At 37.8% G+C, this 55,133-nt stretch overlaps 1 protein-coding gene across 2 annotated transcripts; it reads right to left on the reverse strand.

Moving 5' to 3' along the window:
• Window positions 1–12,139: 12,139 nt before the first annotated feature.
• CD200R1 (CD200 receptor 1) lies at window positions 12,140–42,105 on the reverse strand. Of its 2 annotated transcripts, XR_006718321.1 has the most exons (9): window positions 41,754–42,105; window positions 25,561–25,629; window positions 22,297–22,356; window positions 19,003–19,323; window positions 18,637–18,885; window positions 14,714–14,819; window positions 14,131–14,176; window positions 12,708–13,215; window positions 12,140–12,185 (listed from the first exon to the last, which is right to left on the reverse strand). XR_006718321.1 is itself a non-coding variant. In XM_045502052.1 (8 exons), the coding sequence occupies exons 1-8, from the start codon at window positions 41,818–41,820 to the stop codon at window positions 13,075–13,077; spliced, it is 1,059 nt and encodes a 352-aa protein (XP_045358008.1). In that variant the 5' UTR covers window positions 41,821–42,105; the 3' UTR covers window positions 12,224–13,074. The 2 variants fall into 2 exon arrangements, 1 of the variants encoding a protein (XP_045358008.1); XM_045502052.1 differs by lacking the exon at window positions 12,140–12,185 and having other exon boundaries at window positions 12,224–13,215.
• Window positions 42,106–55,133: the final 13,028 nt, after the last annotated feature.

The following is a 55,133-nucleotide window of genomic DNA, read 5'->3' on the forward strand; positions in this document are numbered from 1 at the left end:
ACAAATAAATATATATATATATATATATATATATATATATACACACAAATACATATACATATGTATATATATACAAATGTATATATATACAAATATATATATACAAATACATATACATTTGTGTATATATATATACACAAATGTATATGTATATATACAAATATATATATACACAAATACATGCATATATACATATGTATATATATATATATATATATATATATATATATATATATGTATACAAATAAATACCAAAAGCAACAAAAGATTAGAAAGGACCAGAGAACACCACCAGAAACTGCAACTCTATAAGCATCATAATGTCAATAAATTCATATCTTTCAGTATTCACTCTAAACATCAATGGAATCACTGGTCCATTCAAAAGACACAGGGTAACAGAATGGATAAGAAAACAAGATCCATCTATATGCTGATTACCAGAGATTCACTTTAGACCTAAAGACACCATCACATTGAAAATAAGGGGATGGAGAACCATCTATCATGCTAATGGTCAACAAAAGAAAGCCGGAGTAGCCATACTTACATCAAATAATCTAGACTTTAAAATAAAGACTGTATCAAAAGATGCAGAAGGGCATTATATCATAATCAAGGGGTCTATCCACCAAGAATACATAACAATTATAAACATTTATGCTGCAAATGTGAGAACAACCACATATGTAAACCAATTAATTGCAAACATAAACTCATCGATAGTAATGCCATAATAGTAGGAGACTTCAACACCCCACTCACAGCAATGGACATATCATCAAAAAATCAACAAGGAAACAATGGCCTTGAATGACACACTGGACCAGATGGACTTACCAGATATATTCAGAACATTTCATCCTAAAGCAGCAGAATATACATTCTTCTCCAGTGCACATGATATGTTCTCCAGGATAGATCATATACTGGGACACAAATCAGCCCTAAGTAAGTACAAAAAGATCAAGATCATACCGTGCATATTTTCAGACCATAATGCTATGGAACTCGAAATCAACCACAGGAAAAAATTTGGAAAGGTAACAAATAACTTGGAGACTGAAGAACATCCTACTAAAGAATGAATGGGCTAACCAAGCAGTTAAAGGGGAAATTAAAAAGTATATGGAAGTCAATGAAAATGATAACACAACCCAAAATCTCTGGGACACAGCAAAGGCAGTCATTAGAGGAAAGTATATAGCAATCCAGGCCTTCCTAAAGAAGGAAGAAAGATCTCAGATACACAACCTAAACTTACGCCTTAAGGAGCTGGAAAAAGAACAGCAAATAAAACCCAAAACCAGAAGAAGACAGGAAATAATAAAGATTAGAGCAGAAATTAATGCTATCAAAACCATAAAAAAAAAAAACAAGAAACAAAAAACAGTAGAACAGATCAATGAAACCAGAAGCTGGTTCTTTGAAAGAATTAATAAAATTGACAAACCACTAGCCAGTTTGATCAAAAAGAGAAAGGAAAGCACCCAAATAAATAAAATCAAGAATGAAAGAGGAGAGATCACAACCAACACAGCAGAAACAAAAACAATAATAAGAGAATATTATGAGTAATTATATGCCATAAAATGGGCAATCGGGAAGACATGAACAAATCCTTAGAAACATATACACTACTAAACTGAAACAGGAAGAAATAGAACATTTGAACAGACCCATAACCAGTAAAGAGATCAAATTAGTAATCAAAAATCTGCCAAAAAACAAGAGTCCAGGGCCAGATGGCTTTCCAGGGGAATTCTAACAAACATTTAAGGAAGAGTTAACACCTATTCTCTTGAAGCTGTTCCAAAAAATAGAACTGGAAGGAAAATTTCCAAACTCATTCTATGAAACCAGCATCATCTTGATTCCAAAACCAAATAGAGACTCCACTAAAAAGGAGAACTATAGACCAATTTCCCTGATGAACATGGATGCAAAATCCTCAACAAGATATTAGCCAACCGGATCCAACAATACATTAAAAAAATTATTCACCACGACCAAGTGGGATTTATACCTGGGATGAAGGGCTGTTTCAATATCCACAAAACAATTAATGTGACTCATCACATCAATAAAAGAAAGGACAAGAACTATATGATCCTCTCAATAGATGCAGAGAAAGCATTTGACAAAATACAGCATCCTTTCTTGATAAAAACCTCAAGAAAGTAGGGATAGAAGGAGCATATCTCAAGCTTATAAAAGCCATATATGAATGACCCAACGCTAATATCATCCTCAATGGGGAAAAACTGAGAGCTTCCCCGCTAAGGTCAGGAACAAGACAGGGATGTCCACTCTCACCACTGTTATTCAACATAGTATTGGAAGTCAGCCTCTGCAATCACACAACACAAAGAAATAAAAGGCATCCAAATTGGCCAGGAGGAGGTCAAACTTTCACTCTTCGCAGATGACATGATTCTCTATATGGAAAACCCAAAAGATTCCACCAAAAACTGCTAGAACTGATCCATGAATTCAGCAAACTTGCAGGATATAAAATCAACACACAGAAATAGGTTGCATTCCCATACACCAACAATGAAGCGACAGAAAGAGAAATCAAGGAATCGATCCTATTTACTTTTGCACCAAAACCCATAAAATTACTAGGAATAAATCTAACCAAAGAGGTGAAAAATCTATACACTGAAAACTATAGAAAGCTTATGAAAGAAATTGAAGAAGACACAAAAAAAAAATGGAAAAAGATTCCATGCTCCTGGATAGGAAGAAAAAATATTGTTAAAGTGTTGATACTACCCAAAACAATCTACATATTCAATGCTATCCCTATCAAAGTAACACCAGTATTCTTCACAGAGCTAGAACAAACAATCCTAAAATTTGTATGGAACCAGAAAAGAACCCGAATAACCAAAGCAATCTTGAAAAATGAAACCGAAGCTGGAGGCGTCACATTCCTGGACTTCAAGACTACAAAGATGTAATCATCAAGATAGTATGGTGTTGGCATAAGAACAGACACTCAGATCAATGGAACAGAATAGAGAACCCAGAAATGGACCCACAAACTTAGGACCAACTAAACTTTGACAAAACAGGAAAGAATATCCAATGGAATAAAGACACTCTCTTCAGCAAATGCTGCTGGGAAACTGGACAGCAACATGCAGAAGAATGAACCTGGACCACTTTCTTACACCATACCCAAAAATAAACTCAAAATGGATGAAAGACCTCAATGTAAGACAGGAAGCCATCAAAATCCTCAAGGAGAAAGCAGGCAAAAACCTCTTTGATCTTGCCCACAGCAACTTCTTTCTCAATACATCTCCGGAGGCAAGGGAAACAAAAGCAAAAATGAACTACTGTGACATCATCAAAATAAAAAGTTTCTGCACAGCGAAGGAAACAATCAGCAAAACTAAAAGGCAACCAACAGAATGGGAGAAGATATTTGCAAATGACACATCAGATAAAGGGTTAGTATCCAAAATCTATAAAGAACTTACCAAACTCAACTCCCAAAAAACAAACAATTCGGTGAAGAAATGGGCAAAAGACATGAATAGACACTTCTCCAAAGAAGACATCCAGATGGCCAACCAACACATGAAAAATGCTCAACATCACTCATCATCAGGGAAATACAAATCTAAACCACAATGAGATACCACCTTATACCTGTCAGAATGGCTAACATTAAGATCTCAGGCAACAACAGATGTTGGCAAGGATGTGGAGAAAGAGGATCTCTTTTGCATTGTTGGTGAGAATGCAAGCTGGTGCAGCCACTCTGGAAAACAGTATGAAGGGTCCTCAAAAAACTAAAAATAGAACTACCCTACGACCCAGCAATTGCACTACTAGGCATTTATCCAAGGGACACAGGTGTGCTGTTTCAGAGGGACACATGCGCCCCCATGTTTATAGCAGCACTATCAACAATAGCCAAAGTATGGAAAGAGCCCAAATATATATATAATGGAGTATTACTTGTCAATCAAAAAGAATGAAATCTTGGGGCGCCTGGGTGGCGCAGTCGGTTGGGCGTCCGACTTCAGCCAGGTCACGATCTCGCGGTCCGTGAGTTCGAGCCCCACGTCAGGCTCTGGGCTGATGGCTCAGAGCCTGCAGCCTGTTTCCGATTCTGTGTCTCCCTCTCTCTCTGCCCCTCCCCCGTTCATGCTCTGTCTCTCTCTGTCCCAAAACTAAATAAACGTTGAAAAAAAAAATTTTAAAAAAGAATGAAATCTTGCCATTTGCAACTACGTGGATGGAACTGGAGGAAATTATGCTAAGTGAAATTAGTCAGAGAAAGACAAAAATCACATGACATCACTCATATGAGGATTTTAAAAGACAAAACAGATGAACATAAGGGAAGGGAAACAAAAATAATATAAAAACAGGGAGGGGGACAAAACAGAAGAGACTCATAAATATGGAGAACAAACTGAGGGTTACTGGAGGTATTGTGGGAGGGGGGATGGGCTAGGGACACTAAGGAATCTACTCCTGAAATCATTGTTGCGCTATACACTAACTAATTTGGATGTAAATTTAAAAAAATTAAAAATTAAATTAAAAAAAATTTAAAAAGTTACCACATAGAACAAAAGACTTACTTCCAAAGTATTCCCTACAGTCAACTTCAACAATACTATCAGTAAAGTACAATGACCCCCCCTGAAACCAATATTTCAAAAAATATTCCCAATTATCCACAAATTCTTCTAAAATAATTAAAATACATGGGTTACTTCTGATAATAATCAGCTCAGGCTACTATAACAAAATACCATATACTGGATGGCTTAGGCAACAGTTATTTATTTCTCAAAATTATAGAGTCTGGGAGGTCGTACATCAAGATGCTGGCCAATTTGGTTCCTGGTAAGATCTCTCCTCCTGGGTTGTAGACAGCTACCTTTTTACTGTGTCCTTAGTGGTAGAGAGAGTGCTCATCTCTCTCCTCCTTTTTTTATAAGGACACTTTTCCCATCATGGAACCCTCAGAATCTCATCTAAATTTAATTACAACCCCAAACCCTAACTTCCTATACATTACATTGGGGGGTTGAATTGAATTTCAAAAGGACACAAACATCAGCCCATATCCCTATGCCAACTCATTCAATACCACCAGCATGACCCTGGGACCAGATAAAACAAGGGAAAATATTACTAGAAAACTACAAATTAGTATCTCTCATGAACATAGATGCAAAAATACTAGAGAAAATTGTAGTACATAGAACCTAACAATATATAAATCAAGGATGATACATATATCCAAGTGGGGTTTATCCAAAAATGCCAGCTGAATTTAATGTTCAAAAAAATCAATATTACCATATTAAAAGCTAAAAAAAAATTATCATCTCAATTGGCACACACACAAAAAAGCTTTTTTACAAAATCAAACATCTATTCCTATTTAAAACTCTGAGAAACTAGGAATAGAAGAAACACTCTTCTACCCAATAAAGGGCATCTACAAAACAAAATCCAGCAGCTAACATTGTATTTCATGGTGAAAGTCTGCATGATTTCCCCTAAGACCAGGAATAAGAAAAGGATGTCCATTTTCGCTACTCCTAACCAACCTTCCACTAAAGGGTTTAGCCAGTGCAATAGGTAAGCACGATCTTGGGTGATAATAAGAAATATATAATTGGTTGCTTGCACAGAGCTCCAGAAACCCTTGCAACTTCCTGAATGATGGAGGTGAGAGGAGTGCCTTTCATTATTCATAACAAGTCCCTTTCAAACATACCTGAGTTTATGCTACTGAAGTGACTTTGACATGCCTCTGAATAGCTTCAGGATGGTGGCTGCTTGCCAGGGGAAGCAACCACATGATTACCGGGTTGGCAACATCAGGTCTATCTCCTGACCTCCAGAACCAATGATTTAATCACCATGCCTACAGAATAGAACCTGTATAAAAATCCTAAACAAAAGGGTTCAGAAGGCTTCTGCTTTGGTGAAAGCACCCCAGACATCGTGGGGACAACAGAGCCCCTATGCTTGGGAACTTTTCAGATCCAGACTGTATACATCTTCATCTGGCCTTTCCTTTGTATCCTTTTTAATATTCTTTATAATAAACCAGTAATAATTATAAAGTGTTGCCTTGAGTTCTGTGAGCCATTATAGCAAATTATCAAACTTGGAGGAAGGGGCCTCATGGGAACCCTCAATTTGTAGCCATGTTGGAGAGAAGTGTGAGTAACCTGGAGACCCACCACTTGCAATTGGTATCTGAAGTAGGGGAATGTCTTTTGGTACCGAGCCTGTATCTATGGGGTCTGGGCTAATTCTAGACAATTAGTGTCAAAATTGAATGGAATTGTAGATCACCCATTTGGTGTCCACAGAGAACTGGAGAATTGCTTGGTATAGAAAATCCACAATTTTGTATCAGAAATGTCAGGAGTAAAGAAACAGTTCTTATTCAGTAAGTGAAAACAAATAAAAGTCATCCCGATGAGAAAGGAAGAAATGAAACTGTCTGCATTTGCATAAGTCGTGATCATGATCATCTCTGCAGTAAATCTGATAGAACCTTCAAAAACTATTGGAACCACTAAGTATATTTATCTAGGTTGTAGAATATATAAGGCCAATATACAAAACTCAATTGTATTTTTATATAATATCGAGGAACAATAAGAAATTGTCATTTAAAAACTAGTACCCTTTACAGTAGCATCCAAGGGTATGAAATACAGTATTTAGGGATAAGCCTGACCAAGATGTATAAAAGCTCTGAAGTATAAAACATTGCAGAGAGAAATGAAAGAAGGTCTAAAGAAATGGGAGTTCTACAATGTTTGCAGATTGGAAGACTCATTATTGCGGACACATCAATTCTCCTCAAAATGACGTTTACTTCAACATAATCCAGTGAAAATCCAAAAAGTCTTTTTTTGCAGAAATTTACAAACAAAAGTACCTAGTATAGCCAAAACAGTTTTGCAAAAGAACAAAGTCAGAGAGCTAACACTACCTGATTTTAAGACCTACAAAGCTAGAAGACAGTGTGATGTTGGCACAACAATAAACACACTATTCAACAAAACAATAAAAATTCCATAAATAGAGACATATTTATGGGCACAAATGATTTTGACAAAGGTAAAAGGTAATTTGGTGGTGCTGGAATATGCACATGAATATCACTATGCAAAAAAACAAAACAAAACAAAACAAAAACTCCAGCCTGTATCTCACACCATATATAAAAATTCCATTAAAATGGATTATAGACCTAAATGTATAATGTAAGACTGCAAAACTTTTAGAATATAATACTTTTAACCTATGAATTAGAAAAAAAAATTCTTAAATACAATACCAAAACTATATTCCATAAAGGAAAAACTCAATAAATTATTCGGCAAAAAGTCTTCTCTTAAAAACAAAACAAATAAACAACAACAAAAACATCTCTTCAAAAGACAGTGAACACTGCAAAGAGAATGAAAGGACTTTTACTCAGAAAATACAAAGAAATATCAATAAACAAACTACTCTGTTTTTTTAAATGAGAAAAACATTTCAGCACTTACAAAATAAAATATATGAGTGACACATAGGTATATGGTAAGACAGTCATCATTAGTGTTTAGGGATATATACATTAAAACCACAGATTAAAATAACATTGCATGTCAACTATACTTTGATAATAAATCTTTTCTTTCTTTCTTTTTTTAGTTTTTAAGTTTTTTTAATGTTTATTTATTTTTGCGAGAAAGAGAGACAGAACAAGAGCAGGGAAGGGACGGAGAGAGAGGGAGACACAGAATCTGAAGCAGACTCCAGGCTCTGAGCTGGCAGCATAGAGCTCGACGTGGGGCTTGAACTCATGAACTGCAAGAGCATGACCTGAGCCAAAGTCAAATGCTTAACTGATTGAGTTGCCCAGGCGCCCCATTTTTTTTTGAGAGAGAGCATGAGTAGGGGAGGGGGCAGAGGGAGAGACAATCTTAAGCAGGCTTCACACTCAGCATGAGCCCAACAAGGGTTCGATCTCACAACAGTGAGATCGTGACATGAGCCGAAATCAAGATTCAGACACTTAACCAACTGAGCCATGCAGGCACCCCATTAATAAAACATTTTTAAAGTCATGAGAGAGAAATACACATGTACTGTCATGTCTAAAGTTAAAATGACTGACCATACCCTGTATTGATAAAATATGCAAGAACTAGAAATCTCGGACATTGGTGCATGGATTGTAAAATCGTATGATCATTTTGAAAACAGTTTGGTTATTTATTTATTTATTTATTTGGTTAGTTTATTTACTTTGAGAAAGAGAAAGAATGCATGAGCAAGGGAAGGGCAGAGGGGGAGGAAGACCAAGAGGGCTCTGCACTGTCAGCACAGAGCCTAATGAGGGGCTCATACTCACAAACCATGAGATCATGACCTATGCTGAAACTAAGAGTCGGATGCTTAACCAACTGAGCCATGCAGATGCCCCAATTTGGTAATTTCCTTAAAAGTTAAACATCTGCATACTGTATGATAAAACTAAACCCTTCACAGCTTTTTACCCAGGAAAATAGAAGTACAGGTCCACAAAAATACTTGCACAAGAATGTTTGCAGCTTTATTTGTAATAGCCTAAAACTGGAAAAAACTCAAATGCCCATCAACAGGTAAATGGATAAACTGTGGTATGTCCAGACAATGAAATAGTAATAAACGTAATTTTTAGTAATAAAAAAAGAATTATTAATGTGTGAACTTCTCTCAAATAATTATGATAAGTGAAAGAAGCCAGGACTGTCCCCCCAAAAAGGAGTACACATTGTATGATCACATTTATATAAAATTCAAACTAATATATAGTTATAGAAAGCAGGTCTGTGGTTGTTTGGGGAGGAAAGAGGGAAATAGTATGGGTAGGATTACAAAGAATAAGAAAACTCAGGGGTGATGGATAAGTTATCTTGATTGTGCTGATGGCTCACAAATGTAAAACTATGTCAAATTTTAACAAACTGTGCCCTTGAAAGATGTGCAGAATTTAACAAATTGTTATATCAATTATACCACAATAAAGCTGTTTTTAGATGTTCTGAAATAAAGCAAAAACACTAATACATATACTACAATGGATATCTTTTAAACTACCAAGGGAAAAGAATGAAAGGAGGAAAAATATTAGCCAATCCAGCAAGGCAGAGTAAGAGAAAAAAATAAAACAAGGCAGGGGGAAAAAAACATACTAAATAAGACATATAAGATTGTAGAAATATGACCAAATATGTAAGTAACTACAACAAATATGTATGGTTTAAATTCTTGTCTTAAAAGTTAAAATTTTCAAAGAGTTAATAAAAAGCAGCCATATCTGCTTTATTAAAAAGCTGTAGCTCTTTGTAACAGGTATACCTAAAATAAAATGTCACAGAGAAGTTGAAGATACAGAGTCAATGGCATACCAGGCAAATACTAACCAGTGAAAGCTGGAAAAGATGGACTGGGCAGCCAGGGAGGTAAGTGGTTCACATTTCCCATCAATAGAGAACTCACCATTCAAACACAAGGAATGCAATGTGCTGATGGTCTCTAGCGGTTAATGGGTTCAGGATCCATTTCAGCTTTTTTTTTAATGTTTTAATTTATTTTTGAGAAAGAGAGAGACAGAGTATGAGTGGGGGAGGGTCAGATAGAGAGGGAGACGTAGAATCCGAAGCAGGCTCCAGCCTCTGAGCCTCTGAGCTCCAGCCTCTGAGCCTCTCCAGCACAGAGCCTGATGCAGGTCTGGAACTCGTGAACTACGAGATGATGACCTGAGCTGAAGTCCGATGTTCAACTGACTGAGCCACCCAGGCGCTCCTCCATTTCAACTTTTGAGTTGAGGCCATATTCTTCCCAGACAATGACTATGCATGAAGGCACATTAGGGTTTGGCCATTCCTGCTCTTTTAAGATATTTCATACAAGTCGTCTTTGCTCCAGGGCTTCTCATGGGTTTGGCGAAGAATTTGGCAGTTCTGTATGTGATCTGAGGCCCTTGTATCCTGCTCCCTCTCCTTTCCTTTCACAGGTTTGATTCAGATCAGCAGCAGGGGCTGAAGGCTTTGCCTCCCCTCTCCTACTTCCTGCCCCTTTCATCTTTCACAGGTATAAGCCCTCTCTCCCAATTAACCTTTACTGCTCCTAACTCCATCTCAGCCTCTGCTTCCTGGAGAGCCTGTTTTATTAGTTTCCATGTTTTTCTGATTCAACGGATCTAAACTGCATTTGGGTGATCTATATAATTTTGTATTTCCTCACATGATTCTGATGTTCAACCGCATTTAGCACCCCTGTAATGGAAGACTTTAATACAATCATTTCCTGTACAATGTAATTTAGCATTATACACTATCTTGAAGTCTTTAAAGTGTCATTTACATGACTGTTTTGACATTAGCAAGTTAAGATGTAAATACAATTTTGCTTTGCTTTGTTTTTTAGTAATATTAAAAGAGATATTTTTGAGCCCATTTAACTGTGAGTCTCCTCCCAACCACGGATGGATGAAGAATTAAGAAAAGGTCAAGGACAGGGTCATGGTGTCTGTTGTGTGCACTACTTGGTAATACTTATATGGGGAAACTTAATGGACTGGTTTTGTTTTTGTTTTTGTTTTTGGCATAGTCAAATGGTGTCAAAATGGTTTGGTCAAAATCATGTGACAAATGTCGTTACATTAGTTTTACCTCCAAAATAAAGTAAAAATCTTTTTAAGTATAAAGCCTAGTGTAGCCAAAATGTCTGGAGGGAGAAAAACAGTGACAGAAGAGCTGTTATAAGTGTTTCAAATAGCATAACTGAAGAATGGATGAATTTTGTTTCAGTTTTTACCATGATGAAAATTTTTAATGTTTTTCCTACTATGGAGAAGCAGACTGATTTTTTCATAAATTTTCATAAGTAAAAAATGTTTTTCGTAATATTAAAAACAGTAAATATATACATTCTTAATACTATGTTCCACAGAAAAATTGAGGGGAAGGGTCATGTCATCCATTAGGTATTCTCTTAGCATATGAACCAATATTATGGATACCCAAGTTCTTCAAAATGTAAATTTAGCTGCTTATATAATCAATGAACATCCGTTATTTGCTAAATTCTTCACAATAAAATGTACTTCATTAAACTAGTCAATTTAGATTTACTACATCTGCAAAACTATTAGGCATTAGCTATCAAAATCTCTATTGACATCAAATGAGTTCAGAAAGCTAATTCATCATGTGTTCACTCTCATTCATGCTCTTTCCCATAAACATGACAGAAAAACATAAATCCAGTTTTGCTAAATAGTGTAATTTTTATTATAATCTTACATCACATTAGTTAACTGGTTGATTGAAAACAAGAAGTGGTAATCTTGCATACTTGGAAATGACAGTATATGGAAAGACACATTCAAACACGGTTGAGGGGAAAGTAAATTGATACAATTTGACGTATCAGTCAATAAAAAATGCACAAACCCTTTTTTTTTTTGGTTTGTTTTATTTTGTTTTGTTTTGAGTTGTATTTAATTTATTTTTTAATTTACATCCAAGTTAGCATATAGTGCAACAATGATTTCAGGAATAGATTCCTTAATGCCCCTTACCCATTTAGCCCATCCCCCCTTCCACAACCCCTCCAGTAACCCTCTGTTTGTTCTCCATATTTACGAGTCTCTTATGTTTTCATCCCCCTTCCTGTTTTTATATTATTTTGCCTTCTTTCCCTTATGTTCATGTGTTTTGTATCTTAAAGTCCTCATATGAGTGAAGTCACATGATATTTGTCTTTCTCTGACTAACTTCACTTAGCATAATACCTTCCCGTTCCATCCACGTAGTTGCAAATGGCAAGATTTCATTCTTTTTGATTGCCAAGTAATACTCCATTGTATATATACATACACCACGTCTTCTTTATCCATTCATCTATCGATGGACATTTGGGCTCTTTCCATACCTTGGCTAGATGGCCAACCGACACATGAAAAAATGCTTAACATCACTCATCATCAGGGAAATACAAATAAAAACCACAATGAGATACCACCTCACACCTGTCAGAATGGCTAACGTTAACAACTCAGGCAACAACAGATGTTGGCGAGGATGTGGAGAAAGAGGATCTCTTTTGTACTGCTGGTGGGAATGCAGGCTGGCGCAGCCACTCTGGAAAACAGTAGGGAGGTTCCTCAAAAAATTGAAAACAAAACTACCCTACGACCCAGCAATTGCACTACTAGGTATTTATCCATGGGATACAGGTATGCTATTTCGAAGGGGCACATGCACCCCAATGTTTATAGCACAAACCCTTTTGACCTGGTAATTCCACTGAGAGAAATTACTCTATAAATATACTGAAACAAATATAAAGAGATATATCCATAAGAAACATTCTATGTGGTATTGGTTATAACAGCAAAACATACAAACAAAGCTTAAAGCAATCTAAATGTCTATCACTAGGGCTGTGGCTATTTAAATTATGACATAACCATACAATGGAATGTTTTATAGCTATTAAAAAGAATGAGGTAGCTCTACTTGTATTCATGGAAAAGATCTCCAAGACCTATTATATTATAGCTTTCTATCAGTACAGGAGAGCATCACGGTATGTTCCCATATGTATCTTGACAAGGATATGGGTATATGTGTAAAGTCTTATAAATGTACACACATACATACCTTCAGCATATGTATGTACACAAAATTTTCTGGAGGACACATAAAAGCTGTTGATTGTTGTTCCTTCTGCAGAGTTCTTTCTTGAGGAAACTCAGTTTTCATTATCTACTGTACTTACGCAATTAGAATATTTTATCATGAGCATTTGCTTTCTTTGTAATGATATCAGTTCTTGAAAGGACTAGTTAATAGCAGCTCACATTCTAAAATATCAATTATATAAGTAAGGATATGGAAGCACACACTTTAAAAGTCTCTATCTTCTCAGGATCTTTGAAAAGCTAATCTCAAAATAGGTTTTGCATTGTAGAACACCAAGAAAATAAACATGGTAGCTGTACTGTATCTTTCTTCATTTGACCTAGTGCTAGATTCCAGTAATGTATGAAGTATGGAGACACAGCCCATCAGCTTCATTTTGTAACACCTCAGACCTCTTCACCTGGCTCACAGTATCATAAAGTGGATTGTTCTTCTCTGTGTAGCTGGCATAGGGCTGCATTTCATCCTAAGAAAGAACTCCAAGTCAAAATCAATTCAAAAAAGCCAGAATAATTTCCTAACTGCTCCCCACAGCTTTAGTTTCTACCAATAGTGCTTGTATTTGTATCTCTGGGCTTACATGGACATAAGAGAAGGACTTTTTTCTATTATTTTATCAAAAACTGTGTTGATTATGTAGGTCTCAGTGTCAGATGAAAAAGATTGTGTGAAAGTAGGAATGGAGAGAAATTGAAGTAATACAAGAGATATTTCAAAGGCGAAGGTCAAAGACTTGGTAAGCTACTAGTTGTGAAATCTGGAACAGGATAGGATTTAAGACCAGGTAAGAGGAAAATGATGATGGTATTGAGAAAGGGAAGTCAAGGATTAGAGATGGTTTCATGGGGGAGGAAAGAACGATTCAGTTTTTCTAGGATTAGAGGCTAAATGAGGAAAACATTCTGTGTTTTATAAGATATAGTTCTTGAAATGAAAAAATGGTTTAGGGTGCATATAAATAGTAACATGGTAGATAATTAACGAAATAAGTATGCCTGACTATTAGCATCATAAACTTAGAATTTTTACTTTCCAATTAAAATGCTAACGATGTTGGGGCGCCTGGGTGGCGCAGTCGGTTAAGCGTCCGACTTCAGCCAGGTCACGATCTCGCGGTCCGTGAGTTCGAGCCCCGCGTCGGGCTCTGGGCTGATGGCTCAGAGCCTGGAGCCTGTTTCCGATTCTGTGTCTCCCTCTCTCTCTGCCCCTCCCCCGTTCATGCTCTGTCTCTCTCTGTCCCCAAAATAAATAAACGTTGAAAAAAAAAATAAATAAAAAAAAAATAAATAAAATGCTAACGATGTAAATTACAAACTATGTGGCTATATTTTCAGACCATGTGATGTACAAGTTTGAAAATATTCTTTTAATATTATCTTACCTCCTCAGCAACTGAATTAGCTTCTCTTTTTTTTAATTTGTATTTTCTATAAAAAAATAACAAGCTGGAGTCAATGAAGGAAACATCATTATTTAGATTGAAAATGGGAAAACAAAAAAGTATACTATTGACAAGTGTGATTCATTTTTTGATAGAATTCAAAATAAATCAGAACTGAACTACCAGAAATAAGAATGCTGCTTTTAGTTAATACATGTAGACAAGATAATTCTGGATGCTGGGATGAGGATGAAATTATGCAGCAGAGCTGGATATACTGGAATAAATGTGATACCTCCATTTTATTACATATATTATTATAATCCTTTACTGATGTAAAAATTTAGCATATGCTATCTCTCCCAAGATCCTGTCCTAAAGGGCCTAATTCACGGTGCTTGCATGCCTAAGTGACCAAGCAAAATCCCCCCTGTCATTTAGAGTAGTCCAAATCTAACATATTTAGGATGTGCTTCTTGATTATGGGAGGTTGGTGTTAGCATATTAATCTCACCTATCAGTTCCCAATTTCTGACCCCTTCTAGCCCAATAAAGCCGAGGAAGAAAAAGCATCAGTCAATACCTGCAGACACCAATTTTCCAAAGGCAAATGGATACCACAATGACCAAGATAATCAAAACAGGAAAGATGATATATACAGTTTTGTTGTATACTGCTGATTGGACTCCTGTAAAAATAGACACAAAAAATATATGGTTTAACTGTGGTGCATCCGGACAAAGGAATATTATTTAGCACTATCAAGAAATGAGAGGCCAAGACATGAAAAGACACAGAAGAAATTAAATGCATCTTACAAAGTGAAAGAAGCCAGTCTGAGAATGCTACGTTCTGTATGATTCCAAGTACATGACATTCTGGAAAAAGCAAAACTATGGAGACAGTGAAAAGATCAGGGGTTGTTAGAGGTTAGAGTAGAGGGAGGAGGGAATAGGTGAAGCCTGGAGGACTTTTAAGACAATGAAACTACTCTGTGTGAAACTACAATGGGGGATCCCTGCCATCTGCATAGTTGCTAAAACTCACAGAAGGTACACCTAGGGTGACCCTTAATTAAACTATGTACTTTGAGTGATAATGTTGTGTTAACGTTGGCTCATCAACTATTCCAAATGTACCCAGGAGGCATAAGTGATGGAGGCAGGGGAGGAGGGTGTGAGTGTAGTGGGGCAGACGTTATATGGGAACTCTGTGATTTCCACTCAATTTTGCTGTGAACCTAAAACTTCTCTAAAAACTAAAGTTTATTGAAAATAAATATATACTCATAAAATTATAATATATATGTATAAATATACAAACACACACACACATATGTGTGTGTATGTGTGTGTGTGTGTATATATATATATATATATAATATATATGTATAAATACACACACACACACGTGTGTGTGTGTGTGTGTGTGTGTGTATAAAATGTTTCAAAGATGTCTCATAGTTCATGAAATTCACTTCTGTGATTTTATTGTAAACATTTCTGAGCCATTAAGAGTCCAAATAATGGTTATAATAAAGTTGCTTTATCTGTTCTGATCCTAAGGTTTCTGGCAAGACATCATCCTAAGTCAGGATTTTGTGGCTTTAAGGACTCATGACTGGTGAATTCATACAGGACAGATATGGAAAGTAGATTTCTTGGCAATAGTAATAGCAGGGTGTTTCTCATCTCCACAATTCAGAAATAAATGGGGAGTTGTAATGGCGGTAGTTGGAAAAATAGCCTAATTCTGAGGTCACTGTTCTTCCAGGGCCTTGACACTGACTGAAGGCATGGAGGCAAATTTCCATCATGTATTAAACGCTGCCAGCCATATAAAACTCAGTCTGACAACAGAAGAAGTCACCAAAGGAATTGCCAGCTCTGAGAGGCAGTGATTTTAAGACCTGGCTCCTGCCGTTCCCTGAACGGGTCCCCCAGCAGAGGGAGGTGAGTGGAGACTAAGCAGCCTGCCGTCCAGTCCCTCTGCCTTCCTTCAACAGTTTGTTTTGACACATTGCATTTCTCTGTATTTTATTTGAAAATAAACATCTCTTTGCAGTTAAAATCAACAACACCATTTTGAAACCCCCTCTTGAAAACTAATGCACCGTCTTTCATTAGAAGTGTAACCTCAGAGGCTGAAGATCTGCCCTCCAAGTGAGACAGGAAGGAGACCCTGCACTGGCTGGGAGTGGACCAGACAGTCCTTCAACCCTGAGGTTCTATAGGTAGGACAGCATATGGTATCACCAGGTGGTCGAATTTCATACACAACCAGGGCGCAGTTACTCTTCTCAGGAAATGCTGGTAAAATCCTGTTTTAAATCACTTTACGAATGGATATTGGAAAGTGGTGGTTTAAAGACATGGGTTCTTCTCTTCTTCCTTCTTAAAACTGACTAAAATAGGGGCGCCTGGGTGGTGCAGTCGGTTAAGCGTCTGACTTCAGCCAGGTCACGATCTCGCGGTCCGTGAGTTCGAGCCCCGCGTTAGGCTCTGGGCTGATGGCTCAGAGCCTGGAGCCTGTTTCTGAATCTGTGTCTCCTTCTCTCTCTGCCCCTTCCCCGTTCATGCTCTGTCTCTCTCTGTCTCAAAATAAATAAATAAACGTTGAAAAAAAAATTAAAAAAAAAAAAATAAAACTGACTAAAATATCAGTAGGTAATTTTTTTAAGTATAGACTCGCCAAGACAAAGAGAACATGGAGGAAGACAAGCATGAAATATTTCAACTTGTTTTAAGGTGAAATATGAACAGAAGAAGGAAAGTCCTTTAGGGTGGAATAACAGAAGGATCTTAGTGCCCACAGAACATCTAGAAGACTCCAGAACAGGAAGGGCTAAATGTATAAGAAGGGGTACGTGGGAGTTGAAGTGTGAGCTAACAGTTGGAAGCTTCTTTGAAGGTCTGTATTGAGAAGAGGTAGGCTGCCCAGTCCACTCGCACCCTGTGCACCTTCCGCAAACAGCAGGAAACAGGAAGTGTGACCTAGAAAAAGTGAACTAGAGAGAATCCAGAGTCAAGGATCCAGACAGTGGAGGGTGGAGATGAAGTGCCAGACTAAAGAGAGATGCTAAAGAAAAGGCTGAGTTCTGAACAGTCTCTCTCTCTCTCTCTCTCTCTGTCTCTGTTTCTCTCTATCACACACACACACACACACACACACACACACACACACACACACTTCCCTCTATTTCCCTGCTCCCAAAACACTAACAATCAGCCTTATACCACTAAGACAATAGACTGGAGACTTATTTTCTGCAGAACCTGAACAGACTCAGAGATAAGACCTTCAGGTAATTAAAGAATCCATCATTAGAAAAGAGAAGTTCATTTTCCCTCTTTCTGCCTATTGATGCCAACTGGTTGGCAGGACCACCCACAGACAGCATAGCTTCCAATCAGCTCAGTTTTGAATGCTCACTCTGAAATGATTGGAGAACCAAGGATTACCAGAGTAAAGAAAAGCTTCATACCTAAAACAAAGACATTAAAACTAGCAAATGTCAGGAAGGCAGAAGAAACTCAATTAAACAGACATGGAATCAAGCAGAGGACGGACCGAGGGAAGGAAAGTGTCCAGGACAATATCTCTGCAGCAAGTCGACTGACCCAGCAGGTCAGATTGGAACAAGAGTGTGTAAAAACTCAGGAAGGGATGTCTTCAAGAAAACAAAGGAACTGATGGATTATCTATACATTTGACCATGTGAAAATAGCATTAAGAGGAGTTTCCTAATTTTGTCAGTGAGTTTAGTGACAATTAAGAAGTACCTAGAGTAAACTTTAAATCGATCATTGAATTTATTATACTATAGCTAAGAACTTATAGAAGAACCTGGAAAATAAAATCCTACCAAAAAAAAAATTGTGAAGAAAACTTATAAGTGACTGGATCCTTCTTAAAAAGCATAAATATTCATTTAAAAATACACTTTAGGGGCGCCTGGGTGGCGCAGTCGGTTAAGCGTCCGACTTCAGCCAGGTCACGATCTCGCGGTCCGTGAGTTCGAGCCCCGCGTCAGGCTCTGGGCTGATGGCTCAGAGCCTGGAGCCTGTTTCCGATTCTGTGTCTCCCTCTCTCTCTGCCCCTCCCCCGTTCATGCTCTGTCTCTCTCTGTCTCAAAAATAAATAAACGTTAAAAAAAAAATACACTTTATTCTTCTCCTAAAACCATAAGTATTATTTTAATAGTACATTCATTACTCAAGGCAAGTTACTACTTGCATAGAACAGAAATAATTACATTTAATAATTTAAATTATTAAATTATTTTATTATAATTATTAAAAAGTAAACATCATTTGAAATATGGCTTCTTAAAACAAACTTCTGCATTAGTCTTCTGGACATAATTCTGAATGGTGGAGAAGAAGGACATAAAAGAGGGGCTGGAGAAATTATCCTTGAGTGAAATTGACCATACACTCCTTTTTCATTCTTCCATAGCTTCTCTGAAGGAATGAAATCATCATACAAAAGCTGGAATTACTAACCAGAATTCCTCTCAATGGACAGACTCCTGTTGCCAGTCAGATGATACACAGAGCAGGACACATTAGACACCCAGTGGTCCTCCCAGCGGCACGAACTCTGGACGGTCACTGTGTCATTGCCCAGTGGCTCTTCCACAGTGTGACAATCTCCCCCTGGGGTCCAGGAGATCTGCGCCGCTGGCTTCCCTGCAGCTGCCCTACACATGATAGTTCCATTCTCAAGTTGAAACAGGGTCACCTCAGGGGGCACTGCAGAGATGCAGGGGAAAATGCGTCAGTCTTAACACACGGATATGGAATAGAGAGAGACATCTGTTTCAGTCCAAATTGGTTATCTGACATCCCACAATATACGATGCTCCTTACCTAACACTTTCAGGTGATATCCATGAGAGAAATGCCCATGAGTTGTGACCACTTCACACCTGTAATATCCATCATGAGTGACGGCCACTGGATCGATCTGAAGGGCGGGATTCCGATCAGGTCTGGAGTCCCAGGCTATTGTCTCGTCACTACAGTTTATGGCCCTGGTCTCATTTGTATCTCTCCTGTAGGCTCTGGTGCAGGAAGGTTTGTCTCTGAGGATTATTTCCCATCTTATTGTTACCAGCACAGCTTTCTGGGTGATCGGAGGGCAAGAGAGCACAGCCTTTGTATCCACAGATTTAGACAGGGAAGTGTTAGCTGAACACACACACAAAGCAAATGATGAACGAAAAGAGTGATAAAGAAATCCATGTTAAATTTTCTACAACATATTCCATAAAGTATACTAGAACATGATTTTCTACGCACAAAATGTATATAAATATTAAAAGTATTCCAAAGATAAACTCATTTTCTTCTATATTGTGTGTTTTTAGATAATCTATATTTATTATATGTGTTAGAAATATTTTAAGGCCTGGGGCCCCTGGTGGCTCAGTCAGCTGAGTGACTCTATTTCAGATCAGGTCAAGAGCTCACAGTTTGTGAGTTTGCACCCCACATCAGGCTCTGCACTCACAGCACAGAGCCTGTTTGGGATTCTCTCTCCCTCTCTCTCTGCCCCTTCCCTGGTCTCTCTCTCTCCAAATAAATAAACTTAAAAAAACTTAAAGAAATTTTTAAGGGCTTAAATTTGATTCAGAAGTTTTGATATGTATGAAACAAACAAAAAAACACAATATAAAATTAATGGACAAAATCATTATATCTAATATTTTGGCCATAGAGACTATTAGGTTTCTCTAATAACTCAAGCTTCTCGGGATAAAAAGTGGAAAAGTTGACCCAGGAGAAAAATTTTCTCTCCTACGTTTCAGTGCAAGACAATAAATCACTTAATATCGAATGAAATGCCTATCCCCAAAGGTGGGAATTCAGACAAACATAAATATAAGAAGCATGTGGTACTTTCATTATAAATAGCATGGTATTCCGGTTGACCAAGCTGCACAGTTTTTGAGTTGTTTTTATTTGGAGAATCACACAGTCATAAAATCAACAAGATCTTCCATCCTTCCTTCCCTTTGAATCACATGTATCCCGCCAAACAGTTCGCCTGTGAACTTAGCTCACAGATTCTGTGTCTGACTTTCGAAATACCTAATTATGAGGAATAAATGGAGAAGTTCACTCCTTCTGTCCATCTTTTGAAGTAAAAATTAAGCCCTGCAACCTACAAGTATCCTGCAATATATAAGCTCTGGCTCTCCCACAAACCGACATAATGTGTCCATGGCTGGGAGGGGTTTGCTGAGAGCAGATTGGGGGCATCGCTTGGGACGCACCAGTGACACAGGTGAGTGGCAGGGAGCTCATCACTCTCACATAAGCAAAACCAGCTGAGAGGGCAAAGCTATCCAGATGGCGCTTGTGAGTGCTAAACCCTGAAGTTGAAATCTCTCCTCTCCTCTTCTGGTGTCACTTGCTTCTTGCGTGATGGACTCACGCCCTTGCATTTCACAAACAAATCACAATCCCATAACTATGTGAAGCAAGGGGGAGGATTTGAAAGCAGGTCTAAGAGAGCAGTTAAATCCATGATTTAAGTGGCAACCCGCATGCACAGGGAAAATGCACCTTCGCCAAGGTTATAAATAAGCACGAAGGTGGCTGCTTGGAGAGCAGCTAGAGGTGGGTGTGGGTGAACATTCAGGTGCTCAAGGGCAGGATGCTGAAGATGAAACCAGAAAGGGAAAAGGCTGAAGAACACGTTGTGAATGTTCTTTTGTGTTCTCAGGGGTTTGCACTTCTGCCTGTGAACAGTCTAAGGTTTTAATATTTTGCCCGCTATTGAGCCTCACGATCAGACTCTATTCTTTTAAAGGAAATTACTAGATAATCAAATAATCATACGCATTTTAACAGGGGCGCCGTCTCCAGAGAAGTAGCTCCCAGGGTGAGCATCCCAAGCACCATGGACAATCTCTGTTCTTTCACCTTCCTCTGCTCTAGGACCCTCCAGCAATCCCCCTTCACCTGTGATGGGACTTCTGTGATTCCTGTTATTCACACTTTCTTTGTCCTCCTCTTTCTCTATTCACACCTGTTGCAATAATTTGCCAGTGACCAGTCATTCCTCCACACTCAGTGGGGTTGGCACCTGTCTAACAAATATAATCTCCTCACAGCCCTGTGATCAGCTACCGTCATTTCACCTCCTACGTCACGGGATGGTGGGTGGATCCTCCTATTGGCTCCAGAACCAGCAGTCACCTTCCAGCTTCTCTGCATCCTGTGTCTATGACTCTCCTCCAGGCTCCTCCAGCCCTTCTGCACACAGACCCATCCCTATGAGATTTTGGGCTTTTCCCTTCTGTCCTCACTGCCAGATCTTAGCTTACGACCCCATCACCACACACCCGGATTCCTGCAGAAGTCTCCTGACGTCTGTGTCCGTCTCAAATCTCTCCCCTCTTCGGTTCACACCTGACCTTGCAGCAGGTCCAGGATTCTGGGACACGGGTGTGATCCCCTCCATCTCACACCCCTCAGAGACCTCTCCCTGCCCGAAGACAGCACTTACATGTCTTGTGTTGCCTTTGAAAGCCCTCTTTTGCAGATGGACTCACCTTCGCCATCTTATCACCCCTCAGTCGCCCCCACACTTCGCAAAGAAAACACCAAGCACCGCTGCATATCTGGGTCTTTCCTCTCACATCGTTCCTGCAGACTGGGGTGGCCTACAGACCACTCTCTGTCCACGAAAACGCTCCTCTTCCCCTAAGAGCCGTTTCACACGCTGCACCTGCCGTGAAGCCTTCTCAGAGCCTTGCTGCTTCGCCTTCTCCTCTACACTCCCAGCACACTTGATGTGAGTGCTCATCTCCTCCGTCAACTGCCATCTGTGCTGACCTCTGGGCTCCCCCGTGAAATGAGCCCCTTAGGGCGCTCTGGTGCTCTAGGTACTCTTGTTTGTCCCCGTGTTCCCCACATGGCCTAGCACAGTGCCTGACAGGAAGAGCTCCATAATCCTCAGACGGAATGTGCACTGCCCGGGGTGAGGAGGCCCAGGGTCATTCAGGGTCCCTCACATGTCAGCACTCAGACCATCATACTCTTCAACCAGGCTCAGGACGGCCCTCTTACCAGCTCATCAACCCTGTTTCTAAGGAAGTTCAACACTTTTTCCCTTTAGTTCTGGCCTCTAGAAAAAAATTAAAAACATATTACCTTCCACAGGAAGTACGAAACTGCTCTGTTGTCTGTCCATAAGTGAACTGTTTGTTGAAGCTAGAAAATGTTGAGAGAAAAGTACATGAAAGCAATTTTAGAGACTTAAATGGAGTGCAAGCCACTGTTTATCCACATCTTACATACAACATGACAGAAAATTAGTTAACTGTAACCTAATTCCACAAAAAGCTTTACAAAGAAGAAATTAGAAGTTATCCCATCATTATGTGTAAAAAATAAACCAAATCTCCACTAACAACTCCAAGTTCTCCCTCAAGTGAAGTAAATTTCCCATTTTATTTTTACCATAAATGGTACCTCTTTCCTTCTTTCCCTCTTGCCTTCCTTCCTTCCCATCATTCCTTCTTTCCTTCCTTCTCATCCTTTCCTTCTTTCCTTCCTTTTTCCTTGCCTTAAGTGAAGTGTTGAGGGCAACTAATAGGACTGATAAGAATAAGAAAACTGCAATGAGCGCCCCCCCTCTCCATCCCTAGCTAAGGGAACTGTCTGGGGATGAAGGCCACCATGACAGACAAAGGTTAGTTCAGTATATGAGGGATTTCTCTCATGGGCGTTTTGGCCTCTACAGGCCTGAGAACTGCTCCTATTTTAAAGATACAGACTGTTGTCTATGGAAAGTTCAAAGAATTTAGTCGTGATTGATACCTTTAAAGGGTTTTCTTGTATCCTTTGGATTTTACTTCATATGCCCTGTAGACATAGTTACTTTTAGTGGTAAAGTACATAATGTTCATGCTACAAACTGTTATCTTTTTACCATTTCACCGGCTTCTCTTTTTAGCCATCTCATGTGGGAATATTAGCAAGTTAGTTCTTAGCAGATATAACTAAATCCATGTCTGGGTCGTATGGGATTCTGTTAGAAGAGCCTGGTCTTGCATTAAGTGATGTTTTCATAACTGATTTGAGAGAAGTTTTCAAGCATTGTGTTGAATGATCTCCCAGTAGGCTGGAGTGTGAAAGAGACCTCTGCTGGGGCGCCTGGGTGGCTCAGTCAGTTGAGCATCTGACTCTCCATTTCAGCTCAGATCATGATCTCACGGTTCTTGAGTTTGAGCCCCACAGCTGGCTCTGCACTGACAGTGTGGAGGCTGCTTGGCATTCTCTTTCTCCCTCTCTCTCTGTCCCTCCTTGCATCTCTCTCTCTGCCTCTTTCTCTCAAAATAAATAAAAACTTAAAGTAAATTAAAAGAAAAACAAGAAAGAAAGAGACCTAATGGTTAATAAAGGTATTCCAGTGAGTGGAGGTGCATGGAGAAATCTGCCTCTAGAATCAGATACCAAATCCTCCTACAATTGAGCAAAATATGCCTCCTTCCAAAGAATGCCCTGAGAAGAAATACCAGTCAATTACCCCTGAAACTTCTCAGACCAAAGATAAAACCCACATGTTCTAAGGTACTCTTAAGTGTGCAAAATAATTATTTTCAGAAGAGGGAAAAAATACTTGTTTTCACAAATATTCCTGATTATTTTTATGATGTTGGAAATACTTTTTAAGTTTCATTAATTGTTGATATAGAATCCTTTAGTTTTATTATCTCGACTGGCAGCTAGTTGCCATAGAAGGCTGATTTCATATCAAGTATCACATCTTCACTGAAAATAGAAACCATTCTTTCGCAGTCTTCCTTGAAGCTCTGTATACATCAAAGTAGCAAAATAAATGTGTCAAACTTCTGATCAATGAATAGTCCTGTGATTTCTTTCTTTAATTTCTTTATCTGAAACCAAATTTTTCCTGGAAGTTCAGAAAGGTTATAGTTTTCAGGGCATCCGGGTGGCTCAATTGGTTAAGTGTCCAACTTTGGCTCAGGTCATGATCTCACAGTTCATGAGTTCGAGCCCCACATCAGGCTCTATGCTGACAGCTCAGAGCCTGGAACTTGCTTCAGATGATGCATCTGCCTCTCTCTCTGCCCCTCCCCTCCTCATGCTCTGTCTCTCTATGTCTCAAAAATAAATATACATAAAAAAAGATTATAAATTCACATTGTTAATGTCAGAAGTCCAACTTAACTCTTTCACAATGTGGTGTGTGTGTGTGTGTGTGTGTGTGTGAAGAGAGAGAGAGAGAAATGTGAATTGTGTTCTTTTAAATATATCTATAGTACAAAAGTAACTTAATTACTCATTATGTTAGTCCCTTCAGGCTGCCTTAACATATAATAACCAACGTGGTCACATAATACAATAGAAATGTTCCCTCTTATATTTCTGGAAGCCAGAAGTCTGATTCAAGGGGTCAGCAGAGCTGTGTTTCTTCCAACAGCTCTAAGGAAGAATCCTTTCTTGCTTCTTCCAGCTTTCGGGGGCTGCTAGCAATCCTTGGTGTTTGTTGGCTTGTAGATGTATCATTTCAATCTCTGCTTCCTTCTTCACACTGCCTTCTTCCTATGTCTTTTCTCTTCCCTTCTGAGGACTCTTGTCATGGCTTTAGGGCCCAACTCTCATCCAGGGTGATCTTATCTCAAGAGCTTTAGCTTAATAACATCTTCAAGACCCTTTTTCCAAATACGGCCATACTCACAGGTGCTAACTGGATATTTCTTTGGGGGAAGAGGGATGCCATTCAACCTACCATTTTGGGGAGGGGCACCATCTATGCATTGTCCCCAACCCTTAGATTTATAGTTTATATAATTATTTTACTTATACTTTTTTAAATATATTTTACTCTGTAGTTGACCTGAAACTGAAATTTTCTAGATAATGAGTAATTGAAGGATATTAGAAAGTATATTTTTAAGTCCAAGAATGCATTTCCAGGAAAAGCTGGAATTATTTTTCAATGAAGTAAGATATACAACAAAAATAAAATTTTAAAGTAAAAATTAAAAAACTAACTGTAATGACAACTTTGGGAGACAGTAGACCTGGGTGAGGAACACAGGAAATAAATTACTAATATCTGCTAAGACCTAATTTTTTAAATCCATGTTTGAAACATAATAACTTATGTTTTAAAAATTAAATGAAAAAATTTTTGATATGCCATTGGTCCGTTTAGGGATCACATTCTTGACTAATAAAGCATATTCTTTATTAAAGAAGCACAGAAATAATTTTAGAATGAAAAATTTAGGAGCACTCTTAAATAATAAAATAAATATTTTATTTAGACAGTTTTAGACAATACGGTCTATAAATACGTATAAGAATTGAAGATCCTAAAACATGAAAATTATGCCAGCATCAAGCTCATGTCTAGTAGAATTGTCATTAAAAGATGATCATTACCTGCACTGTCATTGTCCTTGCTCATTTTTGGCCTTAATCCGTTGCTTGGTGTAACCAGAGTTCTCCTTTCTGCATTTACACATTCCAAAAAGACAGATGGGGTAATCAGAGGAATACACATTAGTATTTCTGACTCCTACTTAAAATCACACTTTTTTCACGTTCTTCAGGCCATGTTTGGGTTGCAGTTACCAATAAAAACATAAATTATGACAGGCAAACAAGTCTCAGAACAATTTGCCCCAGGATGAATTTTTGACCTGAACTTCCTACCTGTTGGCATGCCCCTACCTTAGATCCAGAGTATCTGCACCCTCCTGTCTTTACATTCAAGTCAAAGTATTTTTTTTTAATTTTGTTTAATGTTTATTTTACTTTCTGAGAGAGACAGAGAGAGAACAGGGGAGGGACAGAGAGAGAGGGAAACACAAAATCCGAAGCAGGCTCCAGGCTCCGAGCTGTCAGCACAGAGCCTGATGTGGGGCTCGAACTCATGAACCATGAGATCATGATCTGACCTGAAGTCAGTCACTTAACCGACTGAGCCACCCAGGCACCCCTCAAGTCAAAGTGTTTCTTCATTCTGGCTTATGTGCATTTAGTCTACCTCCAATTGTGAAGAAAAGGGGTGGGGGAGGGTACTATGTATTATAGACTGTTTAGGCACCAGTGAGTAGTTCAAGAAAGTTTAGTAGTGATATATTCATTGGGTTCTAGTATGGAACAAAAAAGGATTTTTCTAAGCATTGTTGAAATTACATCATAAAGACAACTGACTGTTAAGTTCAAATTTTGCAAGGCAAGCTCTAAGTGGGAATTGCCAATAAACATTTTTTTGAGCGGCAACTCCTGGCAAAGTATTCACCAGGCATAGAGACATCATAGTAAACGATGCCCTCTACTCTCCAAGAGCTTAAGATCCAGATGAGGAAGCAGCTATGTACATAATTATAAGGTAAAGTTTTCAGAATGGTGACAGAAGTATACATAACATCCAGGAGTTAAAAAGAAGAAATGTTTAAGAGAGCAAGGGTAGGAGATTAGGGAAGACTCCCTACAACAGATGATATTTGAACTGCATCTCAGTAGACGAAGAGTTCTGCAGGAAGATAAAAGGAAATCTTTTTGCACACAGAAAGAAAGTCATTTAGAAGAAGATATGAAGCCACGTGGGATTTTCAAGGAATTACAAATAGTTCAGAATTGCCATTAAGTGAGAAAAAAACAGATGTATAATTAGAGTTGAGGTGAGATAGTGGCAGGTTCTCACTGTGGAAGGCACAAAATGCCTAGAAAGTGTTCACAAGGAAATGATACACTTCTAGTACATCTACAGTAAATGTACCTGATTGGCAAAGAGACACATTTTAGAGTAAAATTTAATGCACGGTGTTTTTCTGGAGAAATTTTGAATCCACTGCTCCCCTTAACGACCATTTTCTTCAATAAAACATTGTTTTAAAATAACAATTTTTGAACACTTACACTAGGAAGAAACTTGGGATAACTAGCAGATATTATTTATTACAGCCTCTCCATGCTGACAGGTATTTTTAACCTCATTTTACAGATAAAGAAATGCAGACTCAACAGTAATGAAGCAGTTTGGCCAAGGCCACCCACCCAGCTTGTCAGCTGCTCTAATTGCCCAATTATTCTTATGCAACTAGGTCCTACCTCACTGTATAGAAAGCAAAGGCTGGATCCTAAGAAATGCACTAGGATAAATACACTACCCAAATCAATCCAAATTAAGAGAGTTGAAGAAGCAAGCCCAAATCATGTTGTGGGGGAAACACTGAGAGACAAAGATCTGAAAGCGCACATCAAACGACAAGTCCATGGAATTAAGATTATAATGGCATATGGACACAACCATTATGAATTCTGGATCTGAATGGAAATCGTTAAACTAAGCAGGAGGGTCGAAATTCGTGGGCCATCACTCCCTCAGTAGACTGTAAGCTCCAGGAAGGTAGAGAGTTTCATCTATGTTTTTCTTTCCACATGCTTAGATGAGTGCTTTGCACAGCTACCTGGCATGTAGCTAGCTCAAGCTGCATTAAAAAGATAAAAGTCAACACAACTTTATAGCAAACTGTAACAAGATATGGACAGTTAGTTTGCAGAAAAAGAAGTACAAAAGTCTCTTAGTCATATAGAAAGATACTAAACATTATTCATAGCAAAAGAAATGCAAATTAAAACTATACAGAAATACCATTTCTCGCCTGTTATGCTGCCAAAGTCTAAAAATCTGACAATACTTTGGAGCTATAGTGAGATAGGCATGTCGATAGGCTCATGGGAATGTAAAATGTTACAACTTCAACAGAGGAAAATTTGGAAAAATATAGCAAAATTACATACGAATTTTTCTTTTAACCCAGCAATACCAATTGTCAGGATCTATCCTAAAGATACACAGGGAAAAGTATGAAAAGAATATATGCACAAGACTCTTCATTACAACATTGTAATTGGGAGATTTTTAGAAGTAACTCAATGGCTATTCATTGGGGATTAGTGTTCTAAACTATGGTACATCCAGAAAATGAAGCATAATGAAACTTTTAAAAAGAATGGGGGGTAGCTAGGGGCTCGTGGATGGCTCAGTCAGTTAGGCATCTGACTCTTGATTTCAGCTCAGGTCATGAGCTCATGGTTAATCGGGCTCCATGCTGATGCTCATGGAGCATCGGGCTCCTTGCTGATCAATGTGGAGCCTGCTTGGGATTCTCTCTTTCCCTGTCTCTCTGTCCCTTCCTCACTCACACACCCTCTCTCTCTCAAAAATAAACAAATAAACTTTTTCTTAAGTTAAAAAAAAAAAAAGAACAAAAGAAAGCTCTATAAACTATTATGGCGTGATCTCCAAGAAGTATTGTTAAGTGAGAAAAGCAGGATACGTAAAATTGTGTATATTACACTACCATTAATCCCAAGGGAGGGATACATGTGTGTTCTTTCTTTACTTGCTTATAATTTCAAAACTAAATGGATAAAGTGGGAACAGGAATAGAAATAATATGTCTCTGAATATACCTGGTTTAATAGATTTGACTTTGGAATCAGGTAGCCATTTTACATAATTAGAAAGCGTAACCAAATATTTGGGGCATCTGGGTGGCTCAGCCAGTTAAGCATCTGACTTTGGCTCAGGTCATGATCTCCCAGTTCAACGCAGTTGAGCCCTGCATTGGGCTTTGTGCTGACAGCTCAGAGCCTGGAGCCTACTTTAAATTCTGTGTCTCCCTCTCTCTCTGACCCTCTCCCATTCACGCTCTGCCTCTCTCTTTCTCTCTCTCTTTCGAAAATAAATCAACATTAAAAAAACTTTTTTAAAGAAAGCATAACCAAGCTATTTGTAAGCACTAAGATTATAAAGCAAAGCGAAACAAATGTACCCAACTGCATTTGTTAGAATTGGTTGTATGACCACATAGAGAGCAGCTATTCCAACTGACTTTCAAAACACAACAATTTGACTGTGTGCCTCTAGTAGATTTTAACTTAAGGATAAATTGCAAAAAAAAAATCTTTAATTATCTCCAATAATCATATTGTTGGTGATAGTAGAAACTACACTGGAAAATATCTGGCAGTTTTTTGAAAAGTCAAACACGTGCCCACCATATAACCTGACCATTTCAATCCTAGATATTTACTCAAAAGAAACGAAAATATATGTCCCCACAAAGACTTGTGCATGAATGTTCATAGCACCTTCAATCATAATAGCCAAACCTGGACACGACCTAAATACCAATCAACATGTATGTGGAGAAATTGTCCATACACTGGAATAGTACTCAGTAACAAAAGGAACACACAACATTGATGGTTCTGAAACTCATTCTGTTGAATGAAACAAGCAGACACAAAGAGAATACAGTATACACCACACGAAAGAATGCTACTAACATAAAATGCTAACTCATCTGTGGTACCAAACAACACATCAGTGGTTGCCTGCAGATGAAGACAAAGGCAAGGATGAACTGCAAACATACATGGAAGAATATTTGGGGAACAATGAAAATGTTCTGTATCTTGTTTGTGATGACTCACAAACTGTAACTTTTGAATAGATGCAGTTAATTGCACACAAATTGCCCCTCAGTTTAGTTAAATACAGTATCAGAAACATGAGATTTTGGGGTGCCTGGGTGGCGCAGTCGGTTAAGCGTCCGACTTCAGCCGGGTCACGATCTCGCGGTCTGTGAGTTCGAGCCCCCCGTCAGGCTCTGGGCTGATGGCTTAGAGCCTGGAGCCTGTTTCCGATTCTGTGTCTCCCTCTCTCTCTGCCCCTCCCCCGTTCATGCTCTGTCTCTCTCTGTGTCAAAAATAAATAAATGTTAAAAAAAAAAATTAAAAAAAAAAAAAAGAAACATGAGATTTTAACACATGTGACATTAGAAGATGCATCCACACAAACAAACACAAAACAAAATGCAGGTGGAAAAACCCTTGACACTGAAAACAATGTTTAAAAAAAAAAACAAAACTTTTCCATCTAAGTCAAAAGCATCAGTAGAAATAAGATTGTTTTGTGATTTTAGTACAAATGAAACCTCTTACTCACTTTGAGCACCAGAAGTTTCCTTTCCCAAATCGTCATTGTCATATGCCTGAGAAAGCATACACCATCCACCCACATAACAGACATTGTATGGGCATGACTGTGCAAAGCCATACTCTAAAGGCTTCCTCCAGTGAGGGGGGGGAAAAGGCTCTCAGGGGGAAAAAGAAAAAAACTCTCAGAAAGAGCACAGGTTTTTTTTGCGTGAGGTTAAACAGTTTTTAACTATTCTAAAATCCTGTGGTTGGCTGTGTTCTCCTGACTAAAAAAGTGAGAGATAGGCATTGTTGATAAATCTCCACTCCCAATAAAAACTCCTGTGTGAGTAACTGTTAGTAACCTAAATAGAACGTGGACTGTGTGATACTCAAAAAGTTTCTACAGTTGCTAAGATTCATGTATTATCTCTGAGGTGTGGAAATGGGAAACAAAAAAAGTTAAAGATTTCTTGCCTTTTCATTCATTTGGAGGTTTTTCAGGGAGAATGCAAACAAAGCAGTGAGGAGGCTAATACAATGAGTTTTAAGCTAAAAGAATGCTTTAATGAGGGCAAAACTGGAGCCTAAAATATTTAGCTATGCTCTAATAGGATACTCATATCTGTGCAAAAAAGAATCGTGTGGTATAGTTTTATTTTTACATTTCTTTTGACATTTCTTTCTAGGACTTGGGGCCTCAAAGCCAGTACTAACTAATTAGAAGTCATTCTTATTGCTTATTATGGTCTTTGTAAATTTTATTGATATTAATAATTAATTTACTACTTTAAAAAATATAACACAGAATACATTGAAATATATTTCAATACAATGAAATCTGTGGGAATATTATGATATCTTACTCAAGGAAAACCAAATAATAGAGTTATTTCATTCTTCATTTGATGTTTCAAGCTTTCAAACTTCAAAACTCTGCAAGTTATTATAACAAATACAGTGCTGGACCATCGTGGGTCAAGCATTGGCTGCAAAACAGGAAGGACATGAGTTTTACTTCTTACTCTGCTTTCCTGAATCATTTTAGGTAATTGAATAAATGCATATGCTCTAGTTTTCCCCTCCACAAAACAGACTATCATTCTTAATTAATAAGTAAAGAATAACTGATGAAAGGGATTCAAAGCACATTGCAAACAGGTATTAAATCCTCAGGGTATTAAACCCTGAGTATACTTCACCAAAGATTCAAGGTTTCATTTAAAATAAATGCAACTTTGAAAAAATAAGATAAAAAGAGACTGGGAGGTAAACCATAAGAGACTCTTAAATACAGAGAACAAACGGAGGGTTGCTGGAGGGGTATTGGGTGGGGGGATGGGCTAAACGGGTGATGGGCATTAAGGAGGGCACCTGCTGGGAGAAGCACTGGGTGTTATATGTAAGTGATGAATCACTAAATTCTGTTCCCGAAATCACTGTATGTTAGCTAACTTGGATCTAAATAAAATTTAAAAATTTTTAAAAAGAGAAAAAATTAAACATTACAGGAGTTTTCAAGGGAAAAAATAATAAATAAATAAATACATAAATAAATAAATATTTTCATTACTGAGCCTGAAAAATAAAATAAGATAAACTAAAATAAATGCAACTTTGAGGCTGAGACCTTAATCATACAAAGACTCAGAAATTCAAACTACATTGCCAGAACAACCTTTATTTAGCTACACTAAGCACATAACTGTTTCTAATCATCAGTACAGTAAAGTCAGCACAATACAGAGACCTTAACTTTCAATCTTCTAGCTCCAGAAAGCTTAAAATACCAACCTTAACATTTTAGTTAGTAAATTTTTGTGTTGTATTTTATAAAAATGCATATTGTGGATGTAGGTTAGACCTAAAAGTATTATTTCCCAACAGTTACAAATGGATTCAGTAAGCAGTTGTGGAATTAAATTGTGTCCTTTCTCAGAGGTCCTGAGAATGAATTGTCACCCTAATAGGCTAACTGTATTTCTGCTCTGATGAAGTGGTTTTCACATTGTGATCTAGGAACTAGGGAAAGTCCATGATATTCAACAAAAAAATCCATGAACTTCATAACTTTTGGAGAAGGGAGCCTAAATTATAATTTTATTTCTGGTATATAATTAAAAAGCAGTATCATCCTGTAGGAATAATTGCAAGCATCACCAATTTTCCCCAAAATTCTGTTATTTATAAATAGCAAACAAGGAACGCTTGGAATAAAAGCTCATGTGAACCTTTTCTCTACTAATAGTACCTGAAGACAAGTGTGTTAATGTTATGATAGATTTTGGAAATAAAGGAAATGTTTTCTTTTCTGCCTACTAAGATAAGGATCAGATTATGATCACAGTAGTTTTCATTCAAATGGCACCTGAGTGAACCCCTATATTAGAGCTTTTGGACTGGTAGAGGGAAATTGGAAGCTACAATAATATTCCTTAATTATTTATTCAATTACAATGGTTAGGCACTTAATAAATCCCTATTTATCATGGAATTTCAATCTGCTGGGGACAATAGACATCAACCAAATAAATAATTATGTGAAATTGCAATAGCGATACATGAAGTGTGAAAAATGTATCATGAGCAACTTATCCTAGTATTGAGGTGGTGGGCGGCGCCCAAGATGGTTCCCAGTGTTCTCTTCTTAGTGTTCATGTCTGTAAAACTTTCTCCTTGAAAACAACAAGACAGTTCTTGACTGTGGATTAGACTCACTCATTCACTTAACAAATAGAATATAGCAAAGTGATAGATGTCACTGTTGAGAGTTACTTATAAAAAGACTGTGGTTTCTGTCCTGATGTGCTCTTTCTCTCTCTCTCTCTCTCTCTCTCTCTCTCTCTCTCTCTCACATTCTTGGGTTTCTGTGAGAAAATAAATATTTGTTTGGGGATAATTTATAATGGAACAATAGGTAATTAATACAAGATCCAATAGACAAGAAGCCGATTGAAAGAGAGAAAGAGACAGAGACAGAGAGAGAAGAATACCCTAAATAAAAGTACTATTATGTGCAGACAACATGTGCCTGGACGGTCTATAGATAACTAAGATCTGAAGAAAGACCAGGGTCAAAAAAAGGGAATCTCATCTTTTGCTATTATGCTATTTCATATCATGATTTCTGAACTTTTTTTCCTGGGACAAATGTATCTTCCTGCGGAAAGAGAACAGAAAAGAAAAATAGAAGTTTGCCATTTTAGCAATGTGAAATGTAACATGTTTTTAAAATGAAAACTTTCTTCTTCATTTGTATTAAAGCTTAATATTTCAATGATCATGAATCCTTCCTTCTGAAAAAGAAAGAAACTGAAATGCAAAATAAGAGATTTCTTATTTTAAAGTCATATTTGTTACTTCTGCACTTGGAGTTTTTCCAAGAAAAAAAACTATTTTGAAAGCATTTGAAATTTTAGGATAGGGGCACCTGGGTGGCTCAGTCGGTTAAGCGGCCGACTTCAGCTCAAGTCATGATCTTGCGGTCCGTGAGTTCGAGCCCCGCGTTGGGCTCTGTGCTGACAGCTCAGAGCCTGGAGCCTGTTTCGGATTCTGTGTCTCCCTCTCTCTCTGGCCCTCCCCTGTTCATGCTCTGTCTCTCTCTGTCTCAAAAATAAATAAATGTTAAAAAAAAAAAAAAGAAAATTTAGGATAAAAATTGTTTATGTTAATGTGCTATAACTACAAACTTAAACATGAGTAAATCTCAAACATAATATTCAGCAAATGAAAGCAGATATAAAATAATATACACAGTATGATATCATCTATGACAATACAAAAAAAAGCAAAATAGATGTCATTGTTTGGGGCCAGATATATATATATATGGCAAAATATAAAGAAAGGCAGGGGAATGATCATTCCAAAAAAATATGGCTACCCTTACAGCAAAGGTTGAGGGGTATAATTGGGAAAGAACGGGCAATAGTCTATCTCTTAACTTACGTTAACATTCACCGTACAACTGTTCTTTGAAATGCACGAATGTAATGCACTCTGCAATATATACATTAATATAAAAGAAAATTAAAATAGTAAGTTCAAAAAACACAAAAAGTGTAATTAGTACTTACATTTTTTTGACATAACAATGTGAGCAATTGATCCTTGTATCATAGGGTCAAGGATGCTGTGTTCTTATGGTTTAATTTATGAAAGTGATTTACATTTTCAAAGGTATTAACGTGGTAGCAGACAACACCTAATTAGGTGTTCAACAAACAAAATAAAGGGTGGAAACCCAAAGTTCTAACAAAGACAAATTCAGAAAAGCACCAAAATTAGAGTAAGAAAATCAACTAATATTTTGGTTCTTCCATTTATTACCTCTGCAGTGTTGCACAGATTACTCCCTGAACCTCAGTGCTTCATCTATACATAAAAGAATGTAGTATCTGATAACAGTAGTCATTCAATTCATAAAGGGAAGGATAATTATTTATATCATTGATAAATGGTATTAGGAAAACTAGCTTTTCATTTAGAAAAAAAACAGATTCCTATCTCACTTCTCATACAAATATAAATACAATGAACCAAAGATTTAAATAATAGATAATAGATAGAAGATAGATAGATAGACTAGAAGAAAACACGGATAATATATATTTTTTTATCTTAAATGGGACATGGAGTGAGTAACATCTCGGTTTGCCAGGGAATGAGGGGTTTCCTGGGACAAAGGACATTCAGTGCTAAAACCAGGAAAGTTCCAGGCAGACTGGGACAGTTGTCACTGTAAGTAAAGAAACGTTTTTTAACCCTGGTACAAAATAGAAACTATAAAAGAAAATATTGAGAAAGATGGCTATAGAAATAATTTAAAACTTCTATATGGCAAAAAAGAAAAACAATGTGTAAGCTAACATTAGCAAACACCTATGGAATATTGTGAACATTGGTGTTAAAAAAGGCTAATATCCTCAAAAAAATATACAGAAAACACATAAACCAATAAAAAAAGAGATGGACATCCCAAATGAAAAATGGGCAAAAGATATGAACAGGACAACAAAAGATAAAGTTAAGTCATATGTTGAAAATTGGCTTAGCTGGTAACTATAATTATGCTCTTCAGATACAATAGAGAGAGAGAAATACAACACCCAGATGGTTTACAAAAAGGAAGAGTGAGAAAAGTTTTAGTAACAAGCTCTAAAACATAAGAATTCAATAATGAATTCAATGGATAAATAAAATTTAGAAAGAAAAAAGAATTGTGGTAAATAATAAATTTGACCCTAGTTTCCACAATGATATCATCACAAAGCCTGTATCCATGGGTTAGGACACCATGCTAATAAATCGCATATTGTTGGGGTAATTTTTTTTTTTTCCAGCAGTTACCATCACATAGTCTTAAACCAGTTAATAGAAACAGATTTGGTCCCTGACCCAGGGCAGATGTTGTACAAATGTGTATTAGTGATCACAAGGGACAATGTGCTGAGTGGATAGTGAATATCCGTGCATATTGATATACAGAGATATATTTACTAGGATATTAATTCCAGCATAGTTCTTAATTCCAAAAAAAAACTGAAAACAACAAGAAAGTTGTTGATCTGTAAGGCCTAATTAAATAAGTTTCAAAAATAGTATCTATGAAAGATACTTGAAAACTGCAAAATTATAATTAAGATACCATCTATTGAATGTAAAATTCAGACCCAGGTTTAAGTGCTTTATATACAAAATTTAACTTAATCCTCACAACAACCCTAGACACTAGGTCAGGGGTGTTGGGTAAAATCTCCCAATTTTAAAGTATTGGCAACTAATTCAGGTTTTTAAAAATGTTATATGAGCCAACTGAACGTGCCTGCAAGCCAGGTCTCGCCCATGGGCTGCCAAATTGCAGTCTCTGAGGTGGAAATTAGAGAAGAGGCCTAAGCCAGAGTGGAAAACATTCATAATGAGGAAGCTGTTGGAGGAAGCAAAGGTAGAAAAACAATGAAGAAAAAAGAAATGCAATGCCTTACACCAGGGAGGAGATTTCAAGAAAGGAATCATCAAAATCAAATCATTCAGGAAACGGCCTAAAGTAAGGACTAGCAGTGTGGTTTTCTAACAAGAAGGTGGTCAGAGACCTTTAGGAGCTGTAAGAGAGTAGTGTTAGTACAGAGGGATGAACGCAAGATTGAAAGGAGCCAAGCAAAAGAAACTCTCAACAAAGGTAGACTTATTCTTTCAAGAATTTCAGCCTTGGAAGTATGGGAGAATGACAAGTGGGTTTCTCTTTTCATGTCAAACCTGAGAGAGAGCGTGGGATGATATTTGGAACTGAGAACCAAGAAGCTATCTGATAGAGAAGAGCATAGCATATTTGAAGATAGAGAGAGGGAGAACTAGAACTTACAAGGCAGACAGTAAAGCAGGATCCTAGAAGTACCGGCAGGACATGAGGCCAAAGAGGGGTCAGGGGGTGGGGGGCAGTGCTTTTGAAAAGACTGACACTTAGTCTCTAAGACAGAAGCAGAAAGGGCAAAAGAAATTACAGACACGAGAGACATTTTGAGGAAGCTCATGTTGACAAACGTTTTCGGAGAATAACTACTTAGCGTCAGGTAGCTGTGCAGACCTCTGGCAATGCAAAGGGTAAGGTCTCCACTCTCAGAAGGGTCATCATTTGGGGAAGTTAAAGAAGTCCACATTGAATGGTAGGTAAGTCAGAAGTGAGCAGCCATCTGCTGAATATGAGAGACAACGGGAAGAGTTTGGGTGAAAATTACCTAAGACAGTGTTTAAATCCAGGCTCCCAGCAGAACTACTTGCAAAGATTTGTGAAAGCCAAGATCTCAGACTCTGTACCCTAATAATTCCAATTAAGTAGGTCTGAGATGGCATCACAGCATCTTTAATAACTTGGGCTATACAGGTGATTCTGTCAACCAGTTTATGTACTGGTTCAGGATAATCCTTGGGGAACATCTAGGAGGGAGCCAATGAACGATAGATTGAGTGGTTTTTTTGGAGAAGAAAAATCACTAGGTTTCATTATGTTGACCTGGGCATTTTTTCCAAAAAATTATCAATACCATAAAATGGATTCTATAGCCAGATATTCTCATACAATAGTTAAACCTTTGGGAAAGGGTAGTATTTCAGGGCAAACTAACAAAATGGCAAGGAAAAAGAAAATAAATCATTAAACAACTAACAGCTCACATGTGCACACACCCAGTTTGGAGAAGTGCCTTTACTGAATCACTGAATATTCTCAAATGATACCCTTTGAACACACACAAGTTTCCCCCATGTTGATTGAAAGAAAAAAAAATGATGCTGCTTTCTCCTTCTAGCTATGATCCTTTCTCCTTTGTTACTGCCAAGTGTCTAGAATTGAGTGGTCTGTGACCACAGGCTCAATTTCCTCCACACCCACTCTCTCCTCAATACCAGCAACCTTGTGGTTCCTACACCTTTCTATTCAGAACACAATTTTGAAGGTCACCAGCTACCTTACAGTCAGACTTGTGGCCTTTCTTCAGTGCTCATGCTCCTGGGTTATTTGGAAGATTTTGACGCTATTAACCACTTTCCTTTCCTTGTAAAACCCTTTTCTTAGCCTGTACCACTACTCCTGTGTTTTGCCTGTCTGCGTCTCCCTCTCTGTCTTCTCTGCAAGCCTGTCTTTCTCTTTAGCTACGTTAATGCGGGCATTGCCCGAAGTCTCATCAGTCCATCTTTCTCTCTGCACCTTTTCTTATCATCCCCAGAGCCCCAACTAGGCCTCTAGACAGTTGACTTCTCCTTGTTTTAGCTCTGCAGTCATAGTTCAGCTCCCTCTGCCCTTCCTAGAAGCTATTTGACTTGCCTAGAATGCTCATCCCTCAACTCTTCCTGCCTAGCTCTTTTCTGCTCATCTTCATCTTACACATCACCTTCCAAAGGGAAGTCCTCCCTGCCCCCACAGACCAGACGAGATTTACCAATTCCACCTTCTCTTTCTTCTTATGCACCTATGCATTATTTAATCTTGGGCACTGATTTATTTCATGCCTACATTTCCTAGGAGACTCTAAGCTTTGTGAGAGCATGATTTTCTATCTTGTTCAGGTATCCCCAGCATTAAGCACAGTGTCTGACACATGTCAGACACACCCTTACTTATTAACTGACAGAATAACTGACCCATATTTTAGCGTTGACTTATTTTTCCTGAACGAGAATCTCAACCTTTAGATGCTATCTCTCCCCCACGCAAATGCCTCCTGTCATTTCAAGTGCATCACATCTAAAAATCATAGATTTTCCCCCACACACTTGCCACATCTCTTTTACCCTATATTTTTGGTACTACAGATGAGTTTCAAGCATAGTTCATTTACAGAAAAGTTGGGTGATATCTTTAGTAATTCCTTGACTGATGCTGGACTTGATTTGCCCCTGTATAAAATGTAAGAATTTAATTTGAAGGTTTCTAAAGTCCTTCCCGTCTAAAAACACTTCTCAAAAGCTGTCATACATCTCCTTCATTTCACAAATGAGGAAATTATTGTCTAAAGAGAGTAAGCAATTTCTTAAATATGACATAGCTGGTGGATAAAATTATACCTTATGATGAACCTTTAAGCCCAACACAGAGAGATATGTAAGAATTTAGAAATTTGGGGAAAGGAGATTGAGATCTTATTGAGAAAATGAAAAGCACCAAAATATTCAATTCATTAATCAAATTTGGAAGCAAAGAGCATTTAATAATATAATATATCTGGGGCGCCTGATGGCTCAGTCATTTAAGCTTCTGACTTCAGCTGAGGTCATGATCTCAGGGTTTGTGAGTTCGAACCCTGTGTCGAGCTCTGTGCTGACAGCTTAGAGCCTGGAGCCTGCTTCACAAAACAACAGATGGTCCTCAATGCTTACTGCACAGTATCCAAGTTCCTCTGCCGAGCTATCAAGTACCCCTGGAATTCAGTCTTATTTCCCACTATCATGTAGCACACAATCTCTGTTCCATCAAGGTAGAGTTCTTTCTGTCCCTCAAGCACCTTGCCTTTGTTCATGCCGCACATCTCTTCCTCCCAATGTGTATATCTGCCTTCCCCCATCTATCCAAGCCTATCATTCAAGACCCATTTCCTCCATTAAAACTTTAACATCTCCAACCTACTGTAATTTCTCCCATCTTTGGGTTTTTACTAGATTCATAGTTAATTTCAAGACTGACGGATTTAAAATGTTCTCCAATTATTTCATCTCAGCTTCATCTCCCTAGTTTATATTGCGGATAACTTTTAGGCACTCTTCACACGCTCGCACACACACCCTCCATAAATAATTCAGTGTTCTTAATAAAGACTTTTTATTACTTTATTAATTAAGCATGGAGGGTTAGAGGAAAACATTATGTAAATTCACAACTATCACAAGATAGAAAAGGAATAGAGGACTGAAATTTATGAAGACAAACCCCTTCTTTTTTTGCAATTACTTTTAATCTTTTTTTCTTTCATCTGCAAGCCATCAAATCTACCAACAGCCCTGTTTTGATTTTTATTTCCTTTTCTTGTTACTGCCTGCCCCCTCGTGGAAGATAATGATAAATGATCAAAATTAGCCCGACGAAGAGAAAAAGGTGGAGAAGGAGTCCTTTTTAGTAATCACGTCCTTAATAACAGTGACTTATAAAAGGTAGAATCACATTGATTAGAATAGCAAAATATAGTTTTAAAGCAAGAAAAAAATGTAGAATACAGATGCGGGAAGAAGACCAGAAGACCAGTTGGAATGCCTTGCTGTACAGTGGATGATTTAGATTGTATTCGTTCCCTGCCCTCAGGAGCTTTCTTAATAAACTTTGTCTACCAACAACCACGTTGCTTGAATTTATAAACAAATAAGTCAACAGAAAAATAAATAGATTTTTGAAATGCCATGTTTTACATCGAGTCTGCTCTTACGCACCTTTGTGAATTTATCTTGCACAATAAAGTGAGTTATGTTTGCCAAAATACCGTTCAGCAGTATTAATAACAATGCAGTATTAGTAATAAAGACATAAAGTCATGCCCCGAGTAGTTTGCTTCTCATTATACTACATTATTTCACAGTGAATTTATCATGCACATTTCTGCATCTAATATAATTTGGTCTTTGGTATCTTGATTCCAAATATTTGGATAACTTTATAATTATATGAGCACAGCTTTCAGAGATTTGATTTATGCAGTAAATCTTCTAGTTGTATTCGGAAATAGTTTTAAAATTCACACCTTTAAACCATTAGAATTCAAAATGATCAATTATGTTTTCATCCTGTTTTTTTTTTCTTTTACCCAAGAGCCATAACGCAATTTGACATGAGTGATAAATAGCTCCTTGCCTAGCTGCCTTCCTTGCCAAGTTGGGTCCTGCATGGTTTCCCTAAGAGCTTTCTACTATTAGATCTCAACTAGTGAAAGATTTAGAACACCAGATGTGTTTTTAAGTGAGCAGTCTATTAAGCTTATAACTAAGTCGAGGCATAACTGTTTTCAGTGGTGTTATAAATAGTGGTACTTTTTAGTGAAAAGCATAATGCTTCTTCAAATGTCTAGCGATGCTTCCAGACCTGACCGGGTGTGACTCTGCCACAAACTAATAGTGTTGGATAAATCAATTCACCTTTATAAAATGGAAAAGTGTCTTCCATGCCTACTTCACTGGTTTGCTTTACAGATCAAAGGACAAAAAGTATGTGAAAATGCTGCCTAGAAAAGTAGCCGCTTCTCGGCCTTTTAGCTAAGATCAAATGTAGAAAAGTACAGGAATACTATATGGTTATTTTTCTTGTGTTCGTCACTAAGTTATCATGTGGAAAACAGACTTTTTTTCTTTTGCTGGAACGTAGGCAATACTTCAGTCTTTTCTTTTTTCAATTATAAAATTATAAAATTATAAAATTTAAAGCCAACTACACTGCTCCCTTGCAGCTGCTCCCATTTACTAAAAGTGAAACCTGAAAACTCCCTCCCACATCAACTCCTACCAACCCTCTGTAATGAAACCCGGACACCCCCACAATTGCCCCAAGTGTTTTACAAACTCCTACAGGAACCTAGATGTTGAAGAGTGTGTCCTTTCATCCAGAAAGTGTCTTTAAGCCTACACATCTTAAAGATAAATACAGACACCCATCCCAGATGCACCACTAAACTGTGTTATATTTTTAAAAGGCACCTGGCCATAGATGGTTACCAAAAGCAATAAACTTTCCTAATTTATACTGTTAACAACATTGACCCAAGTGGGGGTGGGATTATTATTCAATTTTTTTTTTTTTTTTTGAGAGAGAGAGAGAAGAGGGTCGAAAGAATTAGATGACCTGGGTTGCTACTAGAATACATTTCATCTATTCTCCCTCGTTCAGAAAAGGGGGGGAGGGAGCATGGGGAAATAAGGAAGTGGACAGTGAGGCAAATTGTAGAGATACGTAAAAGGCGATAGGATACAAAGTAAAATAAGTAAGACAAAGAGCAAAGTAAGGACAACAAAGTGAAATAAATCCAAAAGTAACACCCTCTCCCATCTCTTGTCATTGCAGTATCTTACATTGCTCCACAAGAAAGGCAAAGAAAACTCAGCAAAAGCTGAGCCAGGTTTCTCACCAGTCGTTCTCCTGTCGCTCTTCAAACAGAATTCAGACTTACCAGCCACTAAGGAGACAATCAAAATCAGTAGAAGCCATAGGCCTAAAGTCCTCAAAGTGTAGGGCATTTCTGATGTCTTGCTTTCTGCCCTTTACTTGGTACTTTGCCTCCACACAGGTATGAGAGGAACTGAAGACATGGCGAGGCTCTCTCTGGTCAGCTGCTCTGTGCCGGATCCTCTTAGCCCATCTGCAGCAGGACACTCCTTTTCTTCTGGCCTCTTGCTTCAACTCTGTGTCTGAGGCTGGTTGGCAACTTGGAATGAAAGAAACTCTTCTCTGGAACTTGACACAGCAATAGATTTCCTGTATGAAGCACTGAAGCAGAGACGGAGGAAGCAGATTGATTGACTCTGTCAGCTCATTGGTCCCTCTCTTACTTCTGCTCTACACAGATCAACTTTACAGTAAGGCACTGCATGCGCCCAAGATAAACAGATTTGTCTAAGCCTGGATTGCAAAGCAACACAGGATTATTTATCTGTTCTGACCCATCCCTTTAAATTTCCTAGTCACAGTAACTTTCTCCAAATGAAGAGGGGTATGGCCTCAGTAATAAAGTTTGGAATAAAACACCCTCCCTTGAATATTCTTGGGTGAAATCACTGTCTATAATGTCAACAACTCTAGAAGAATCGGAATTGTCTTAGTTTCCTACTGGTACTGTAACTAATTCCCACAAACCTCGTGGCTTAAGACAACATGAATTTATCATACAGTTGCAAAGGTCAGAAGTCCAAAATGGATTTTATGGGACTAAAAGTAAGGTGTCAGCAAGGCTCTGTTCTTTCTGGACACATGGAGAGAACCAGTTCATTGCCTTTTCCCACTTCCAGGGGTCACCAGCATTCCTTGGCTTGTGGTTACATCATCCCCACCTCTGTTCCCTTGTCACATCTCCTCGGTTGGTAACCCTCCTGTCTCCTTCTTATAAAGACCCTTGTGAGTACATTGGACTGACTACCCAGATAATCCAGGATAATCTCCCCATCTCAAAATCCTCAACTTAATCACATCTGCAAAGTCCCTTGTCCCCTGTAAGCTTACCTATTTACAAGTTTCAGAGTTTAGGACATGGACACCTTGGGGGGCCATTACTCTGCCACTCACAATTGTGTACTTACTCCCATTTACTTTCACCTTTGAAGAGCCAGACTGATCATTTGAACCAAATTACAAATAAACACCCACTGTTAGCTATCACATATCTGGAATTCAGACTTATCAAAAAAAACCTGCTTTAATGTGGTCAGTTCATATTCATTTAGATTATGTTTGGGAGGAAAGAAATCCTCTACATGCTAAGAATTTTCTACCCCAAGGCAAAATTCCCCAGGAAGGGGAAGAAAATGTTGCAAACAGGAAAAAGATTAAACAACATGCACTTTTTTCTTTTAGGTTAGCAGTTTCATATTCCCTCTTGCCAAACATTAAAGTGTATATATATATATATATATATATATATATATATATATATATACACACTTCCCTTTCCCTTCCCTTTCTCAACCTTTCCTTCCCATGAACCAATGTGACTGAGACAGTGAAATCAGGCACTGAGGGCATGGAGTATTTGAACATATGTGCTGTCTAACAATGGTGGACTATAGCAAAAACAACTTCCCTGCTGTCTAATATTTCACCAGGTGTTGGAAAATCAGTGATGAAATGTCATTTAAAATAAAGCATTCTGGTTTCTACCACATAGTGGCTCAGGTTCAGAGGTTAAGATCATGGGTTTTGATAACAGATCTAGGGCTGAACCTCTGCTGGGCAATTACTAGTCCGATGATACTAGGCAAGTTTCTTACTCAATTCTGTAACCTATTCTTTCCACTTAATATTACGTTCACATGGGCATTTTCTCATATCATCAAAAAAGTGTGATGATCATATATTTTAATGCCAATTCAATGCCAACAGTCCAAACTAAAGCACAGAAAGGCTAACTGGCCTGCCTAAGATCTCGAAGTGACCCGGTGACATAGTGAGGAGTAAAACTCGAGTTTCTTGTTGGCTTAGCCCTGTGTTCCCTCCACTCAACTCCTTTGGTTTCACTTCCAGGGCAACAACTTTCATAGACAAGTCTCACATTACCATCTCAGTCAGACCACATCTATAAATTAGCAGTTTAAGAGTCAAGAGAATGGTGTCAAAAAACAGAATTCTCAAAGCAGATAGGGAAGATGAGACTTTCTTCCCCATTCCTTTACCTCCTTCACCCCAAACCCCACTCCCTAACCTGCCAACTCTCACCCTTACCTCTTAATGAGAGCAAGTGCTTGGAAAAACAATGAAGGGACCAAGAGATTGCTAGCATAATCATCCACCAAAGATACGCCATGAAAATCAATATAATAAGAGAAAAATGTGCTTGTCTAGAAAATGCACCTCTTTGAAAAAAAATCTCAAGTCCCCAGATTCTCCTTAGCTGTGCCCCTTGGCACAGGGACACAAAAGCAGGGCAGAAGAGCAAGACAGAATCAAGAGAAAGGTGTTGCTCAAACCAGAAACCCAAACCTTTTACCCCGTCAGCCTTCTAATGCCTCTTCAATACAGTGCACATGGGGGCACCTGGGTGGTTCAGTCGGTTGAGCATCCAATTTCGGCTCAGGTCATGATCTCACAGTTTGTGGGTTCGAGCCCCACATCAGGCTCTGTGCTGACTGCTTGCATGGAGCCTGCTTCAGATTCTGTATCTCCTTCTCTCTCTGCTCCTCCCCCGCTCACATTTTGTCTCACTCTGTTTCTCAAAAATAAATAAATGTAAAAAAAAAAAAAAAAAAGAATCAGTGCACATGAGAACTACACTAAAACAAAAAGCACAGCTAAAGAAACAATCAACAAAGTTGGGGCACACCTGGGTGGCTCAGTCGGTTGAGCTTCCAACTTCAGCTCAGGTCATTTCATAGTTTGTGGGTTTGAGCCCCGCATTGGGCCCTGTGCTGACAGCTCAGAGCCTGGAGCCTGCTTTGGAATCTGTGTCTCCCTCTCTCTCTCTGCCCTTCCCCACTCACACTGTCTCTCTGTTTCTCAAAAATAAATAAACATTTAAAAAAAAATTTTTAAAGAAACAATCAACAAAACTAAAAGACAACCTACTGAATAGGAGAGGATATTTACAAATGACATAAGCAAGAAAGGGTTAGTATACAAAATATATAAAGAACTTATAGAACTCAATGCCAAAAAAAAAACCCAAATAAACCAATTTAAAAATAGGCAGAAGACATGAACAGATGTTTCTCAAAAGAAGACATACACATGGCCAACAGACACATGAAAAAATGCTCAACATCATCAGGGAAATGCAAGTCAAAACTACAAAAAAAAAAAAAAAAACTACAATGAAATAGCACCTCACACCTGTCAGAATGACTAAAATCAACAACACAATAAACAAAAGTGTTGGAGAAAATGTGAAGAAATGGGAACTCCATGCACTGTTGGCGGGAATGCCAGCTGGTGCAGCCACTGTGGAAAACAGTATGGAGGTTCCTCAAAAAGTTAAAAATGGAACTACCCTATGATCCAGTAATTGCACTACTGGGTATTTACCCCCAAAATAATAAATAATAAATAATAAATATTTACTCCTAAAAGAATAAAACCCACTAATTTAAAGGGATATATGCACCTCTATGTGTACTGCAGCATTATTTACAATAGCCAACATGTGGAAGCAGCCCAAGTGTCCATATATATAATAGAATATTAGTCAGTCATAAAAAAGAATGATATCTTGAAATTCGCAACATGGATAAAGCTAAAGAGTATAACACTAAATGAAATAAGTCAGTCAGAAAAAGACAAATACCATATGATCTCACTCATATGTGGAATTTAAGAAACAAAACAAATGAGCAAAGGGAAAAAAGAGAGAGAGAGACAAACCAAGAAACAGACTCTTAACTACAGAGAACAAACTGATGGTTACTAAATGGGAGTGGGGAGGGGAGGGTAAAAGAGATGATGGGGATTAAAAAGTGCACTTACCATGATGAGCACTGAGAAATATATAGAAATGTTGGGTCACTATATTGTACACTGAAACTAATGTAACATTGTATTAACTATACTGGAACTAAAATTTTAAGAAAAAGAATCAAGCACATGAGAGACAAAGAAAACAACATTATACTGGTTAAATGTTGTGGTAGCCAAAACAAAAAGGTTTAGTAAGTTTCAGTAAGTTAGAGCAGCTTTAAGATATAATGCCCTCAAATTTGCTCTGTTGATTTACTGAAAAATTTGTTTACCTGCCTATAAATGCTTTTGAAGTAAACGTTTTCCAGTCGGTTGTCTCCAATGTCAGATTCATACTTAGCAACAACCGAAGTCAGTTAGGAAGATGTTGCTCCCTTGTCCATTATGTAGAAGTTTGCATGGATCTTGAATACTTACTGCACAGACTCTAATGGTCTTTCACCCCTGACCCCTTTCTCCATTGTCTGTCCTTTCACCTCCTGGATTTGAGTCTTGACTGCCTAGAACTCAAGTACCTACCTGCTTCTCCTTTCTTAGCTGAATTTTCTGGATGTGTATTCTTGCAAAAATGGACCAATATGTACTTGCCTTATCATTTTTACTTTCTGTGAGCTCTCTGGCTTCTACACACGGCTTAACTTACCCTTCCATATACACATGCACGCACACACACACACCTTCACATAAACACACTACTAAACACTTAGTCCCAAATCCCTCAATCTACCCTGTCCTACTATTACCCCCCAAGTACCAATGTAATGATTTCACAGAGGTGAAAGACATTTCAGAATGCCTAGAAGTGTAAAGAATTTCAAGGAACTCAAACTCTACAACATTCCAGTGTTTATTTTACTTTCACCCTGCCCTCATGGCACAAAGGTTAGAGATTTGAAGCTAATGAATTACCACTATCATTGAGGCTTGATGATTCAATATATGATTGTATGAAATGGCTGCCCTCTTGGCCATACCCTATTTCACATTCTTCAATTCATCTCTCTGCAGTTTTCATTGATTCAAACTCTAAGGATTCAAACTCATCTGAAATCCTAGATCTTCTTCCATGCACGGTCATTTAATGTACTGCTGAGAAACTTAAAAGAATCTTACAAAATGTTATTTGTATTTTTTTTTTTACATTCTACTATTACATTGATATTTACCTTGAAAAATTTCACTTCCAATTTGATATCCAATGCTATGTCACTTCTATAATTCTTAAAGAGTTTGACATAAAATATATCACATGAGAGTTAATCATTATTTTTTGAAGGCCCCTGGGTGGCTCAGTCAGTTAAGGATCTGACTTCAGCTCAGGTCATGATCTCAAAGTTGGTACATTCAAGCCCCATTTTGGGTGAGCTTGAGCCCCGCTTCAGGGGACCCCTGCTTCTCTCTCTTTCTCTCTCTCTTTGCCCCTCATGGAATTCCCTCTCTCTCTGTCCCTCACTCACTTGTGCTTTCTCTCTCTCTCAAAAAAAATCATTATTTTTTAATACAAATTCACAGATTATATAAAAAGCAAAATTTGGAAATGTTCAAAAATAAAATGTATGCAACATCAGCAAATAAAACCAGACCAGAGAAATCAGTAACCACATTTTATATTTTTCTAAATATTAACTCTAGACTTCACTTATTATATCCATAGTAAACAACATATGTGCAACCTCTGGCTTAGCATCTAAGCCCTAGTTCTAAACAGTTCATAAATATGTCCTCACTTAATCCTCTTACAACCTTGGGAATTACATATTATTATCCCCTTATTATCCCCATTTTACAGTTGAGGAAACTGAACCCAGAGGGGTTAAGTAAATTGTCCAGTCACACAGCTAATGAGTGATTGAGACAGGATTCAGCCCAGGAAATTTCGCTCCAAAGTCTACCCCTTAGGTATGTAACTAATTTATTTGCTACCTTTTTTTTTCTTTTAACTCTCTGCCTTGTCTCCAATACATCTCCTACACTTCTCACCTCTCCTAAATCTATTCATCTATTCACTCATTCCTTTTCCCAGTTGGGCACTCTTATAACTTCATAGTTGTCTATTTTGAAGAGAAAGAGAAAGAGAGGGAGAGAGAGAGAGAGAAAGAGAAGAGTGGGGAAAAATGGGGAGAGAGAAGGAGGAAAAGAAGCAAGGAAGGCAGGAAGAAAAGAGAAAAAAGAAACTGCTCAGTCTATAAGCCTTTATTTGCATATAGATTACTCTGCTGCCCCCTGGAGATAATTTGGTGCTGATGTTTTCATAAACTTCATAAATTGAGTAACAGCAGCACTTTGAGATTTTGGTAATGTTTTGGTGTGATTTTGATTGCATACCTCACACTGCATATTTATTTACATATTTTGGAAGCTAGTTAAACATAACAAATGACTATTTGATGAGTAGTATAGATATTATGACCTAAAGAAATATTATTGAAAAGAATAATAATCTTCTGAGATGTCAGGATGGCTTAATAAAAACAGTACTGTAAAGACATGGATGGATTGGTGAATAGATGGATGGTTAGGTGGATGGATGCATGGATGGATGGGCGGATGGAATATAGATTCCATGCCTCATTCCATGAAAATTCGAAGTAAAATTGTCATAGGTCGAGTATCCTGGAAAACAAGCTCTAAAACGGAGTTTAGTGTGAAAGATGTTTATTAAGGAATAACTTTGAACTCACCACTTGTGAAAATGAAGGAACAGAAATTGGGGTGGGCAGAGCCAGAAATAACACTATAAGGTAGGCCCACAACAAGTTCAGCTAACCCCATGGGGAGCTTTGGAGCTTGAACTGCCCTTTAGAGTTGCCCTCTGTTATGCTAAAATGGACCTATTTTTATACTACCACATTTATCAGTCATTAGCTATAGCTCTAAGAAAGAGCATGGCCTTGGCTGAGGCAATCCATGAAGGGGCTGACTTTAACCGACAATACTACCAACAGTGGAGCAAAAAATCCTTCACTGAAGGAATCGGGTGGTACCTCACAACATCTGCCATGTGGATAAATGTTGGAAAATAATGTAATCTAACTCTGGTCTCAAGAACAGTAGTATGCCACTCAACAAATTGTCTTTCATTCCCAAGAAACCAAATTACTGAATAGAAATCTTCTTGAAAATGTAAGCTTGGAGAGCTCTGCATTAAGATGCGGAGGAAAAAGTGATCCCACCCTGATCCCAGGACCCTCCCCTTCCCAGGGGCTACTCACACTACACCTTCTTCCCATGTCCCCACATTCCACCTCCCCAAAGAGAAACTAGACATGTGGGATGGGGAGGGGAGTTGGCCAGAGGAGGACTTTCCCATGGCATTAGAAGGAAGGATAGCTGGGAGTCCCTCCACCATTACCCCTTTCTAAACATTCTCAGCCAGCCCCTCAATCAAGTGTTTGAGACTCTTCATTCCCTTTGGGCACCCTTGGGTGAATCTTCAGTGATGATTTTGGCAACTTCAGGAACAGATGGCAATTCTCACAGTGGGGGATGAGGGTGGACTTTAGAGGCAGTTATGTTATTTTCATCTATGAGTGACAACTGGGAAGGGGAAGTCCAGAAGAATACAAAAATGAACTGAAAAGAATGAAAAGCTAAGTCATATACCTTAGCTAAAAACTAACATTCAGGCAAATTATTCTAAAAAAAGACAGGTATCATCTGATCTCTAAAATGCCCCAATTACTAGAGTCAAGAAAGGACAGGAAATTTGAAAAAGAAATACTCCAGAATGAGTCAAATGGGATCACCTTAAATATCTCAGACAGTGTTAAGTTAATAATAAATGATTTTTGTCTTTCTAGTAAAATAATGTGAAACATGAAAAGCTGATACCTGTCTGTGATTTCACTTAATTTATAATGGACCTTTTTCAGGAGAATAACAAATGTTTTGTTGAACTGTCATGTTTTTACTATATCAGCAACCTAAAATTTTTGTTTCCAAATTACATTTTCACCATGCTGCCTATCTTTTATAAGATGATGTCATGTTTTCAATGAATAACTAGAAAGCAGTCTAAGTCGGTTGAACTTTAAGGAGTTAAATTTGGAAGTTTAAAAAATGTTAGAAATTTTTTCCTAGTTTTGAAAGTAGCTGTTAAGATACGGCCCCTGAAGCTGAACTCCAATTCACACTTCAGTTTTGCCACTTAGTTTTTGGTTATTATCATTTTTTTTTTTTCCTGTTCTATCTATGTTTTTGATTCCTTTTTTTTTTTTTTTCAAATCTGCTGTCATTGTTATAATTTCTAGTTCTCCACCAAACCTTTTAATTTTACTTTTTGTCTCTTTGAACACTAAAAGGATATTTTAAAGTTGCTGATAATTCCAATATTGAGAGTGGCTGTGGATAAATATTATCCATTGTTTCTTCTGGTTCCTTCTGTGAAGTTGGTCTCCTCGTGTGCCGGTTAATGAGTTTTGTTTTTCAAACCGTGGAAATAATTTGAGGCCCCATAATGATTTTACCTTCTTCCAGAGACAAATTTCATTTATTTCTGCCAGTTATCTGTGAATTTAGCAACCTGGGATCATCTTAATCCAATTTTTTTTTTATTTAAAAAATTTTTTTTTATGTTTATTTATTTTTGACAGAGACAGAGCACGAGCAGGAGAGGGGCAGAGAGAGAGGGAAACACAGAATCTGAAGCAGGCTCCAGGCTCTGAACTGTCAGCACAGAGCCCAAGGCAGGGCTCGAACTCACAGACTGCGAGATCATGACCTGAGCCGAAGTTGGACTCTCAACTGACTGAGCCACCCAGGCGTCCCTGTCTTAATCCAATTTTAAAGACGGATTTTATAAACCACCAGATGTCTCAAAGCTAGATTGCAGTCTATGTGAGGAATGGTTTTATTTTCTCCCCCTTCTTCCCTCCTCTCTCTTGCCCCAAGAAGCTGTCAAAACACTCCTTAATCTTTTAGTCAGTTTGTCTATATCAAGAAATATCCCAAAGTAAAAGCAGTTCCAAATGCCATCTGCCCCAATCCATATTTTTTTTTCTCGATCCTGGCCAGGTAATTCTTTGTTAGCTTGAAGGTTCCCAGATAAATTCCAGCGGAATTATACTCATAATCATTATTATTATTTTCTACCTTTCTTCACTGGGAAAGTTGGTCTAAATTTCTGTCTGCCATTTCCAGATATAGAAGTCTCATCCCTTGCTTCTTTACTATTCCTCATCTCTCAAAGCCCCTCAACAACTCTTTTTGATTATGCATCTAAATATTTCCTGAACTTGAACACTTTACCAGTCTCCACTATATTGGATTAGAAAGAAAAGAAAAGAAAAGAAAGAAAGAAAGAAAGAAAGAAAGAAAGAAAGAAAGAAAGAAAGAAAGAAAGAAAGAAAGAAAGAAAGAAAGAAAAAAGGAAAAGAGGATAAAATTATGAATTCAAAAGCATGGCTTTTAAAAATCAGTCACTATGTCACTTAACTTTTGGACAGCAGCGAAAAGATAGACAACAGGAGCTGAAGAACCCTGTGTTTGGCATCAGCTGCATTTCCTACAACTTCCCTCAGTCTGCTCTATTCAAATCTTTGTTTATTTTGGTCACCTGTTGCATTGATTATGTCAATGAAATGTGAAAGCTCAACAAATGTAAAAAAAATTTAAAGTCAGAAGTCCTACATTAAGATATTTTTCCTTGAGTAGCTTTTGCTGCATTAACATCTCTCTAAATTATTTTTCATTGACTGCTTTCCTACTAGCGATCTTTCTTGTATGCTTCATTTCTTCTTCTTAAATTATTTTTATTTACTATGCTGCCAATAGTTTTGGAGTGGTTTAACGTGATTTGAAAGTGTGTCTAGGGGAATTTTCTAAAGAATACTCTTAAGATTATCTTACCTTTGGGGGGAAAGAAACAGGTTACGAGACTTAAAAAGGTTTAGATGTTGGGGTGCCTGGGTGGTTAAGCGTCCAGCTTCAGCTCAGGTCATGATCTCAAGGGTTGTGAGTTCGAGCCCCGCATCAGGCTCTGTGCTGACAGCTCACAGCCTGGAGCCTGCTTCAGATTCTGTGTCTCCCTCTCTCTTTCTGCCCTCCCCCACTTTCTGTCTCTCTCTGTCTCTCAAAAATAAATAAATGTAAAAAAAAATTTTTTTTTTTAATGTTCACATGTTGAATTTGCTGTGCTGAGAAAAGGTAGATAAGATCTTTTTTTATTATTATTATTTAGTGTTTCTATATTTTAGCTGGCTGACAGTGATAAAGCAATCAGACCAATGAGAAGCAGGCCCTGTTTCTAACATATTTGTCCAAAAAGTGAGTCAACCAATTATGACTGAGCCCCTACTGGTTTCAGCAACCCTGGTGAGAATGAACCAAAGATGAGCTTACACCACAAGCTGATCTATAAACTCTAATTCTTCAAAATGAGAACCCCAGAAACAACAGCACCGGAAACACAAGCCATCATCCCTCTATCTTCAAAGGCCAATCACTATCCCAATATCTATCTCAAGACACCTCCATCCAGACGGAGGACCCCCTGACTTTGGGGAGCTACTTTTGCGAGAAAGGAAGTAGGTAATGACCTGAAGAGCTGGCTGCTTTGCTTATCTTTGTTCATTGTACATGTTTTAAAATTTTTCTGTTTCAAGATAATGTGTTTTATGACTTTTAAATCTGGCTGATGATAAGAAAAGATCAGGAAAAGAGGGAAATACACTATAATGACGGCTAAGAGCAGATCACAGTGTTATGCCTGGAGGGTATACTTAAGGTTGTGGCTGAACAAAAGGAAAGAATGCGGGAGTGGAAGTCCTTTACCCAAGAAGGCTTCAGGTCACAGAGCAGTCGTCAAGGCAGAATTGTCCAAGATGGTGTTAGGAATAGGTCATTGAGTACAAAACTTAATACTTGTTTTAGGCCTATTTGGAAGCAAATAACAACTCCTTGTCTCCTGAGATATCAGTATTAATGGATAAGACTCAATACACACATTGGAACTAGTTTGGGAAAAGTGACATGCTCAAATATTTCCTAAACATCTTTTTCATTTTTTAATGTCTTACTATTTTTCTTCTTCCAAAAGATATTCCCTGGAAGTTCAAATATTAAGTAATTCAATTATGCTCTATATACACCAATTTGGGTGTCTCTTAAGTGGGATTATTCCAGCCCGATGACTTCAAGAGTCCATAGAAATAATGTTTCTACAAAGCAAAGAGATGCATGATATAAAATTTACTTTCTATAAAAAGAAACAAAAATGACTGAGGGCGCACATATTTTTAAATAGCTATTATTATAAAAGTAACATCTTCTTGGCAAAAACAATTTAAACTGTAGTATAAAATGATATAAAGTAAAAAGGGAAGGGGCGCCTGGGTGGCTCAGTCAGTTAAGCGTCCGACTTCGGCTCAGGTCATGATCTCGCGGTCCCTGAGTTCGAGCCCCGCGTCGGGCTCTGTGCTGACAGCTCAGAGCCTGGAGCCTGTTTCAGATTCTGTGTCTCCCTCTCTCTGACCCTCCCCCGTTCATGCTCTGTCTCTCTCTGTCTCAAAAAATAAATAAACGTTGGGGCGCCTGGGTGGCGCAGTCGGTTAAGCGTCCGGCTTCAGCCAGGTCATGATCTCGCGGTCCGTGAGTTCGAGCCCTGCGTCAGGCTCTGGGCTGATGGCTCAGAGCCTGGAGCCTGTTTTCGAATCTGTGTCTCCCTCTCTCTCTGCCCCTCCCCCATTCATGCTCTGTCTCTCTCTGTCCCAAAAATAAAAAAATAAATAAATAAAAATAAATAAATAAATAAATAAACGTTAAAAAAAAATTTTTTTTTTTTTAAAGTAAAAAGTGAAAATATTCCTCTAAGGTCTCCAATTTCCACTTGCCTTCCCATTCCGTACTCCATTTGTGGCGAACATAGTAATGTCTTCACGAAAGACATACAGGTCCTATTCCCTAGAACACATGCATGTGTTACCTGACATGGCAAAAGGGATTTTGCAAATGTGATTAAATTAAGGAGTTTGAAAGGGGGAGATTATTTTGTCTTATCTGGGTGGGTCCGATATAACCATAAAGGTCCTCATAAGGGAAAGGGGGAGGGCAGAAAGGCAGCGTCAAAAAGAGAGATGGAAGATGCTGTAGGCATCATGGAGGAAGATGGAAGAAGGAATCATGAGCCAGGGACTTCAGGCTGCTCTAGAAGCCCGTAAAGGCAAGAAGCCGATTCTCCTCTAGAGCTTCCAGAAGGAACACAGCCTTGCTGGCACCTTGATTGTAACCCAGTTAAAGCCGTTTCAGACTTCTGACTTCCAGAGCTGTAAGACAATAAATCTGTGTTGTTATAAGTCGCTAAGTTTGTGGTACTTTGTTGCAGCAGCAATAGGAAATTAATACATCATTTAACACTGTGGTAATTGTATAGCCTCCACAGTGTCTATAAAAGCCTGCTATGATTTTCTTTTATAATTCTACTTCCTTTATCAGCCCCACCCCTAATATTTGTGGAGTCAGGTGGGAGTGCAGGTATAGGCCCACATATCTATATCCGAGTATTTTAAAGTTATAAGTCAAGGTAAAAAATTGTTAAATAAAATATGTTCTATCCTCCTACCTTAATAAATATACCTTTGAAACAAAAATTTTTCTAATGTAAACCTGTGGTTTGTATAAGAACATATGCTGGCAAGAAATCAAAGATAGACAAATTTAATTATTATTATGTAAGGCTGGGTGTTCTCTTAATGGTCTATGTTTGGAAGTCATAAAACATATATAACTCATAAGCCATTATATAATTATGTCATAAATCCTTTTCTTATTTCTACACAATTTAGTTTCCCCCTTAGTGAACTGACCATTCATATGCTTTGCCTAGCTTCTTCTCTATTTGGGTTAACTATATATATATATATATATATATATATATATATACACACACACACATACACATATATGTATATATATGTGTATATATATATATATACATATACATATACATATGTATATATGTATATACATATACACATATACATATACACCTATATATATGCGTGTATATGTATATACACATATATATACGTATATATATGTATATATATATACATATATATATAATAGTAAATTTCCTTTTATTCTAGATATTAATCACCTCAGCTGCCTCCTATTTATGTTTATTAAATAGTTTAAAAGAAGATAAAAGTCTACATATTTTTATTTTAAACTTTGACTCCAAGACAACATATGGATATGTCCGGTAGATTTGAAACTGGTATTTTGCTGTCGTGTTTTTTTTATCAATATAAAAGTCATCATTTTATTGGTTTAGACTATATTTATTATATTGCTGTGATATTAGGTCTTATTTCGCCATGATATTTCTAATTATCTATTTCTCATACTTTTTAAGTTTATTTACTTATCTTTTCCTAATACTTCCTGTTTATAGTCT

Source organism: Leopardus geoffroyi, chromosome C2, assembly GCF_018350155.1.
Source record: "Leopardus geoffroyi isolate Oge1 chromosome C2, O.geoffroyi_Oge1_pat1.0, whole genome shotgun sequence".
Taxonomy (NCBI): domain Eukaryota; kingdom Metazoa; phylum Chordata; class Mammalia; order Carnivora; family Felidae; genus Leopardus; species Leopardus geoffroyi.

Excerpts from the sequence above, each read along its gene's own strand:
- CD200R1 (XM_045502052.1), bottom strand. The coding sequence starts at position 41,820 with ATGCCCTACACTTTGAGGACTTTAGGCCTATGGCTTCTACTGATTTTG. Across the intron at positions 18,886-19,002 it reads ATATCACCTGAAAGTGTTAG|TGCCCCCTGAGGTGACCCTG; the intron begins GTAAGGAGCATC and ends GCATCTCTGCAG. Across the intron at positions 13,216-14,130 it reads CTAATTCAGTTGCTGAGGAG|GATGAAATGCAGCCCTATGC; the intron begins GTAAGATAATAT and ends GTTCTTTCTTAG.